This window comes from Amblyomma americanum, chromosome 1, assembly GCF_052857255.1.
Source record: "Amblyomma americanum isolate KBUSLIRL-KWMA chromosome 1, ASM5285725v1, whole genome shotgun sequence".
Classification (NCBI taxonomy): domain Eukaryota; kingdom Metazoa; phylum Arthropoda; class Arachnida; order Ixodida; family Ixodidae; genus Amblyomma; species Amblyomma americanum.
Window position 1 is genome coordinate 225,826,892 of NC_135497.1, and position 72,089 is coordinate 225,898,980.

At 47.3% G+C, this 72,089-nt stretch overlaps 1 protein-coding gene and 1 long non-coding RNA gene across 2 annotated transcripts; one reads left to right on the top strand and one right to left on the bottom strand.

Annotated features, from left to right (window-relative positions):
- Positions 1-17,723: 17,723 nt before the first annotated feature.
- On the bottom strand, positions 17,724-30,477 carry LOC144095444 (uncharacterized). The gene is made up of 3 exons (XM_077629184.1): positions 30,386-30,477; positions 28,178-28,279; positions 17,724-20,240 (listed from the first exon to the last, which is right to left on the bottom strand). Exons 2-3 carry the CDS (start codon positions 28,208-28,210, stop codon positions 17,994-17,996), a joined length of 2,280 nt encoding a protein of 759 aa, XP_077485310.1. The 5' UTR covers positions 28,211-28,279; positions 30,386-30,477; the 3' UTR covers positions 17,724-17,993.
- Positions 30,478-54,826: 24,349 nt separating this feature from the next.
- On the top strand, positions 54,827-69,859 carry LOC144095454 (uncharacterized). The gene is made up of 3 exons (XR_013306732.1): positions 54,827-54,911; positions 55,813-55,892; positions 69,469-69,859. It is a non-coding gene; the product is annotated as an uncharacterized LOC144095454 (long non-coding RNA).
- The last annotated feature ends 2,230 nt before the right edge of the window (positions 69,860-72,089 follow it).

Below are 72,089 nucleotides of genomic sequence, written 5' to 3' on the forward strand. Positions count from 1 at the left end.
TCATTACGACCATGCATGGTTTAGAGTCAATGTCCTACATGCAGTTGATAAAGCTACTTAACCTGCTAGCGGCTGTAAGCGGAGGATCATAGTGAATAAAAAGTGCTTAGCTAGCAGCAGGCGTCACGGAGGTGGTGCTTCCCGGTCTGCAGAGGAGTGTAAACAAGTGGAAAAGTGCCTCAAATCGCATAACTGCGCGGCTTATCCAATAACAGCATCGTCTCATCACACCCCTTGGCCTCTCTACTTAATTTTCAACTTTGTCTGAGTGTAATTCGTACTCAACAGCCATACAGCTATGCCTTGCATGCCAAGAATACTGACCTTTTTCGGTTTAAACTGAATTAATAATAATAATAATTAGTTTTGGGGGAAAGGAAATGGCGCAGTATCTGTCTCATATATCGGCGGACACCTATATAATGAAACCGAATATCAAAAACTAAATTCGGGATACTTTTATCAGTTTTTTTTTTTTCGGTTGCTTGTTTTCTAGCGCTGGTTTTAAATAATACATAACCAACAAGCCACCCTGTAAAACCCTTCGTTACTCATCATTTGAAACTCCGTGTAACTGCCGTGTAAGTATTGGATCCGCGGAGTCTTTTTCTTTCTTAAGATCACGCTCACGCGTCACAACTCGCGTAATGGGATGCATTACAATAAGTCTCGTGCGACCTGCATTCATTGCCTATTATTGCTTGCGTGAGCGCTTTTCCTACTGGTCCGTAGGGGCCCAGCTCTCTCGCCAGTAATTAACACAGCTTACGATAGCAGAACATTAAGGTTCACTCAAGATCTGTCACCTTATTTGTCGTTTCGTTTCGTACGATATATTAAGCTAGCTCCTGAAGAGAGAATGCGCAACTCTGGTTTATAACCATCACTTGTCGTATGATAAGTCAGAAGTCACAGCGGAAAACGAACCGTATGTGGTTTGTATAAAAGATCAGTTTAAACTCATGTGAGATGCGATTAAAGAATACTGTAAAAATAAATGTGACCGGTTAAACTATGGCTTGCGCTTAATTCAGCAAGAATCTGACAGCTAGAGCTCTAAGCGAGGTATCTGCTTAGGTATCTGCTTTGACTCTATTGCGTTTTTGCCTAGGACGAGCAATGTGTATACTTATAGTAAATGCTATAGTTCTCCTTCTCTCCCTCGTCCTCCTTCACTCCATTTTTTTCCCTTCTTCTCTCGAAGTAACTAATTGCATTGTCGGTTATCCCAGGTGATGTCCCTTAAAAACCTTCTCGCTGTAAAAGTATGGTCTTGGCGCGTTTGACAATTCTTTCAATACGGGCTGAAAACTTGAGTGGCCAATGTCAGGTGAAAAGTGCCGTTAGGTTACTGACATTTTATAAACAAAACGTTAACTAGCTATATGAGTGTTCTAAAATTAAGATGTCCACACCCTTGAGACGCCTGAAACAGGCTTAGAAAATAAAAAATATAAAGAGGAGAGGAACGTTACATAGCGCGCAGATATATACATGGATGCTAGCATAAATGTTTTGAGCATAAAAAATGTGTCACTTCGTGATGGCGTTTCCAAGAGCCTTTTAAAATGTGTCAGGCCTGCTTTCAAGATACATCGTGCAAAGAGGGCTCTGTAAAGCATCACGTCTCAAAACTGAATGAAGCGTTCCTTGCGACGTGCCCCGGAACGTTTACAGTCCACGCCAGCGGAATCGCGCAGGCGGGTGTGGAAGACACCGCGCTATCGGCGTTTTAGGTTTGCGCCACTAAAGCGGTGCACTTGAAATGCACTTAACGGCTCTCTGCACAGCGCAGGCGGTGACAACAAGCGCGTTCGCAAACTTTGCAGTCATCGACATCGCGTACTCGGTCTTTAAGTGCACGTCGTGACTGTGACAAGGCGAACGGGCACCTACGGTGCTGCAGATAGCACTGACGGAAAAACGAGCTGCCTCTTTGGCGTGTGTCCTTAGGCCTTGCAAATGATCAGCATCTACTGCACCTGTAACTGTAAGTGAAACTGTACGAGGGCAAGCGAAGCACAGAGAAGTATTTCTCACACGCACGCACGCACGCACGCACGCACGCACGCACGCACGCACGCACGCACGCACACACACACACACACACACACACACACACACACACACACACACACACACACACACACACACACACACACACACACACACACACACACACACACACACACACACACACACACACACACACACACACACACACACACACACATGCCTGAGCGGTTTTCAGCCCGTGTCGTCGTTTTTTCTCTGGTAATATTCTTCTAGGGATGATCGTCCCGATCGATCCCTTTCTCTCATTTTCCCTTTTCTTCTTTTACGCCCACTCTTCATCGTCTCTCTCCGGCGGAGTGGTGTTAGCAGCGAGTACACACACACGAAAATAACTTTTATGTTCCATTTTAAGAAAAGTGAGGACGATGATACTATCTTCATTAATGGCCGGAGGGCCTAGTCGGAGCAGACTGTTCTGCGCTATACTGCCCGCATCGCCTTCTCTTTCATATAATAATCGGGGCCACCGAGAAATGGCCCCTACAGGCTCTTTTTCTTCCTCTAGGAAAACCTAGAGAACGTCGTACTGTATCCAGACGACATATGGGACATTACAAGAGTGCTTCCGATTCAGGAAGTGTACCACCTGAATGAAAGCTTCCGGGTAAGAGCCGAAAATGTCGTCATCTTCCTTTTGGTAGGCTGCCGTTTATTTTTTTTGTCACGTACCATCCCGACCAGACCGGCTTCCGTCAAACTTCAGACTTCAGCGGAGCTAAAGAGTTATTTCTGCATATTTTTTCTGCCTTACCTATTGTCCTAAAGGCATTTTCTACTGAAGTTTTTGTGCTGACGTTGAGATAAGCATGCGCAAAGCTCTATTATTATTACAGCGACCGCTGTTAACAGCACGTTTCCTATTTCTGCGGTGCTAGCGTAACACCGCGCCCAGCCATGCGTTGCTGGCGGTTCTTTAAATGTAAATGCAAAAACTGCTTTACGAGTTCTGTCGCGTCAAAGTGGCTCCATCCAGCACTCGTTGGGTGGCTGAGTGGAGATGGTACGCATGTCATGCCATCATAGCTATGTGAAAGCTGAAGGGCTGCTTCTTGTCCAAGCTGCAAACCTTTGTACAGAGACTAAAGGGTCAACTCGAAAGCAACAGCAGCAGTAAGAAAAAGCGTTAAGGGTGCACTTTTTTTTTAGTTTCATTGGTTTTTCGCTCAAATAAATTTACCGTGGAGGCTATTTAATCATCACGTCAGGTATGTTTAAAAGTATTTATTGTGCTTTGGAGTCGGTTTTTCGGCTCAGAAGCCTGTCAGCTTAAACCTCTCGGAGAACTCTCACTTCTATTGGTCGCGCAGTCACGATGCTGGCCTTCAGGTAGTCAAAGTAGCGACCGCGGGCCTGCTCTGGTAGTGAAATGCGTGGGTATAGTTGAAATATGAGTACTCCTCTAACCTGGCTTGTGAAATACGTCTGCAACGCCGGGCAAGAAAAGCAGAGGGCAAGCGTCCATTCTTACATCGTATCTGACGACGCCCTGTGTTTTTTGCGCTACCAATTCTACCCTTGAAAATGTACCAACAAGCCCAAGTTTCTACCCTTCTGTATCTCGTATACTCTCCGGTGCCAAAAAGACATCACGGGTTAAAATTCGCGCGCGGCAAAAGGGTGTCTATAAACGGGGGTGTTTCAAATTAAAACCTTAGAATTTCTATAAAATTTCTAAAAGTTGTGCGATGGAGTTGGTAGGTGGTAGTAGTGTTCCTTGAGGTTCACAAAGTGACCAACGGGTAGAAGAGGGATGCTACAGCGCAGGAGAGGGTACCGCGATTGAGCAGCGATCTGTGACACGTTTTTTTTTTGTGTGTGTGTAGTGAAGGTGTTAAACAAAACGAGATTCATCGCAGAATGATAGCACTATGATGATTCGTGTTTGTCGTTGCAGCAAGTGTACGAGTGGTGTAAATTTAAAAGCGGTGTACCTTCTGTGGAGGATGCCCGAAAAGCAGGGCAGGCTCACCGCGTAGTCAGGGACAAAACATTGCGTTCGTGGAGGAGCTTGTAAAGGAGAACAAACGCCCAAGCCTGAAGGAAATAGCCAGAGTTTTGAAGATTAGTATTGGCTCAGCACAGAATTCTAAAAAACACATGCTGAAAAAATCGCCTCCGCCCTGCAATCAGGAGCAAACGACAAGGACTTCTGACTTCTGAAGTGTCGCTACAGCATGAGAACGCCTGACCGCATACAGCCCGTAGGACAGTTGAGACTATTGAGGAGATTAAATTTCAATGTCTTGTATATCATCATTATTCACCAGACCTCGCTCCTAGTTACTTTCATCTGTTCGGGGCACAGAAAAAAGCAATGGGAAGCAGGCATTTCAGAAGCTATGAAGAGATGAAAACCGCGGTGCACGACTGGCTACGCACGCGACCTAAAGAATTCTTTCATCGCGGTATCTATGCGCTTCCGAAGCGGTGAAATACGTGCATTCAACGTCCAGGGAGACAGCGTAGAAAAGTGACATGTAGGTTTTTGGGTTATTGTTACAATGAAAAAAAAATTATACCACTTTTAAGGTTTTAATTAGCATTGAATAGCTGTAAGGATCAAATAACAGACGCGGCCAGATCCCATAAATGTTCGTCGACCGGAGTTTTTGCTTGCGCCCTTTGCACACTAAAGCATGTGCGCTCAATGGGGCGAAGACAGAAACGGCAGTTGTCGACAGACCTGCCGTTCTCATTTTCAATCCGCAAAGCACGCCCTAGACAGTCAGACTCCTTCGTGTGCGTGCATGCAAATCGATTTTTTTTTCTCGCCCTCTGACGAATCTTGGATATTCTCGAGCAGGAGCTGGTCGTTTTTCCGTGATCACTAACCCACGCTCGTTTGTGCACCAGCCGTCGATTTGTGTTACGTTTATTATCCAGCGAGATTATTAGCCACGTACTTTTTCAGGCAGAAACTGAGCTCTGCACCAATTAAGGTCAGGCAACAGACTGTTTACAAATCGTCGCTGTCAGAAGACGCGCTCGCAGTGTCGTCTGCTGCAGGACTCGTGCACTCTCGGGTAAGGTAACGCTAGCTGTTAGTGGCCCGGTGTTGTCCGCAAGCGGCTTTCGTACTACCGCTGAGTTTTCACTATGACAGGCCTTTAAAGCCACGTTACGTGTAGTATCGGCGTGGGTAGAGAGGTATTAAAGTCAGTGCTGTGATGCTTGGTCGTCAAGTTAGCCCGCAGCTGATAGAAAATTGAGCATGAAATAATATCTGCAGATCCAAACAACATTCGAAATTTTACTTTCCACGTGTCCTTAAAAACCTTCCGGCGATCGATCGTGCATCAATGTATTCAGTGACCCTGGCGCCACCTCGCAGCGTTCATCAAAGGCTGCATATGCAGCGCTCTTTATGACAGGCACACCATGGCGCTGCATTGCGATCAGTTTTGTGTATGGAGGAAAAAAAATTGGCTGCGGCTTAGCTAAGGTTAAGCCTGGATATCTCGAAGAGAAAACGTTCGGTGATGCTTATGGTTTAGCTTATGGTTATTCTTTGCTACGTCGTTTAGCGAGACGTTCTTCTCGTTGTTCGGGTGTCTCGGACGCTCGTTGAGCTTTCAGCCTTTCATTTCTTCGCTCCTTTTCAGCAAACTCCCATGGTAGCACTTCTGTATCCGTAGTATCACTCTCTTCTCCTTCCATGTTGAGTGCGCACGCCTATTCTCTGGCAAGCGGTTATATAGTCGGCCTCCGCAATGAACACGCGCTTGCGGCCAATAGCGCGCGGCAGTGGCCACCTGCGCCGCGCGTGACGTCACGCGCGGCAGCGGCGAAAGGTCAGGCGACGGAGTCGGCGGCGGCCACCTGCGCCGTGCGTGACGTCACTCGTGCTCCGACATACGCCGGCTCGCGCGAAGTGCGGTGTTGACTGGCGTAGTGAAGCTTTTCGCTTCAAAAACTTGGGAGGCAGCGCGACGCCAAGCGGCCAGCCTTCGCAAGCCAAGCGCTCGTGAAGCCTCTACCTCCCCCGTTTTTTCGCTCTCCGAGTCAGTCCTTAGTATTTTGGTGTAGGTATGTTTTAGTGCGCAAGGAGGTTGATCTACAGGTTGATCTACTGCAAGGAGGTTGATCTACAGTCTGCCGCGCTATTCCGCGCATGCGCGCGCCCAGCGGCGCTAGATATCCCCGCACGCTATCACGTGGCGTTGTCACGGGGGGACCGACTCTATTCTTTTTGATGCATTTTTACTTTTTTACGACTAGGCTTCTAGTCTCTCGCCGGTTGCTCCCTCCTCAGTTTTTTTTTTCCTCCATGGTTTTGTGCAAAGCGTAAAGTGCCGAAGAAAGCTATGGATGAACGCAATGGGCTGCAGTCAATATTAAAATACCCTTTTTGATGAGTTCCACCTCAGATCGCCGAGTTCCAAGCATGCTAAAAACGTCTGGCTCTCTTGCGAAAGGAGTACCAATTCCTCTGAGCAGTTTATAAATTCTGCACTGAAAAAAAACTGCAGAAGGTAGCGTGACGTACCAATCTTGAAACAGAGTAAAAAGAAAATAAACGAACAAGGAAAAGAAGAAGAAAAGGCCGTCGCCGCCTGGAAGACGTTGAAGTAACGAGCGTTAGCTGTTTGGTTTACTAGATGTAGAAAGTGAAGAAGAACGCGCCGCTCGTGTCGAGAAACGGAATGTAATACCCTTTGAAACGGGATGAATGGCCACCATGCTCGGCTGCGCGTGCACGCATGCCGCCTAGCGGAACGATCGCCGCCTAGCGCCATCTATCAGAGAAATTACGATGCACGTCTACCCACTGTCGAGTTGCACCCCCTCAAGATACGTCCCAGACGGAATTTGTTCGTTTGGAAGGTCAAGGTGGGCCTAGAATTCGGCTTGCGGTGCGATATGGTAACGCTTCAATTAGTAATTGCATGTATACAATGTTTATTATTTAATTATGGTGATACTTCTACACCACAACCCATAAGGTTTTATTTGCCTACCAAATTCGGTATACAACTGTCCCGGGATGGGTGCCCCTTGTTGTCGGAGTATATACATAGCTGAACGAATGCATACTTGTATCGCGGCCTCGTAACGCGATTTTTCCTGCCCGATTTAGAATATTTTTGGTGAGGGGGCGGGAAAGGGACGAGAGGGCACAACCAGTTTTAATGACCGCCATCTTGGATTCGATAAACCGAAACTATGCCGCCATTTCGTGCCCTGACGTCATACTAACATAGTTCCCCCTCTATCCTCCATATTGGACCGTGACGTCATCATTGTCAAGCGGCAGGTGGTTGTTTCTACAATGCTATTGTAGATGGCGCTACAAGTCTCAATGCGCGATTCGCTATTTTCTAATTGCAGCCACAGATGGCGCTTTGATCTCAGGGTGGTAGGAGACGTAACGAAATCTCGAAACGTGATGAGTAGTTGCTGCCACAGATGGCGCTGTGATCAAGGGTGGTAGCAGACCCCACGAAATCTCGAAGCGTGATGAGTAGGGACTAACGCTCTTAAAAGACGGCACCACATATGACCAAATCACGCGAGGGTGTATCACGCACAACATCGAGCACACAAGTAAGTGGAATAGAACCGTAAGACACAGTGACTGAGAAGGTGAAACACTAAAGGAGTAGCTTCAATGTTGGCTGGCCTGCGAAGGCTTGCCACCTGGCGCTGAAATTTTTCCTCTTTCCGTCTCTATGAAATAACTGGAATGTTTTTGAGAGGAGAGAAGGGGCTTAAAACACTCGCGCACACAAATGAAGAGAAGGATCGTTGATGAAGGCTTGAAGAAGGAAAAACGTAAGAAAAGGCACCGGGGAAAAGGCAAACGATGGCTTAAAATCCTTTCGTATTATGAAAAAGGACTTTTTAGTGCTAGACGTTGTCAGGTTACTATCGCAGAAACCTTAATAGTTAACTATTCGCACAACAGACGCATTCTGTGAAAAAACTTAAAGGGCAAATTAATTGAACACTCCTTAGAGGTAAACTCAAAAAGCCTTTACCTACAATGCCTCTCATCGCTCATCGCTATCGCAAGGCAGCCTGCGAAGCAACTAAGGATAGCAAAACACGTAAGGGATTCGCAAATTCTCACAGTTACTCCTACTATAATAGACGTTGACATTGGTTTCTGACCAATAAATGTTCTCGAATCTTTTTGTTGTTGATGTTCAGAAAATTTAACAAACACTTCCTACCATCAAAACTCACGCATTGAATAGAGAACAGAGAGGGAAAATGAATTTAGCCGAGCACTGCTGATAATATAGGCTCTTGTATCGACAAGTTTGACATGCCTTGCGGTAGGGACGTTCGTCGCGCATTATGAAACAAAAGTAGCCGGCTTCATTGCATTTCTGAAAGGAAATGCATCGCGTCCGCTTAGCTGCCTCCCAAAGCGTTCTCTCCTGGATCTCCTGCAATGGTATAGGGCACCCAGTCAAACAAACAAAAAAACAATTGATTCCAGTTGGGAAGTTTACAATTGGTACCAAATGTAATTTCCAATCGTAAATTAGAAACAGACGGGCTTGACGTCCTGTCTGTTCTCCGCCAGGTAGTTACGAACAGTGACCGAACGCTACACGTGTGCTACCTTGGACGATTAACACCTGGACGCCCCACTGCAGCTCTAGTGAACATAGTGTTGTGCGCGTGACTTTTTATTGCTTCACCATGAACTAATCATGCGCGCAACCTGTACATATTTATCATTGTGTAAACAGTCTTTGTGTATATTACCTCTCCAACTATTCTTTCTTCCTGTACCCTCACATCTTTCATTTCATTTTTTAACTCTGCCTGCTATCCTTTATTTTCGCTGCCCCAGCTTAGATTCTTAAGTATCGATGGCAGATGTCGGGACTAGCAAAATTCTTTTCCTTCCTTTTTATTGTTATTTTTATTAAGACCACTTCATCCTCGATCGTTGTAAATTAGTACATAATTGAACCAGTTGGACCAATTGGGCCAACTCCAATAATAGCCCCAGTTAGGTCCCATGCAGGCAATTATTGCATCCAGAAAAACTTTTACAAAATCTACCACCCAATTAATTAACCTGCGCAAAGTACACAATGTGAGAGATATTAAGGTACAGAAGAAAAACTGATCTAGGAGGACGGCATGCTGAGATGAGCTCTATCTCATACCACTACTTCATACAAATTTTTTAAAGGAATTTAATCTTTTTTTCGGAAATCGAACGAATCATAATTACACTCAAAAAACTGCTGATACAGTCACACACCTATCATAAGCCCAACACATAAAACGCGTACAGTACAATTTTGCTTCTGCTTATGTATACCATATGTGGGACTCTCATAATGGGACTAGTGGCGCTTACCAGTTAAGCATGGTTATTTGATTCATTTTCGACTGCAGAGATAGCATAAATGATGTATACAATTTAGCGGATTAAGCTTCAGATAGGTCTTATTATAACCTAATTAGTACCGTGTTTGTCTAATATGCAAGTGTTGACATGGATATATTGGGTGCAGTTAATTAGACCAATTGGATGCAGTTGGTATAAGACCAATGAGGCTCACCAGTTGGCAAAGACTGTTTGAACTGACCATCCAATGGGAATATGAATTACCAATCAGATTATTGCTGTGTCCAAATGGCACTCTATTTAGGCAGTCTAATTGGAGCAACAATTCCAATTGGAACCAGTTGGAAACTCAATTGGTCCAGTTGGGGGTTCATTACGACTGTACTAGTATTGCAATTACTTCACGACCTTCCCTTCTACAGCGACGAAGACGGCAGTGACGACGCAATAAATCTGGATATTATTCCTGTAATTATTCTATTAAATTCCTGTAATGAGCATATTCTTGAAAAGAAACTTAATAAGAGAAATATACGTACACATTCGAATAGTTTGTCTAGTTTCATACCGATCAAAGAGTAAGTGATGGCGTGTGGGCAACAAATGCGCTCCTTATTAGCCTGTATAGCGCGCATCACAGCACCAACAGTATAAAGGAGGCAAAGCCTTCTCTCACAACATCAGCCTTGCAGTAGGAGTAGAATGCGATCTCAGCAACGCGCTTGGAGGAAGCACGGAAGCTGTACGCCTCATTTCATATCCTGTCAGGGATGCCTAATACCTGTCTCGGGAAAACAACGTGCACTGACATCGCACAGCACACGGGCGCCTTAGCGTTTTGCCTCCATAAAAACCGACCGCGGCGGCTGCGCTTTTATGGAGGCAAAACGCTAAGGCGCCCGTGTGCTGTGCGATGTCAGTGCACGTTAAAGATCCCCAGGTGGTCGAAATTATTCCGGAGCCCTCCACTACGGCACCTCTCTCTTCCTTACTTCTTTCACTCCCTCCTTGATCCCTTCCCTTACGGTGCGGTTCAGGTGTCCGCCGATATATGAGACAGATACTCCGCCATTTCCTTTCGCCAAAAACCAATTATTATTATTATTATTAAAACAAAGTTGAGAAGGCCGCCTCGTATGCTGGAGGTGCGGGGTTCGATCCCCAGTGCCGCCGGGTACCCACCGGTGATACAATGGGTTTACAAGCTTTCCCCTGCCTGGTGCTCGGCTTCTTCAGGGTGAAAAGCTTGGGAAATGGGCCTCTTACCACACCTTGTGCAATGAAAAACGCCTTGTGCCATGGCGCTCTTTGGCCAAAGCTACCCTTGTGCCATAAAAATTCATCATCATCATCAAAGTTGAGAAGGGAGGGTGAGATGGCTAATGATGATAGTCGACAGCCTGAAGAAGATCTGGGATTCTTGTCTTTCTTCCACTCGCTGAGAATTAGTCGTCAGAATGGTTAACCTGCGTTGTCGCTTCGCTTAGACGAATTAATCATCACTCAGGATGTTCGGGTAAATGCCCACATGCAAAAGAGCGCACATGTAATGAGAGGCACTAAATACAAGATACGTTGCTCCATAATACCCTACACGCGTATCGCGACCAGAACGCGGACGTTTGCGACATCACATCGACTCCAACAGTCGCGAAAACATCAATTATCATTTGTCAAGGATCGCCGATCACGAACACTATATTACACTCGGTGGCGAGGCAACATCTTGCATGCTAATAGCCTGCCCGCTTTTAAACCTAATGGTTTCATCGAGCCAGCATCTAAGTAAGGTGGACGAAATTTTACGCTCATGATATCGCTGCAAAATTTCTAGCAGACTCGACGGAACGCAGTGCTCTTTATCTGGTCGCTTCACAAGCCCCTTAATAGAACTGTGCTGTCTGATGACTTGAAATCAGCATGGGTTTCCCCAATACATTCACAGCCACAGACCTGTTTATTTGACTACTGCAACGTGTAAAGTGATAAGCCAACAATTTATAGCTGCATCAAGATTCATTTACCGAAATATATTTCTTTATACAATCAATTAACACACCTGTTGGCGCACTTTTTTGTAATACTCGGCTGCAGAAGTTTATTACTTATCCTTACAATCCAGCATTAACAGACACCCATTCGTTGATTGTGTTGTCTTAGGTTTTCGCGAAGCATTTACGTTGTCAAGAATGGGCTCTTCGTATGCAAATTGAAAACATAAATTTGATGATTAATTAATACAAACTGATTGTCGAATATTTGTCCTTATGGGAACATAATTGGGTTGCGAATGGATATACTCTTAATAGTATGCGCCAATCACCTCCAAACTTTACCAGTGTTCAATTTTTGGACCACTTTAGGATTTTTTTACATATTATTGACCATTCAGTCTGTACACAATGTCCATTCAAATGTTTTCTGGCGGCTGTAAATTTGTAAATACCGTGTTTAGTTCACAAAAGCTCGCTTGAACATTTTAGCAGACTGGTGCGTTCATTTGAACAAAAAAAAAACAGCTCGAGGCACATTTACTAGAAAACATTCTTAGCACTTGTCTAGGCATAGACAGATAATTTAAATAGGCGTCTTCTTTACACATGGCATAAGCCCGTTAATTACACTGTGAATAAGGCCGCACAAGTGTTGCGGTTATCACGCTAGAACTTCGGTAATTTAACACGGGATCTGCGATACAGCTGCATTTTAGTCACAGGCATACTTTAATACCGATATGTTTTACAAGACCCGAACACAAATGCACTCAGTAATCGTTTGGATCAATCACCGGCACTTATAAATTACAAAATAAACTCAAAACAGGCTGTTCAATTCGTAGCAGAAAACGTGATGATTATGATTATGGATTTTTATGGCGTAAGGGCATCTACGGCCAAAGAGCGCCATGGCACAAGGTATTTTCCATTTCCCAAGCATTTCAGTAGAAAACAATAACCTTAAGCACGGCCGGTTCTGATGCGCGCTTTCGCTCTCTCCTAACGGCCTGAGCAGGCGCCAAGGGGACAATGCATTTTTTTCTGCGCTGCTCCACTGCTCATCTCCGCGAGAGGGCGCAGCGAGCCAACCCTTGTTAGGGTGCGTCGATGCCCGCGCCTCCGCTCAGGGTGAGGACAGCTGCGTCCTCTGCTACGGCGGCCGCCATTCTTGCGTCCGCGGCATGCAGGTTTCGTTCTCGTGAGGGGAAGGCTGCTCGCTTCTCGCTTGCCGCGGGCGCTTAAAATAAGAAAAATAAGGAGTCTTGCGGTGCGCTCTTGTTTTACATGAGAATAGAACACTAAATTTTGTTGGAGAGCCTTCTGCTTTTAAAAACGGGACAAGCAGCCAACGTCAAGGTCTGGACGGTGACAAGGAAAGCGGGTATGCAAGATATGCGCCAATTATGTCAGTGAAGATTCTATACAATCTATCGCTATAGTTCAAAACCTATCTCTTATGCACTGAACCCGTTACAGCGTTGAAACAGCACTCCACCCCAACATAAATTTGCGTCGTCAGCTAGCTTGTACCCCTGTCACACCGGCATTTCGAAGGCCCTCGAACCGATAGTCTATCGACTCAAAGGCGATTGAACGCTGCTACACGGGCAGTTTCAATGACCATCGAGTCAATAGTCCATCGAGTCAACGGAGCAGCGCGGAACTCCATCGAGATTTCGAGGGCCTTCGAGCGCTGCCCATATTGCTAGCATTGCTTCGAGCGGCGCCAAGCGCACTTTCGTACACGATACATTCAAGGTACAAAAGCATGAACAAACATTATTTGCCTAAACTTTAATGCAAGCGGTCTGTACAATAATTTTAAAATTGTATCAGACTGGTTTTAAGCGCATTAATTTTGCGTTGAGGTCTTTACGTTGCTTGCGTACTTAGCATTCATTACAGATGGTTGCATGTAGGTGCAGATTTGTTTGTCATAACGAGTACTAGTAGTTGGTACGAACCACTTCATTTTGTAGCTTAACAAGAACCAATAATTAACATTAGCTACATAATGCAAGACTATTTTCTGAAAGCCTGGCCACGTTGGCAGCTTTTCGATGGAGGTGTAAAGCAAGACACTCGTGTACTGTGCAATTTCAGTGCATGTCAATGAACCCCAGGTGGCCGAAAATTCTGCAGCCCTCCACTACGGCATCACTCATAGCCCAAGTAGCTTTGAAATGTGAAACCCACTAAACCAAACCAAACCTATTTTGTGAAGCACATGTATATTACGAAAATTACACTAGTTGTAACCCTCATAACCATTACCCCAGTAGGGAGTATGCTTCATGTGCATGCAATAGTAGCCATTTAAGGTGAGCCGAACCCAAAGTCTGCTCCTTCAATAATGTGTGTGTAGCTCTGCTCAGGGCTGGTCCCTCTTGGCAGAGGTGTCCTACTTAGCTGCTCTCGAGTTTCCCACGGACTGAGTTCTAGCTCAAGGCTAGGTGCTTGGCCAGGGCGTTCCCGATGGCCACAGCTGACATCTCTTCCCAGTTGCTTGTGCACACCGGCTGAGGCCGCCTTTCATCAGCGCGCTGCACCACACCAAACCAGCTTGACTCACAGTGGTCACTGAGCTGCTCACAAATGTTGTACAGCACACAAGCAGCATGGATCACGTAATTGACATCGTGGATGTCACACTCAAGGCCCTTCAGCACCATTCTAAAGCGTGCCTTGACACGCCCAAAAGCATTTTCGACAACACGTCTGGCACTCGGCAGCCGGTAGTTAAAGGTCTGTGAGGGGGACCCAGAGGCACCTGGAAGGGGAACAGCTTCATCAGGTGCGTCTGCAAGGGGAAAGCTTGATCACCAAGAATTGTGCCAATTTCCACACCTTCAATGACTTGTTTCTTGTCTGAACCGCTCACTAGCCAGAGTAGATGGCAGTCGAGACTTCTGAAACAGTGCCGCATCATTGTTCCTACCAGGGCTCCCAACCTTCGTGCATAGGAACCTGTATGTGTGGTCGACGAGAGCAAGTAGGATGACACTGTACCACCCCTTATAATTGTATTAGTCGGCAGCTTCTTACTTTGGGGGGCACACCTCGATACGACAGCCATCCACTGCACAGACACCTTGAGAGAAACCACAGGCTGCTGCAAATTCACACGTGTGCTCGTAAACCTCAGCTGGTGTTGGGAAATGCACAAATCATGCTTCCAACTACTACACTACCACGCCGCAAAATTCGTGAAATATTAAATTAACTCCCGCAGGGACTGCTGTTAATTTACACATGTGCTCGTGAAGCTTAGCTGGTGTTGGGAAATGCACAAATCGTGCTCCCAACTGCTCCACAACCACGCTGCAAAATTCGTGCAATATTAAAGTAACTGACGCAGTGCTCACGCCAAACAAATTGGCAACAGTCAGCTCTTCTGTTGATATTGCGAGGCGCTACAAGCCGATCGCCACGCGTTTCTCCAGCGGAATCGCTTTCCGCATGTTGGTATCTTGCCGGCTCATGCTTCCACAAGGGCCCACCATGTACCGGAATGTGCCGCGGTTGATCCGAAAGTTTTCTCGGAGTCCGGTGTCCGGAAGGTGAGGAAGCGTGGTCACGTACCACGAGTCTGGGCGCGGGTACGCCGACAGATTTCGCTCACGGACGGACAGGTGCGCCGCCGCCAACGAAAAGCGCTTCGGCAGCCCCCGGGGTCGCTTCCTCCTCTCTTCAAGCGTGACAATTTCAGCGCTCAGCGCCAGCATCTGCACGCGCAGCTGCCTGATGCGCCATGAACGCAGCCCAAAATTGAGCGTCGCCCTCGTTCGCGACTGGCCTGCTAAGGTCCAACATAGGCTTGACACTCCAGACGTCCGAAGGATCTTAACTACACAAACAAATGAATAGTGCACAGCACTCACTGCGAAAGAAAAGTCACGGAAATTAACAACGATAGCAGTGATACAGTAACAGTGACGCGTCGCAGTGAGCAGCCGCGGGAGAAAAAAAAAGAGGCTAAATTGGCCAAAATAGAACGCGCAGTTGCCTACGAAGTCGACTGGGATCATTGTTTTAAAATTCTTTTTATATTTCGGCTAACGTCAACCTCAAGCATGAAAGAAAAAGTTTTTAAGCAGGCCTTAGCACAAGAAAGAACACTTTCCTCTTATGTATTCTTTTTAACGTAGCCCTGTTTAGTAATACGCCTCAGTAGGTGACGTTTTAACTTCACTGAGGTGAGTATCACATGATCTGTTTCGTCGCGCTAACCGAGATGGCTAAACTGTGTGTAAGCGCGGCGAACTGCAGCTAACTCTAGGCGTGGTTAAAAACCTTAACAGCAGTTAAGCTTAACCGTGGTTAAGGCTGTCCGTGTAAAGGAGTCTCTGTTCGGAAGGCATTGTTCGGAAAATTGCGCTTTATGTGCGGAGGTTACGACGCGCTGGATGCAAGAGCCGTTACAGCAGCCCTGGATCACATTGTAAAGAAAAAAAACACTGCCATCTAAAGAAGCCACTAATCAAGGTGAAGACGCCGAAGAAGCGCGGCCGCCTCTGTTCCCCAAGATGTAGTTGAAGAACTGAAAGCTCTGCGAGCACATCCTCCAGCTCCGCTTTCGTCTGTTGCTTATTCAGGCTTGTGTGTACGGTGTACGTAGGCGGCTATATATCCAAACTTATCAGCGATCTTTGGTGTGACGCTTGCGTTATGCTTGTAGCGACGAATAAGACTAGCAGCCCCCTTTACAAACCTCTGCGTGCCCCGGAGAATTGTGAACTTCACTATCCAAAGCCATGATTTCCAGCTCTCTTGGAAATTATTTCGACGCTTTTTGAGAAGGCGTTCAAGGATCTTCCACGATCAAATATTCTTGAAACCTTGCAACTAATCGTTGAGCTACATTTGAAGATTCTCCCCTCCTATGCTGCCCGGAAGGTGTTGACAGGAGCCACGCCAAACGCTTAGCACATCTGATCTCTGTAAAGTCTCTCCGAATTCTTCTCCCCAATTACACAAAGAAATTGACAGACCAAAATGACAAGCGGTCTGGGCTTATCCACAAACCAACGCGAGAGCATTTCAGACTATAAACGACATCACTCAAAACTGTCAGTCGCACGACAATGTTGTATAGTTCATTACAAGCAGTTCTTGTTATTGCTGTATGTGAAACGTTGTCAGAGTTTTAAAGAGAAAATAACTTGTCTGGTCTATTGTGTTTCGTGCAGTGCGGAGAGATTTAACAGATGTGTTTGAACGCATTGGAGCAGCAAATGCTATTATGGTCAGAATACATTTTGAAGTACCGACAGAGACTGTGTGCAACGCTAGAGAGGGTTGGCTCGCAGCGCCCCCGAAGAGATGCGGCGGTAGGTCGCAAATGCCACTCTTGCACAGTCTGTCACAGAGCGCGCGCTCCCCTCGAGACCGGCCGTGCCTTAAGCACCACAGAAGAATCATTACATTAAAATAAGTTTTCTCCATACATCTTCAACCACTTAAAGGTCTATGTGGTGTCGCTGTTTCTGCTGAGTGTCTCATTTCTTCCTGTCCCGAGCTGCACCTGCGGACTCTGAAGATGCATCTTCACAAGTTAAATACTCTTTGGTCGTCTCCTTCCCTCTTCTCTGATGTGCATCTCTAAGGCCTTTATTCCGGCATATCTGTTTTTTTTTCGCTCATAATGAGATAGGAACCGTAATCAGCTTCACTTGTTGCGCCACACCACTTGTGCACGAAATTTCAAACTTCTGCCGGCCACCACCGCCTTGTGTGTGCGATGTTTGGGGGCGAATATCTGAACGCGCACGTGCTTGAAGGATTCTACCAAATAAAATGGCCTATGAATGCGACCGCCTCTAAGTCATGCATGCACGAGAGCTCCAAAAACTGAAAAATTGATTTTAGCTAATTGTGCGATTGACGATCACAGTTATCTACTCTGTGTCCGTCTGGCCGCACAGTCGACGCGCGAAAACTGCTTTCGGGCACCACTAATCACGAGTTGTTGAAACGTACAGAAAATTCATTTGAGCCCCCGATACGAAGACGCATAGTTCCGCCAGACCAGACGCGTCATGCAGAAGGAAACCAGTGGTCACTGCATAGGGTATTTCCGAGGAAGCTTAAAGGTGCACTAATTGACTCCGCTTACCTACAGCGTTGAGTACAAAAAAAAGGCGGGAGCCGGGACGTTTAATCCAATTTAATTAGGGCAATCGGCAGCACAGGATAATAATTCGCAGTTTTTAATAATGCCTGCAACGTGTAGATCGAGTTCCCGCGGTAAAAAGACGAGTTCAGATCCCTCTTTAGTACACCTTTAAGAAGAAACGCACACCACAAAACGAAGTGTTGGAAAGTGTATCCTTTATTAACCAATGAGAGGGCTGAGTCATGCCACAAGCAGTAAAGTCGATAAAACATGTAGTCATGTGAGGCTTACACAAAAATGTTGAAAGTCGCATGACAATGCCATTTTTTCGGCTCAATTTTTGAGTTGTCATTACAAGAAAGGAAAAAAAAAACTCATGCACGGGAAAACTGACAGAAGCACATGAGTCAAGAAGTTCTGGAGAGCTTTAAAAAAATGCGACCGATGCTGCACTGTCATGCCACGTGCAGGTACAGCCATTCGGTCATCTTCACTTGGGCTTCTTGGTTTTCGGACCGGCCGCCTTTCGCCGGCGCCCCTTGCCTTTGGCGGTCTGTTTAGCCTCCGCAGCGGAGCTGGCGCCGCGCGATGTGCTAGGCGCTGGTTCGGCACTCGCTGTAGTCGTGTTCGGAGTAATGTTCGAGTCGACTCGCTCCAGCTGCGCGTTGATGGTTTCTAAGGCCTCAATAGTCTTCTTCTGGACCGTTTCTTCGTTCATCCCCATTGCATCGCGCAGTAAGGCCCGGCATCTGGTGCAGTCATTCATGCGAGACAGCGTGGATAGTGTCGCCCCTGTAATTTTATTCCCAAGGATAGCTTCTGCTGCCCACTTGCAGACGACCCTGTTCCTTTGCAACGTCTGCATCACTTCAAAGTCGCGCGACTCCGTCCGGTTGCGTCCGTGCAGGAGCCTTAACTTCACAATGACATCGTTGCCGGTCACGCCGCGTTGGAGGTAACTCTTGAGCTCCTCGTAGCCCAATGCGGTTTCTTGAAAGACTGTCAGCTCCCTGATGCTGCGGTTATCTCGCACGACCTCTTCGAATGCCTCCGCAGCGACACCGTAGAGCTCCCATCCGCCACCGACGGTGACAATGTTGACGATCTCGGAAGCAGCCAAGCCGCTCATCATCAACGCCACCTGATCAGCGGTGGCCGGAAACAGCAGCATAACATCCCTGATGACTTTGCTTTCCGCGAACAGCTTGGCCAGGCAATAGGCGCCCTCGTCAGTCATGGGCACACCTTCAACACGCAGTGTAGTGAGACTTTCGCGCAAGAGGGACAGACACGCCAGCATGGCATCCCTGTCGTCGACTTGTGCACATGCCAGCCTCAGGCCCCGTATGCTCAAGGCCTCATTGGGTGTGCAGACCTTCTCCAGCACCTTACCGTGCCGCAACGTGTAGACGCAATCGACACGCTCGCCCAAGCGCAGATCGATAACCTGCTGCAAGATTTGCTCGCTCGTTCGATCGTCTGCTCCCAAGTCACCAAGCTTCAACTCTTGCAGCGTCTTGTTCTGCACAAGCCCGCCGAGAAGATACAAGAGGCTTGCACAGTTCAGCCGGCAACCCTGAACGGAAAGCTCTTGCAGGGTCTTGTTCAAGCCAATCGCGTCCCCGAGTGCAGACATACACGCGCTCTCCCTGACACCGAACCTCGATGTGGCGAAGCTCAGATACTTGAGACTTTGGTTGCACGCGATCGACCGAGTTAGTCGCTGCCAGCCGCCTAAGAAGTCCATGTTCGCTTCGGGAACGAAAATCCGCAGTGTCAGACGACTCAAAGTCGTGTTAGTCATCAACGATGTGGCCAGATCGTGCAGCGACAAATGCAGGCGAGGGGTGGTATCGACGACCTCCAACTCGGTGAGACTGGTGTTGCACCCAAGGCGATCGAACAGGCATGACAGCCTGCATGGAAGATTCAGGATGAGCTTTTGCAGCTTTGTGTCTAGAAGACCCGACACTACGTCTTCGAATCCTCGATGTCGAGACGCCTTGTCCCGCAGCACAAGCACCTTTGGCTGCTCGTGTTCCAGAATAGCATGACTTATCCGCCCTACTCCCAACGGGTCAATGCCTAGATCTTGAAGAACGAGCCTTGTCAGTCCTGCGTTTAGAGAGATCAGATCGCAGAGCTTCACCACTTCTTCCCGATTCAAGTGCAAAGAAACCAGAGTTAGTGCCGTGAGGCGATTGGCGTTCTTGAAAAGCGGGTAGATCTTGAAGCCGACGGGAACGTTAGGCAAGCCTCTTAGTTCAACCACGTCTAGATGTGCTTTGTTTAACGAGAGGAGCTTCCAGAACAGTTCGGAGTGGTAGCCGGCGACAACCGCAACATCCACCACTACTTTCGATATGCAACGGTGCTCCTTCAGCAGCCATAGGCAGATGCACATTGAAAGCACGTCCCCCGTTCCCATGAGAATGTCGGTCGCCTTTTCGATGGTCTGAAAGGCATAAGAACCCTCGTGTGCTAGCAGCATTTCCATACCACGTGGGTTCAGGACTGCGTTGAATCGCTCGTGGAAGGCTAACGCCCAGCAGTCGGTCTCTAGCAGACCATGGGTGCATGGGCTAAAGAAGGAACGAACCCGTCCAACGCTGCCACGAAAGCGGTGATCAGCGAGATCCAGAAATCGCCTAACCCTATAGACATTTTGAAATGCATCTGGTCCTTCGCTGTACAGGTAGTTGGCAAAATCCTCCATTCGCTGGGCAGCTGACAGTCCCTAAAAAAAATGAACGGAGGGGAATGCGCGTTACATATTTTCATGTACACTGCATTCTACCAGCATCACAGTGTCAAAGTCATGTCACGTGTTGGAAAAATATAACTCGGTTATGGTCACTGCACACTGTTTGGAATGAAAGTTTGAAGAAAAAAACTAAGAAAGAAGGATATTGTAGGAAACATCAGCAGTTGCTTTTACTGACACGGTTTAAAAGATATTAGATGAGGCGTTTCCCGTTCTTAATTTACTGCACGATTCGCACGAAACCAGCTCGCACTTGAACAAACCAGCACTGAAAGTGCGGTTCAATTTTCTGTCACCCATTCGACCACAAAGTTAGCAGCGCCTCTTGTAAGAATGACAGAAATAAAGCAATGTTTCACGTCCTGCGGCTTTGAGTAACAAAATGCCGTAATCATAAACTTCGCCTAATCCTAGTCCGTCCCGTAATCACGTAAAGTATCAAGCAAAGAGCAAGGAAGGTGTCGAAATGAACACAAACTGAACCCATATTTTCCAGGTAAACCGAGACAGAGCCCAACTGCTGTTATATACATCATGCAAAAGCTGAATCTGAGCCGCAACTTATGGCACGAAACGTTCCTGAACGGTTCAGAAAACTTCAGACCAGCTTTTTCATTAAAATAAGTACTACGTTCCGCAGAAATTGAATAGCGGATAGATACACCAGTGAACGTCAGCTGCTATTATCTGACAAATTATTCCGTTAACCTGGCTTGTTTTACAAACGCCTTCTCCCTCAGTGAGGACTCCATTCCATTTGACGGGGACGAATGCTTCTTAGCGTGTCGGTCAGAAAAACGTGTCGCATGGAATGCCTATCTCTACTTGTGTGTACCTATATGAACGACACTTACAAAAGCACAGCAGTGAAATGCTCACATGTGTTGCAACCTGTCGTTTACACGCATCCTTGTGGATCACTCAACACTTATGCACTGCACTGGGCAGCCATTGCAAAATTTTCTTGTCATAAATTCACTCGGACTGTTTTAACTATAGTAAAAATATTCTTAGGGAACTCAACTTATTTCCATTAGATATCTCAAATGTAAGGTTTCTTAGGGAACTCAACTTATTTCCATTAGATATCTCAAATGTAAGGTTTCCTCTATGTACCAAATGTTTTCACAACAAAACAATCCTTTAGCTCTAAAAGACGCCGGCAGCTTGCGTAATAGGTCTTGATTGTAACGGCGTGAGGGCACATTCCTCTATGTTTGAGACGAGGCATAACTTCGTTACTGATCGTTTCCGTTGCCTCGAAGAACCTTTTAAGGATGTGGAATTAAGAAGTCTCACAGAAGAAAATATTGAGAACACAACGTAAAGTCCCGTGATCTGTCGTGTGTGACACTTCAGAAAAAGCACGCTCATAAAGAAAGATCGTCTTTGCAATTTGTCATCTGAACATTTTGGATTTCTTGATTCTACTCACTAGCGCGCCAAAAATCTAGATTACCGAATAGGCTCCTTTGCCATTCCTATGATCGCCTCCGACAAATCCGCGTCCGCAAGAAGCTTCCAACATGGCTTAGGTCAAGAGAACAGTCATCATCGAGATAACTGCGGTTCAGTGAAAACAATGCCGCACTTTTTGTTAGAGTGCTCAGCATATGCAGAGGAGCGACCATACTACGAGCAAAAAATGGAGACCTTCACACAGGTGAGGGTCTCTCAGCCTGCCATTTGCAAGCAGCGCTGTGCACTGAACATTTAATTCACCTATCAGAAGGACACTGGACTCCTTCACCAACTCGAAAACCTTATTGCATTTTCCCCTTCACCGTGTATTCATCTCATTTCAACGGAAGCTTTTTCTTTTCTAAAATATTTTATTTAACCTTTTCCTTCATTCTTCCCTTACCGCCGTTCTCTCCCTAAACATCTCTCCACACAGAGCAGCTTTTTGATGGAATGAACGAATTAGTCGAGACAAAACGGGGTACACAGGACAAGCGCGCTGTAGCATGTCAGCGCTTATCAAACGCGGGCTAAAATCACTGTTTCGCAATAAAAAGCCCCCCCCCCCCTCTCTCTCTCCCCCCTCTTTCTCTCTCTCGTGTTCCCATTAAGAAATTTCCTGCTTGAACCAAACCATAGTATGTGCAGTCTGTTGCAAAAGATTGGAGGGGACATTTAAACTCCGCCTTAAGGGTATGACGTGATAGTGTAATGGGTTAATTCCCATATAGTATGCAGAAGTGGCCATTCTCTACATTCATAGATCCCAGGGAGTCCTCGTACCCCTCCTGGCGCAGTTGGTGCAGCATTTAAGCGATGCACCACTGCCCCGCGATGGCAGGTGGTGCCACTGGTGTGCCTTCTGCGACCCAAGTTGCTCTTCCAAAGCGACCAACCATTAATTTAACTGCCACCTGCCACGGTGGGAAGGTTGTGATGACGCCGAAACGTCACGCGACCTAGGTGGCTCACCTGCCTCCTAGATTGGTTCTCTGGGTATTTTTTGCGGATTTTTTGATGATTTTTCGCTCGCAGTCAACGACGCCGGATTTTCGGCGACACGAGCTCCTTAACGCCATCGCGTAAAGTGTTTACTCTCCAACGCGCCGCTGAAGCGCGGTGGTCTACACTTTTGCCACACACGGTGCGCCAATAAAAAAAAAATAACGGCGATCAAATGAACTGTTGCGGAGGAAATGCGGCATAATTTTTCTTTCGCTTGCCAATCTATTCCAATCCTGACTTTATTCATATTCTATTATTCGATTTCTGTTGGTGACCGCTCCATTTATTCAATAATGCTGAGCCATTCTTAGCGGCGTCTGTCCCCTCTCCCCACAAGTGGTGAGGGCAGAGGAACGCGGTTGGCAGGCGTAGGCTTCACACAGACGCCGGACAGTTTTCGCCTTCGTGGCACTCCCAATGCTATCGGTGGGGAAAAAAATTGTTGCCCCCAAAAATATATATATATTTCAAGTTTTTTTCAACGGACAATTCCATAATGTGGGCGCTTTTATTTAAAAATGACTCGGCTCAAAAGCCACGTGAAATCTTCACCCTTCGCATGCCAAGAGCAAGAGGTCTCGTCAAGCTGGCTGGGGTGCACTGGGGATGGTGTAGAAGGTTGTCAGGTCCCGCAGGTACAGAACGAGACGCACAAAGCAGTGTGTATACAGTCGCACGGAATTGCACGAGTGGCATGGAGCAAGATAATAATCTTCTCATGTGGTAATTTGCAATGCGTGCTGTAATATTACAGAGGAGCGAAGCATAACTGTCGCAACTTTTACTTTTACATCTGCCCCGGGTGGTTCGATTTTAAAGAATGCGCCTTGATTTCCGCTCTACACGTGCGTACTCCGCTTCGCGCCCTGTGCGAACGGTGGTCTTTCATAGCCGGAGCCTACTTGTGCATGAAAGAGGCATGGAAGTGGGTTTACGCCGGTCTTGTATGAAATAAAACTGAGACGCTGAGACGTCGCAACACTATCGACGCCGCATTCCAGGAGCAGGGAATTTCCTTCAGAAATGAGACATTGCTCTTGCTTCAAGAGGTGAGCGGAGCGTCATTTTTAAGCCCTTCTTGGTGCTGTGCGATGTCAGTTAAAGTTACTGTACCCCAAGAGGCCGAAATTAATCAGCAGCCCTTCACTACGGCGTCCCACATAAACCAGGTGCAGCACCGGGCCATTGAATCCCATACCTTTTTCTTCGCAACGGAAAAGAATCCAGACTATAGCTTTCTGAATAGCTAGATGGCTAGTGTGTGCATACATTAGCATCTGTCGAGACAGTCTTTCCAGAATTGGGCCATGAATACGTTCACTATGATATCTTGACTGAGATAAATAATCGCGGAAGCGGGACACTTCCTAGTACGTTGGTGTATACATCACGTCTTCCTACGCATATTCTCACCAAGAAAGGTGCACGCCCCTCCAATCTGCCGCAGCGTGGTAGCGTGCGTTTAAAAGGCTGTTTCAACTGAAGGTGAGCATGATTAAAAATTTAACATAACCCGCAACACAACTGCAAGTTGGTGGCAACTGCGTATCTTCCCCGTCCTTATTCCTTGCACACTGCATGGCTCAGTAAGGAATTAAATATTTCGAGCCACCTTTCTCATTATTCGTCCAATGGTTGAGTCCGGGAAGTGTACAAAACGTCAAGAAACCCCGAACTGAAGCGTTACTGCGAAGCTGTATCTTGCGCAATGTTTCCCCTTTTCTCTTAGCGATAAGTAAGACGGTAAAATCGAGAAGAAAAAAAAAACCGAACCCGAAGAAAAAGAACGCGAACGGTTACGCACGAGGTGCGCTAGGATAATATATTCCGTTTGTCCTCCCGCCGAAATCGCCGCGGTCCCAACTGCACACCTTAAGAACGTATTTAGTCCCTCGCTTATGTGCACTTGTTTTGTCCCCCTTCCAGTGTCCTTCGTCCCTCCGCGCTGAATTTACCGCCAAAATGAGCTTATGCGCACTACTGGTTCCAATAAACATGCCATTGCTCGGTCGCTCATCTATAGCAACGTATTTGCAAAAGCGCGGGAGCCGCCGCGGTGGCTGAGTGGTTATGGCGCTCGGCTGCCGGCCCGAAAGACGCGGGCTCGATCCCGGCAGCGGCGGTCGAATTTCGATGGAGGCGAAATTCTAGAGGCCCGTGTGCAGTGCGATGTCAGTGCACGTAAAATAAGCCCAGGTGGTCGAAATTTCCGGAGCCCTTCACTACGGCGTCCCTCATAGCCTGAGTCGCTTTGGGAATATTAAACCACCATAAACCAAACCAAACCAGAAGCGCCCAGGGCAAGTAAATTAGCCCTCGTAGTGGTTCCTCTATACTTTAAGTGCCAGTCACATTGTTTCGTGATGGCACCGCTCTGGACCCTACTCTACTTTAGCCGCAGTGATATGAAGCCACTTGTGGGAATTACATCAAAGTACGAGTCGCAGGCACGGCTGGGTAATAACGCGATTGCGTTAAGGAACCCGTGTCGCGTACGAGTCAGCGTCGTTGGCCATGACCGAAAAATCCCCATATAATCATCCTAGGTAGAACGAAGGCCACGTAGCACGTATGTCACAAGACCTTGTAGCATCATCACAACCTGTCCACCGGATTATGAGCAAACTGTCCACCCTGGCACGTGACAAGTTAAATTTAAGGGGTACACACAAAATTTCGAACGCAAACAAAGATATGACTTGTTTCATGGCGTAAGATGCCTTCTAGCAAGTTCCAGTTGAAGGCGTTTAGAGGAACATAATTTAATATGATTTTGAATGCTGTCCAAGGAGCCGCTAGGAATTTCCACCAACATTGAGGGATGCCAAGGCGCACTTGCCCAAATAATTGTAACGTCACCTAGCCCAGTGGTTGTTCTCAAGAATAACCAGCGCTTGCCGGCGACGCCGACATCAATATTATGGTAGTTGAGGTTGATTTGATTTTATGATTTTATAGGGGTTTAACATCCCAAAGCGACTCACGCTATTGGGACGCCGTAGTGGAGGGCTTCGGATAATTTCGACCAGCTGGGGTCCTTTAACGTGCACTGACATCGCACACTACACGGGCCTCTAGCCTCCATCGAAATTCGACCGCCTTGGGCGGGATCGAATCCGCGTCTTTCGGGTGAGCAGCCGAGCCCCATAACCACTGAGATTAGGTTGGCTGGTCGACCGTGACGGCAAGGTCCACTTCAGCGCTGCCGCCGATCGAGACCGCAACTGCCGGTACAAAATCGTTTGTAATTACTAACGCTGCGCATTAGTGCTTTCAGCTCATTTTCATGATTACTAGGGCCATACGCATCTTTCGGGGCTAAAAAGCGGACGCCCAAACCCTTTGTGTCTTTACCCCCTTAATGATTGGTCGCGAGAGGTTGCTCGGGGAGAGCAACCTGGGTCGCATAAGCCCCACCGGTGGCAGCATCTGCCATCGCAGGGGAGTGGCGCATTGCTTAACCGCTGCATCATTGTACCAGGAGTGGTATGAGGACCCCTAGGGATATGTAAAGAATGACCACTTACGCATATATGGGCATTAACCTATTAACGCTATGGCGTCATACCCTTAAGGCGGAGCTTAAGTATCCCATCCAGTTTTTTTTTCTTCGCGTAAAGAGCCTCCTCCCGAAAAAAAATGGAGTTGACCCTTAAGCTCCGCCCAGAGGATATGATGCGATATAGCACTGATGAGTTAATGCCCCCATATGTGTAAGTCATCATTCTCAACTATACATCCATATGTCCCAGGGAGTCCTCATACCACTCCTTGGGCAATGGTGCAGCGGTTATGGGATGCGCCACTGCCCTGCGATGGCAGGTGCTGCCACGGGTGGGTTTGTGCGACCCAGGTTGCTGATCCCGAGCAACCTCTCGCGATCGAACATTAATTTAACTGGCACCTGCCAGGGTGGTTAGTTTGCTCACAATCCGGTGGGTAGGCTGTAATGACCCCACAAGGTCACGTGACCTTTGTTGCCCACCTAGACTGCTTCTCCGGGAGTGGCTGCCTGGGCCACCCTACCTGTCGCTCACAACGCCGACGCCGGATTTTCTGCGTAACGGGGTCTTTAACACTATCGCGTTGAAAATTTGTTCGCCCATTGCCCGTGGTGAGCAGTTTGTTAAGGCGTAATCTGTCCCAGTGTGCGTGCGGAGTAGGCATGAAGCAGTGGTAGAAATGGGAGAAAGTTGAAAGCGAAGGGCTGCTTTTAACGCGACAGCGCTAAGGCTCCCGTTCTGTAGAGAATCCAGCGTCGGCGTTGTGAGCGAAAAAGCAAGTTACCCACCTGCCACTTAGTCGTGACGTCATCACAACTGCCCACTGTGGTAGGTACCAGTTAAATGAATGGTCGCAAGAGGTGGGTCTCACAAGCCGCACCGATGGCTCTGTTTGAAGCAGCCACCAGCCGGGGAAGTGGTGCAGCGGTTAAATGATGCGCCCCTGCGCCAGGAGCGGTATCAGTACTCCGCCGTGATCTATGGATGTGACGTCAAGGCTGACCGTGTCTGCGAAGCGGTACGGACAGAGTACCCCAGGCAGCTGCAGGGACCCATTAACGATACCGCGTCATACCCTTGGGGCGCAGCCTAAGCGTCCCCTCAAGTTTTATGTCTGAAACCGCCTCATCTGACTGGCAGTGAAAGAGACGATGAGCTGGCTCTGCGAACATTACTGCAAAGCACAAGTTCTCCTCGTAACTACGTCGTATGGGACAAAACGGATATCCAAGGCTTAGTCCGCCCAATCGTAGAAAGTAGATACGGACTGCCGCTCAGATGTATCGGATGGAGCTCCAATGCGCTCTTGGCGTACCGCCGGCTGGCGCTTAAAGGCGAAGTGTGGTGTCTGGACACCGCCTGGTTATTTAATTCGGGCCAATCTCGTTGAGGTTAATTAACACTTTTCAGATATTCAATTTCTGGCGAGACTTCCAGCTTTATACTTTTAGACCGTTCTAAACACCGTACCACCATGCCATTTCCAGCTTCCTATCGATTATTTTTATTGCGTATTCGATAACAATTCGAAACTGCTTAATTAGACCCGATGATTCTATGATTCAGTTTTCTGGGACACTCTCAAGCTTCATTAGTTTTTCTTTTTTTTTGTCTTACACTTAAAGATTAAGAAGTTGCGTAATTAGGTATTTATCAAGACTATCCAAGAAATAACAAGAACTCCGACACAGAGTGGTCAACGGCATGCTCTTACTTCCCCCCGTTCGCGCGCCAATGCATTGTATTTCTAGAACTAGGTGAGAACGGACAGTCCGTATATCCGAATCAGCCAGCATACCAAGCACGCTACGACGCACATTAGTTCACTCGAAGCAGTAGGAAAAATCAGCAAAGCCCCGTCAGCACCGCAGTAAGCCTGAAATTAAGCATGTAAACAAGGCTGCGGCTCTTGGAACAATGTGTAAGCTCCTTAATACATACTCTGCCGAATGAAGAAGCACTGCTTTTAGCCATGGTGTCCTGAAATCCCCGCTGCGGTGGCTTTCCTTCAAGCGACGCTTAGTAACGGACCGTCCGAGAACACTGCAAGTGGGAGCAAGGAATAGTTTTCAGTGCGAGAGCAGTACCTCACGGGGTCAAGCCCATCCTAGAATATTGTGGCTTACATCATTTTCAGGGTGTAGAAATAAAATAAATATTGCCGCGACTGGGGTTTCGAACCCGCAGCGGCTCGAAGAAATTAGCTTCGCTGAACACTGCACTATCGAGAGCAGTATGCTGTCAGCGCAGCCGATCACGCCTTGTGTTAAACTGCAGCACAGTCTCGCGCTGTGCATTGCACGTCGTGATCTTCGTCAACTTCCACCTGAGAGATTAGATCAGCTTAACCTCGATCGGCGCTTGACGTGAGGATAATATTGTCGCCAGACATGCCACCGTCCCAGCAAAGCAAAACCATGAGCCAACCAGGCCAAACACATGCTCCGCACGTCTACTTGGTTTTACTATGCTAAAACCCTATCACTTTTTTTTTTTTTTTTCAAATGAAGGTTCACCTCGCACGTGCCTTGCGCGGGGCGCACTTGTTCAATTCTGGTCGGACGCTCGTTCAGCAACCAATACATTTTTGTTTCTGCTTTGTCTCAATGAGAGGGATGCAGGCGCACAAAGCACTTCGCGCATTTTTTTTTCCATTCATTGCGACGATATTTCAAACACGACCGATTTGAACGCTCAAAAAGCCACCTACAAACGAAACAGCGCGAAATTCTGTACACTGCTGGCGCATTGGGGCCCCGGTTAGTTTCGTGGTGGCAAGACCCGCCGCGGTGGCTCATTGTTTTGGCGTTCGGCTGCAGACTTCAAGATAAAGGGTTCGATCCCGGCGGCGGCGGCTGTATTTTGATGGAGGCGAAATACAAACAAGCCGTGTGCTGCGCGATGTCAGCGCACGTTATGAAACCCAGGTGGTTTAGCAGTGCTCGGCTACAGCGTCCCTCTTAGCCCGAGAGTCACTTTAACCGTCGGTAATGTTAAGGGGCGATAAAAAATAAACAAGAATAAATGTAGACTTCCGTTCAGTGCTTGCTGCACTATCGCACTACCCTGACCAACATAACGTTGAACACGTTAGAACACTTGCTTTCCGTGCTCGGATTTCAGTTCAGCATCAAAACATTCCCCTGGGGAACTTCTGCGCAATCGCACTACATGCAGGCCAAGATCAGAGTCATCGTGCACAGCAGGGCGCTCGTGGCGGTGGCGCCGCTAATTCACGAACGAGGCTGTTGCTGGCCTTAAACTAGTATAGCACGATCGGTGAAGCGATGCAGGTGATTTATGTCCGGAGTTTACGAACGCCCCAAGTCATTTTCCCATCATAAGCCACCACTGCTTGAGAATTTCACTTGCATACATTACATAGTGGGACAAGCTTTGTCTTTGTTTAGTTTGTTTACGTCGTAAGGGGCGGCCATTTTACACAATATTGAGCTCGTTAACTATGCGCCCTCGGAGGCTTTTTTTTCTTCCTAAATCTTGGTAAATGGGGGAGGGGGGAGACCAAAATTTGCACAGTAAACAAATTTATTCTCTGTTTTTCAGCGCTACTAGAGTTAGCGTGTCATATCCACGTCATGTGACAGAGGGCAAAGCGCTGTTATGCGTTGTGTTGAAAATACACCCATCTATGAGACTAAGCAGCACGTGGAAATTTTTGATGCAAATAATAGGGCGAAAATTAGTTTCTCTGTGCGTGAAAGTTTTGGCCTTGCAATCTTATACTTGTTTTTGGCGTCTGCTCTCCTACTACTCTTCCCACATATTCGCCACCTGTACTACTTGTGCGGTATTATCGCGTTAAAAAATTAAATTGAAAGCTGCCACAGCCAAATCCCTACAGAAAAGCAATATGCGCTGCCAGTTCGACTCGCCAAAAAATTTATAACGCGTGTTGCAACATGGTTTAAAATAATTTACCTATCGCTGAATCGCCTTCATTTGCAGTCCCTAGCGCTCGGTGTTTAATACTGTGGGCACCTAAGGACATTCTCAACATAGGTCTGCGCGCTGTTGCGCAGCGTTTGGTATGAGTGCAGCCTGAGGTCTTGTGCCGGGGCAGAATCTCATGCTGGATCGGATCGGCACTGACCATGCACTCAACCCCGAAGCTTTCGTTCTCGCACTCACCTTCGCACCCGTGGCGTGAAGGGCTCTGTGATGAACTTCTTGGTTCGGGAGGCCTGGGCCTGTCGGTTAAGCGCACAACGCACGGCACAGGGCAGCCGCTGGAACCAGGAGGAGGCAAAGTCAAGGTAAGCACACATTTCCATGACATATCGGCACATCTCCGCAAGTGCGCTGCGTAGTCCTCAACTGGAAATCCGGGAGGAACACGACACAAGAAAGAAGACACACTAGCGCCTGGCGTTGCACAGGCGAAAGCCGTGCATAATGCGCGTTGAAACATTGTTCAGCTCGGAAGCTCTGGCGGAGCCCAGCCGTGCTGCTCGACGCGCGCGTTTTATTCTTTATGCATGTTCACTCCAGTGTAGTTCGGAAATCGCTCGCAGTGCTGTTGGAAAGTAGAGCGCGGTGCGTTATCACACTTGGCCATCCCCAAGCGTTTGGTTCTCCACGCGCATCTGCCACGGCGCAGACGCAGCACGTCGAGTTGTGATAAAGCAATGAGATGTCGCGGCTTTGTGAAGTCATTATTGAGCTTGCGCCTCTTCCCGATCACAGCGATTCACAAAACTGGCCCGACTCGTGCTTGTATCTGTTCGTTTTTTTTTTTTCGAGAAAGTACACCATGGAACATAACATCCCGCCTTTTAAGCAAAGTGAACAGCCCCGGGGAATACTCGCTCAAGTATTTCGTCTATACATCTATGCGGTGTTGTGACTAGGGCCCGTGTGCTAGGCATGGTTCCCCGGTTACTTCTGCGCGTAGACGCTTGTACTCTGTCTCAGCCACGACTGGTGCCGGCGAATCAGATGATGAATCGTTAACATATAAAAACAGCCTCGTCACAATCTCATGGCTATGACCATGGAAATCGTGACAGTCCGGCATCTGACAGCAACAAAGCCGGCCAATAACACCCCGTTATTCCGTGCGAGCTGCTTTGAAAATTCGGTACATGATTTGCACGCGCTGTAGCAACTTGCAGCGGCCAGGCAGTTCTTGCACTGTGAGCCTGAGAATTGATGCCCTCAGTAGCTCTTGGGTGGCGAAAAACGCGGGACTACATTCTCAACGATTAAAGGCACGCGTTTGGCTGGTAAAGTTTCTTGCTGCAACACATTAAACACGAATGGCACGGGATGGGAGGTTTATCGGTGTTCGTCCGCTTTGAAACTACGCATCGCCACATGCGAACACCGGTGACACGGAGCACATGATATCATAGACACCAAAGTAACAGCAGCTAGAACTGACGGCGTGCTAACGAGGTCCGCAATCGTTCATCAGCCGTCTCTAACGGGGGGTTATTGGGCATTCCGAACCTTCCGAACGGTGTAGGAAAAAAAAAAAACACCGCACGGCAACTGAGACGGAGGGAGGTTGAATTGCTGCTGCTGTTCAAAAAAACGCGCCAGTGGACCTGTGTACTATCTATTTAGCTTAGTTCCGGAACGAAGCAGCAAGTTTTGGTTTCGGTCGAGATGCAATCGACCGCAGGCGACGCAAAGGATCAGAAGACGGTGAGAGAATCGTGAGTGCGGGCGCTGCGACTGTGAGCAAGACCTCCTGAACTAGACTAGACTTTCACACTTGGCACTACTTCAGCGCGCATGTTCTAGTTCATGCCTTTTGCCGCTAGGGAATGGCAGCTACGGGCGGCTTGGCGCTACCATTAATCTGTTAAGCAAGTTGGCGTTCGTTATTTTATTTCAAGGATGTAACAGTTTTGTCACTTGTCCACGTTTTGAGTATTCATTATTCATCCATTGCCTAGCAAAGTGCCAGATAGTCTCACGCCTGCATGCGCGCATACAAAATATTCACTGCTAAGATTTGAAGAAATGTCGTATTTGCATCGTTCATTACTAGGTTTCAAAATAATAATAAGACAGGACAAATGCACAGGGAGGCAGTGAGAGGAGAGAAATCATTTGTCGAAAGCAAACGATGATGATCATCATGACAGACCACTGATCTCCACTAGGCGGCTGGATGCCGCATTCCCGCTTTCCGACGTGGCGCAAGTGAAGCCACCTGAAGTTGAATGGTAGGTCCCGGTGTCTGCTGTGTATTTCAATTCAAAAAGTCGCGTCTTTCGTCCTTCCGTCCTCAATTACTCGCGTTGTTTTCGTGTAACATATACTTTAATATCAAAGGAATAAGCAAGCTCAACGCGTGATATGTGAGCATTGTTTGGGGAACACTGTAATTTCACAGAAACCGAAGGAAACAGGCATGCAGGTCTCACCCTGCCGCGGCAAAAGGGTACGTGCATTAAACACTTATGTTCTTATCTGGTTCTTGTCTTCCGAGCGTAATTAGGGGAAGTTGTGGAATGTCAATGAAGCTCCGTCATCTTGAAACTGAATTTTCATGTAGCAAAGAAAAGGCAAACGATGGCGCGGAAATCCTGAGCTACCGCAGTTTCAGTTTCGAGTTGGTGGCGGACGATGTCTTTCTCATCGATGGCAGCTGATGTATGTCGCTTTACGGTGTCATTTACCTGCCAGATGTGCTTTTAACCAAACTCCATAGCACAACCACGTTTCAGCTGCACAGCGCGAGAAAAACGACTGACGAGACAGACGAATTCTGCAGCGCGCGGGACAAGCGCTGTTTGAAGTCAACTGCTTTAAGTATCACGAATAAAAGCACATCCGGGCATAATTTGATACAATACGAAACAGTACATGATACACTACGCAGAAAAAAGCAGTACCATACCTTTTAGAGACGCTATTGTGAACCAGCAGAACACCGTCGGCACCTCACCAGATAGTAGCCTCGCCCTCGCTCCGTTTAGGTCTAAATATAATTCAGTAGAATGGCTCACTGCAACGTCGGCTGCCTGGTGAAGGTCTCTACCTATTCTTTCTTATATTCATCGCCCATTTATAGTATAACTTGGGCTTAGAGCGCGACAACGTGCATCATAACAAAGAGTAGAATTGGCGAATCTAGCGCAACGGGACGACACAGAACTGAGCAGACGAGGTACGAGCGACGTCCTCTCGTCTGCTAGTGTCGTCCCATTGAGATGCATCGGACCCTAATTTTTGAAACGTCTTTGCCGAACACTTTGTTGGTCTCCTTATGCAGTTGACGGCGCAACAGTTAGGCGTTCTTGTGGAAAAAGACGAAATGACAAGTGTAAAACGAAAACTGAAACTGAAAAACCGTGCTGAGGTGCGATTTCGTGCACTGCCAAAGGCTGACTTCCGGGACAAGAACGCTTACTTTCGGTGGCTTCAGTTTTGGGCGCCCGGTGCGCCATCCAATCCCCTAGTGGAGATCAGTTTGACAGACGAACAGTTCAACCGAGCGCCCTCAACGGGCAAAAGTTAACGAAAGTTGGCGCACGCAGTCCCATAGGACCCCGCCAAGTGTGCAGGTCTCTAGTTCAGTAGGTCTGGATTGTGAGCGGTGTAGAGCGCTAGCGGGGCCGTCTCGGATTGCGTCGCAGAACTGACCATGGCGGGTTGTCTGGAGCTGCTCTTGGAACATATATTGTGAGCGGCGACTTCGCGTTTGCCTCTGCTGCTTTTCGATGTGCGACGGCGAAAGGAAAGACGGATGCTTAACCGAGTTCTCTGAAGTGGATATCGTGAACGACGGCTGAGCTTGCCCCTCGCTCTGGTTTGCGAATGGCGGTATGGCGCCGTTGTGAGCGAATCCAAACAAGCGCTGGCTTTGCGGCGCCCTTGGCCAGCGGGAGAGAAGTTTCTACCTCGACACTGCTGCCCGGAAGGATATTCTTGAATCCCTGCCGTCTCACATCCGTCTCGCCATCATGGTAAGTGATTTTGCGTCTTAAATATCGTTGTACGATAAAGGCGTGAGCAGGCTTGTGTGGAGCGCTGAAGCACTGTGCTGCGGAATGGACCAAAATATTAGCGCAGTTTTATTAACGACGCGTTGCTAGTGTATAGGTTTTATAATGCGACTATGCGCCAGCGCTTGATCCCCTTAAGTCTGCTTACGTCTACACTGAAGTATGTACACCTTGCAAGCGGATGTAGGTTTTCGGCATTTTTATTTTAGCGCTCTCCGTAGAATTTCTCATTTTAGTTTTGATATATGAGACAGATACTGCGCCATTTCCTTTCCCCAAAAAAAACAATTATTATTATTATTAGTTTTGATATGCGCAGCTTTTTTGCCCACTGTTATTTTCATTTATGTTCGCAGAATGAGGTATGCGGCATCGCTGTTAACATAAAAAAAATAAGGTTGCTTTTTCTAAAATGCCACTGTTCCCCACAACAATTTTGCTTATCGTGCGCGTCGCAGCAAATGAATGTGCCCAAAGCTTCTGAAGTGCATACTTGTATTCTGCCGTCATAGATTCGGCCGCCACATTTAGAATTCCAATCTGATTACTTGTTGCTTTTAGCACAATGGTGCAATCACTTTGTCACTGGAGAGCCGCCGCTGTGGCTGAGTGGGTATGGCGCTCGGTTGCTGGCCCGAAAGACGCGGGTTCGACCCCGGCCGCAGCGGTCGAATTTCGATGGAGGCTAAATTCTAGAGGCCCGTGTGCTGTGCGATGTCAGTGCACGTTAAAGAACCCAAGGTGGTCGAAACTTCCGGAGCCCTTCACTACGGCGTCTCTCATAGCCTGATTCGCTTTGGGACGTTAAACCCCCATAAGCCATAAACCAAACTTTATCACTGGAACACGAGTGAAAGCGAAAAAGAGACGGCTGTCAGTTCTTGCCTTATGTTCTGCGGTTCGTTGCGGCATAACTTCGACGGCAGCAGTATAAACGTGCTGTCACTATTTGTGAAAATATACTAGCTGCTTTAATTTTAAAGCATCACATACTTCATTTCCTTGTTCACTATCAGTATACGAGTCAGTAATTCGAGCAACATACATTTTATTCATAATGATTTGTTTGGTATCAAACCTGACTGGACATTGTTCTATCCAGGTTCTAATCTATGAAGAACTCCAAGGTTGCATCAGTTTTAACTACAAGCAGTACCAAACAGTTCAGAGTTAAGTTACAAAGAAAGGTGCCCCCTGCAACACTTGGTGTTTTTGTGCAAATGGTTGGAGGGCATAGTCAGGAACTGAAATAATTGTACGAAAATAGCAGCTCAGTATTTATCTGAGCATCTGATGACTACCTTTTAGGCACAGAATTTATTCAAATTTAAGCATTGATGTCACGAGCTTTAGCAAAGTTTGTGTTTTATGATTATTTAAGAATGGGGCTGGCACAAAGCCGTAGTGTTTCGTTATCTTGCAAAGAGGCGGAATGCAAACAGTGACAGTAAGGAGCTGCTGACCCCCAAGGGATTTTCTTTAAAATTCAGGCGTAGTTACTTGTGCAATTAAACAAAAGACAATCGTAGGAATAAGGAGCCAGTGTAACTGCTGCAACTATGCACAGTACTGAAAATAATGTACTTTTATGACTAAGCCCGATAAAGCGTACTGACACGCTGCTATTTTGGGATTTTGCATTGCTGCTGTCTCATTTTCACGCGTGTTCACTACCACTCTTTTCAAAGAAAGGACGGCGTCTTCCGGGGCGAACGGAAAATTCCGTGTTCCCGGCCACTTAAGTTCATCTTTTTTGCAATGAACGTACTACTACCGCTCCGGACCCGGTGTTCTGTTTGAGACCCAGGCAGGCAAGTTTTCCTGAATTTTTGACCAATTTCGTTTGGCCACGCCAGCATCTGCGGCAGATAAGCCTAACAGCTGCCGGGCGTCCTCGGCGCGTTCGCACGCAGCTGCAGCGGCGACGCCGCATCCCGCTGAGCCCAACTACGCCTCGACTATGCCGTACACTGTGGAAGGCACCAACATTACCGCCACGGAGTTATTCGACGGCGTTTGAGATGCAATGCCGGTACCGAAGACCATATCCGATTCACCAACAACCCGCTGGAGCCGACTCCAGCCTCGACATCTGCTATCCCGAAACCGCGGCCTTGCGGCCGCCCTCCACCGCCGATGAAGAAGCGTCCGCTTCACGGCCTGCCCTCGGAAGACCCCAAGATAGTCCTCCGCCCGCAGGGCCAATCAACCTCCGCACCGTTGGCCCCGCACGACTGGCTGTTGCCATCTATGAAGCCGCCAGAGTCAACAAACGCTTGGCAGTCACTGCCGACCAGGTCCGAATTCACCCCACTAGCAACACAGTCACAGTCAGCACGCCTGACCATGCTCGTGCAATGTCTTACGCCAAGGTCCAAACCATCAAGGTCGACACCAACAGATGTACCTGTCGCCGCCTATGCCACAGCCCCGGACAATTCCGTGCTGGGGATTCTGTAACAGGCCTACAGCTATGAAAGCGGAGCTGAAATCCTCACCGAGCTTCGGGCTCGAAACTCCGACCTCCCCATCGTTGCTGCACCGTATGGGCCAGACACAACACTTTGTCGTCACTTTCGCTAACACCAAGCTTCCCCGATACATGCGGTACTTCGGCTTTACCTTCGAGGTGTTCCCTTACAAGGGGCGCCCGGAGCCGTGTTTGAACTGTTGCAAGCTGGGCCACATAGCGGACGTGTGCCCTCAACCACGCCAACCCACTTGCCGGTGCTGCGGCGTGGTCCATGAGCCCCAAGCAGCCGGCCAACCACCCACCTGTCAAACCACGTGCGTCGTGTGCAAAGACCCACATCCCACCGGCAGCACGAGCTGCAAATACCGTTTCGTGGCCACCAGCCGGCCCAATCATCCCAGTCATCCACGGATACTGACACTGACTCCGGAACCTTGTCACATGGCTGCCAGTCCCGTTCCCGAGGCCGCAGCAACCAACAACGACCCCCAAGAGATGACTATTTCCCGCCACTGCGAAGCAGCAGCTCCAGCCACAACAGCCATAGCCGCTCCTCATCGCGCTCTCGGGATTCCCGGGCTAACTTTCAGACCAGGCCAGAGAGCAAGCCCGCCAAGCAAGTCGGTGGAAGACGACTCCACCAGCTACTAGCCAAGTCGCCAATCCGCAGGTAAGGGAACTGGCAGACATGGTCAAACAAACTACAGCTCCAGTTGGCACAGGCCAATGCTAAAATTCACAGCCTGGAGTCCGCACAGGCGCACCAAAAACCGCAGCCGCAGCAGATGGCTCGTGTTCCCAACCCCAATCATGCCAATGGCTCCAACATGGACACCGACCAGCTCAAATGCACTAATTGCAAGGCTCCCCCACCTTCCAACTCCGACAGTGATGCCAAATTCGATGCCTTTGACGCTTGTATCTAAAATGGAGGACTCCCTCCGATGGCTGACCCCCACTATTGACCGTCTCATTGATGGCTGTTCCGCCATGGCAGCCAATATCCACACCCTCACTATCTGTCTCGACAACCTTACGGACCCCCCTGCAAATGGCCGACCTGAGCATCCCCCCCCCCCCGCGCACTCAGCCGCGTTGTCCGACTCCCGCGCCCGAGAGTGCAACCGCATGCGCGTGTGCTGGCGGTGTTCTCAAAACCGCCATAGCGCTTCGGCAGCTCCCCGAACCCTACACGAGACGCGGTGGCTAGCGCGCCCGTCACGGTATGGCAGTGGAACTGCAGGGGCTTCAAGGCAAAGCGGAGAGCCTTGGAGCATACCCTGCAGGCCCAGCCATACACACCCCACATTGTCGCGCTCCAAGAAACGTACACTGACACCAAACTCACCAGCTATGACGCCTACAACCAACCGGTGGCGCCGGATCTCCGCTCGAGTACCGCCATCCTCATGCACCGCAACCTCACAGCCAGTTAGCTCGATCTCGACTACGCCGAAGTCTCGCACACTTTCGTGCAGGTCCTTCCCAACAGCCGAGCCCAACCCCCCTGAACATATTAACGTGTACAGCCCCCCCCCCCAAGTGACAAGAGAACTAAGATAGCCACTCTTCTCTGCAAGGCCTGTGCAGCCGCGCGGAACGAGATGCTACTTATAGTGGGCAACTTTAACGCACCGCACGCCGATTGGGGCTACCCCCGCAAAGCCTGTGGTCGCAAAGGAGCCAAGGTTTGGGAGACAGCCCAGACACTGGATCTCACGCTACTCCTCGACCTCGAACGTCCCACCCGTTTCGGCAACAGCGTCACGCAAGACAGCTGTCCGGACATCACTTTCGCCTGCAATATCCCAGACGCGCGCTGGGAAAATCTCGGTATGAACATAGGTAGCTATCACTATGTTCTCAGCACTACCTTTACTGCCACACACAGCAAGGCCCCCGTCACACTGTCGCACACGCCAACTGGGACGCTTTCCGATACATGCGAGCTCAGCGTCCGCAGAGCTCCATAACCGACCTCGACACATGGAAAGAGACACTGCTCCGTGACGCCGCCGCCACCTCCATGGCCCCCCAGGAGGAGGAGGGCCCCACCCCCGACGCCAAACTCATGTACATGTGGGAGGCCCAGCGCAGCCTCCACGCTCGCTGGCTCAGGTGCAAACACAACTGTCCTCTCAAGCTTCGCCTCGCTTGCCTCGAACGAGAGATCGAAGCCTACTCTTCCAAACTCAGTCAGGAGCAATGGCACCAGACTTGCGACCGCCTCAACGGGCAGTTGGGATGCAAGAACACTTGGTTTCTGCTCAAACACTTGCTTGATCCAACTTACACCAAGTCTGCATCCCACAAGAATCTCAACCGTGTCATGCATGCGTTTCAAGGCTCCAACGAGGAACTCTTTGTTACCTTGAAAGACAAATACATCAACACCTCCACAGACATACCCACCCCTCGGAATACACGGGATCTAAGAACCCAAACATGGACAGAGACATTATGGCGTCGGAAGTCTGCGCAGCCCTGAACCACATCAAGACTACCGCGGCCGCCGGCGACGACCGCATCACCAACAAGAAGCTAAGCAACCTCGACGACCGTTCAGTCGAAGCACTTGCGGACCTTTTCAACCACCACTGGCATGAAGGTCGCCTCCCAGACTCCTGGAAGCATGCCAAGGTAATCTTCATACCCAAACCAGGCAAACGACTCAAGCTAGGCAACCTCCGGCCCATCTCCCTCATGTCTCGCCTGTGGAAGGTTATGGAGCACGTAATTCTGCACAGACTTCACACCCACAGAGACAAGGAGGACCTCCTCCCTCCCACCATAATTGGTTTCCGGGCTGGACTGTCCACCCAGGACATCATGTGGCAGATACAACACAACATACTTGACCCGGGTACCATCCGGGCCACGCGCACCATTCTCGGCCTCGACGTCAGTAAGATGTTTGACGTGTCGCACGTACCTATACTGACCAACCTCTCCCGGATGAATGTAGGCACCCGCACCTACAACTATATTGCCAACTTTCTCCACAACCGCGCTGCAGAACTCCACATTGGAGATCTCTGCAGCGACAAAATCACCAGGGGGACACCACAGGGAGCAGTCTTGTCTCGTTCCTCTTTAACATCACTATGCGAGGCCTCCCCTTACTTCTGGACACCATACCTCATATCAAACACACTATACGCCGACGATATCACCCTTTAGACCAACTCCGGCTCGGACGGGGAGATACAAGACTCACTCCAACAGGAAATCGACACCGTCCACGCGTTCGTGCAGGCGAACGGTCTCATTTGCTCTCCCACCAAATCCGAGCGGTTAGTCATCCGGGATAGGCGGATTCGCCGACCCACCCCCGCATTCAAGAGCCGATCACACTCCACATCGACACCCACCTCATACCTCCCATGCAGACCATCCGCATGTTAGGTGTGCTGGTGCAGAACAACACGCAGAACTCTGAAGCCATCGAACGCCTCCGAGCCACCGCCCACCAGATCAACAGCCTTATCCACCGCATCGCCACTCTCCGCAGAGGCATGCGGGAGACCGACCTCTGCCGCCTCACGCAAGCCTTCCTTCTTAGTAAGATTGTCTACTCTTTCCCCTATTACCACCTGCGCCGCAAAGATGAAGAGGCCATAAACAGCGTCATCCGCTCGACGTACAAGGCGGCAATGGGACTGCCCCAGTTCGCCAGCACGCTGCGTCTGCTCCAGCTCGGGGTATACAACACCCTCACAGAGCTTATAGAAGCACACAACACTGCCCAGATACATCGCCTTTCTCGCACCAAACACGGTCGTTACATTCTCGACCGTCTTAACATCAACTCTATAGGTTGATGTTAAGACGGTAACCTCACTTCTCCTCTCCCAACTGGAGTCTATAGTCAGCTGATGGTCAAACCCATGGCCAAGAACATGTTGCTCGGCCGCCACGATACGCGCCGGCAACTCAAGGCCCTGGCTCTGGACGACACGTACTCCACCGACCAACACGCCATGTACGTGGACGCGTCGAAATGTGACTCCAACACAAACGTGGCCTGCATGCCACACCAACCACCACCCTCTCATCAACGCTGCCACAGTGCGCACACACTCCCCCACCACTGCCGAAAAGTTTGCGATCGCGCTGGCCATCGCAAATCCTCGCACACGCACGATTCTCAGTGACCTAAACGAGTAATTCAAAATTTCTCGACGAACTCAATTTGTCTACCTGCCGCATACATCCTCCGCGGCTGCACTCTCGACCGCACTGTAAACTTAGTGTGGGTACCTGCACACGCGGGGAACACTGGGAACGAGGGGGTTGACTGTTTAGCCCAAGGCCTAACCAACATGGATGCTCTCGCCAAGGCTCCCTTATCCTATGCGGAAATCACCAACTTATACAAGGAGACAAGACGCGTGTACCCGCCTCCCCACCCCGACCTCGACAGAGTGCAAGCCACCATGCTTCGCAGACTGTAGACCAATTCGATTCTCAGTCATTCTCGACTATATCTCATCACTGATGGGGAATACGACCCCATCTGACCTAATTGCGACCACGGAGTGTTTGCCACTCAGGCACACATCCTCTGGGGATGCGAGGGTAACCCGCCCCCAGTAACTTTACTGCCAGTTCCGTCCTTGGAGGGTCGGACCCAACTTCTTGCAAGACAAGAAGACAACTTGTACTCGTCTCGTGGGCTCAAGACGTCGCCCCAATCTGGGGGCCACACTCAGCCCACCTGCCCTAACTCCCAACCCTCAAGTGGCAAATAAAGCTGTTCTTTCTTTCTCTTTTCAAATAACCAATATTCCAATGTTGAGACGGATGTCATTCCTTTAGACTTGCACTGAACTATGGAGGGGCGATCACCATGATTTGCTTTTGCGACTTTGGTTTTGTCATTTTATTGACAAATGGTAGTCGGGTCTGGATACTGTGCACCTATTTTTTATTTTCAGTAGGAAAGGAGTGCATTGTGTTGTAGTCTTCAATGGCATCAAATCATTGTTGAGTGCTACTTCACAAGCTGTGTATAATAGCGATGCACACTTTGAACAACACCATACCAGTTTTGTATTTTTAGGTCTTCATCGTACACATGCAAATATGATTCATGGTCAGTACTTATTGTTGCTTCCCCGGCTGTTATAGGTGCTCTAAATGGTATTCCCTAGAGAACATTTGCTTGTTTGATGCTCAGCGAAAATTCCTGTAGTTGCCATATGTATCAAATGTCACGGAAAAAGCTAGAGTGGTAACTGTTTCGTGTGCAGCTGTACCTTTCAAATAGGCTCCCTTATGGGCAGTGGCTCACCATTGTTTCTTTAGCCTGTAGTCCGATTACAGTGAGGCTGTCGCTCCACTGGTTGCAATTAAATGAGATTGAGCAGCTCAGCTGTCTTACAGCTAGAATATGGTTTTCAAATCTTTGGTAGGGAGGCCATTGCAGCATTTTGTGGATAGTTGTGGTGGCCCACTAAATGTAATCATGGCTCTGATGGATAAATCATATGTACAGTCGCGCCTCTGTAATATGGACACTTTGGTTTCCGAGCAAAATTGTCGCAAAGTGATTAATCCATAATTACGAATCATGAATGAAAAAATTTTGATACAAATCCTGTCGCCAAGGTCTCCTGCACATAGTGGTGGGCAATTAAGTGAGAGCTAGACGGTGTTGCTAGCTCCGAGAACATTAGCCTGGTTACCATTTTCTTCAAAAATCGGTCATTGACATGTTTGAACCTTGCATTTCTTTGACTTTATTCATGAAAAAAATCGGGTTGAGCATGGTTTTTCTATGTAAAATTTCCCGCTTTAGGGAAGGAAGACGACCCCCTCATGAATTCATCCCGAGGATAGTGTCATAATGTGCATGGTACTGAAATGCGACGGTATTTCATTGCACTTCTACAAGTGTCAGTAATGTCAGTGATATTTTGTTTTTAATTTTGCAGGGCCAAGTACTTACAGCATACCTCCTCACCTATCAAGGCACAGTTTTCCTGTTCATTGGTCATCACCCTGTAGTGAAAACCTCATCACTTCTGTGGGGTTTCTGCTGTTTGCAGCCTTCTAGGTTTTCCATTTGGAAAATCTAAAGAAGGCACTCTGTCTTCTTAAGAGTGCTTTTGGAGGTTTGGCTTAAAATAAACCACGCTTCGATGGTATTGAGCTCATCAGTTTTTAAAAACCACTTCATCTTTCCTTCTCAGCTGCCTCTTCTATCCGCCTGTACATGTTATACAGGTCTAGTTTTGTAGTATTGTAGCACTGGTAAAGGAACACAAACTGTGCTGCTATATCTTATCAATGTTAACATGATACAGTTGTCCAGGGTGAAGAAAAAGGAAAGCAATATCAGCATGAATCTGTGAGAAAAGTGATGTATAGCCTTTGTCAAAAAGTAAAGAGCCAAAGGGTTTGGTTTCTAGGCCATGTAATAAGGCCTCTGAGCATCAATGGACGTCCTAGCCGCCGCGTTGGCTGAGTGGTTATGGCACTCGGCTGCTGGCCCGAAAGACGCGGGTTCGATCCCGGCCGCGGCGGTCGAATTTCGATGGATGCGAAATTCTAAAGGCCCGTGTACTGTGCGATGTCAGTGCACGTTAAAGAACCCCAGGTGGTTGAAATTCCCGGAGCTCTTCACTACAGCGTCTCTCATAGCCCGAGTCGCTTTGGGACGTAAACCCCCATAAACCAACCGTCAATGGACGTCCAACATTCATGGTGGTCAGGGCAAGATTTTCTGTACCTTCAAGAGATCTGGAATGCTAGCGATGCACAACAAGGCTCAGAAGCGAATTCCTTGGCTTTAAACTTTTACAAATGCTGTACTTGCATTATGTGGCAGCATGGAAAGACATGACAAACAGGAACAGCAACATTTCGTTGAATCATCACCCCACTGATTTCTTGTCCCTGCATGGGCTAATCATGGTTTTTATCTTTTTGCATTTAGCTTGGACAGCTTCCTGGGAGCACTGTCAGCATTTTGTAATTTTTTTTGTTTTGTAATAGTTTTTCCATTCTGCCACAATTATTTATTTAGAAATACTGTCAACCCTTAGTTGAGGGTCATTAGAGGGAGGGATGTTACACATAACGTTCATACAAGAATAAAGAATGACAAGCATAGAAAATGACGCAGTTGCTAGAATTTATACATATCCTGCAATTAGAAAAAAAAATGTAAAAGTGGATTTGGCGAACGATTCAGTTTTCAAGCAAAAATGCGCTTAGACACAGGTCTTCAGATATTCAGTGTTTTATTTAATTACAAATTTACTAGTCTTTAGTCTGATCAGTTGCCATGGGAACTTTTCTGGAATTTTACGTCGCTTCGTCGTAAAGTGAAGGTGATGAATGCCTTTCTCCCGATCAAACAGAATGCCTGTGCCCTTATCGCTTTGACTTTTGTCCATGTGCTTTTTCTTTGCTTGTGCCCACAGTCAAGGTAATACCAGGTTGACTAATTCCTTGTTACTAATTTCTTGTTAGCTAGATTGAAATGCATGTGTACATGTGTTTCTGTATTCTAATTTTTTCCATATAAGTTATGAGTGCTGCACTTTATTTTAGCGACAGGTTCCTTGTAATGGGTGGCTATCATATTTTTCGGGGCACATAAACTTTCTCTAGAGCATAGGCCTCCATATATTGATTAAAGTTTTGTTTTATGATGTTTTCATGCGATTGTGTGTTAAATTGAATGTATTTTATATATTTTCTAAATTTATGTTTGTCCTATGTGTTTCTCAAGAACAAACACAAAAGTTACAGGTTGGATACATGTGATAATTTACTGTAGTTTAGTGGGCTGCTTTACGATGTCTGTTTAATATTTCTTTTACTGTAGTTTGTAGATCTGCATCTTCAAGTTAGCCACTTATAATTAGCCACTGGGAATTGTCTGGTGCCTAACATTTTTTTATTTAATCGTATCGGAGTGCACCAGTTAGCGTGAAGTGTAGAGAAGTTCTGAAGTCATCTGTGTATGATTTTTCAAGATTTTCTATTATGGTGTTTTGATTAATATTAGGTGCTTATTTTAACTTTTTCCCTCTCTAATACCTGTCCAAGAATTGTGGTTGCAAATGTTGTTTATTGTCCTCCATTTAAAAAAAATGAAATTGTAATCTACAGGTCTTCGTGACCTTTTGTTTACGCAGGCTCAATTTCTTTTCAATTGTATAAGCTTGACATGCCATAGTTAAGCAGCCTTTTAATGCTGCTGGTGTTAATATATCACGTATGTGTGTAGGTTAATAACTGACATTTGTGATAATCCAGTGCTAATTGTAACAGTAGTCTGTGTAATTGAAAACATCCAATGGAATGAATGTGTGTCGCATGCACAAGTGAAATTGCAAACAGTGTTTTGAGGACGTGCTAGTAGCAGTGCTTTGTAAAGTGCTTAAAACTGCAGTCTCGAGGAAAAAATGTCCAACAAACTTACACAGCTACCTTGCACTATGAAGGTAAAATCCAAAAGTATATTTTTGTTCGAAAATAAAACCACACAGCACAAGCCATATGCCATGTTTTTGTGTGATCCTTACTGTGAATCATTCTTTTATATTGCGACTTTGAAGACTCATAGACTGGATGAAAATAGTACTCAAAAAATATTTTCAATGCACGAGTGGAGCACGGCATTAAAAATTTTCTTTAAAAAGGTCCATTAAGGACTGCAAAAATAAGTGACAGTAATGAATGGATTTTAAGCACGCAATATATAAAAGTATTCTTTTTAAAAACTTCTAAGGGCAGAGAGATAGCAAACATCATTTTTCCAATGTAGAGCTGCCCGCAAGTGGCTTCCTTGTACACTGTTCAGGATCTTTAACGTATTGGATTCGGTTTTTGGACCGCAGTGAAGAGACGGTAGACTTTTACGAGAAGAAAAAAACGTGTTTCAGGAATTTGGTGTGCAGATACGTTACGACGCTCTTGTTTTCAGTTTCATTGCCTCCCGTCTCCCCAACTCTGCTTTTCTTGCCCATTGCGGACCATACCATCGAGATTCTTTCGGCGAGCGCCGGAGCCATGGGTTGTGTATTTTTTACAGAAGTGCCGTGTACACAGCGGAGACAGTTTAAAGACGTTTCCTTGCCGCCGCCGCTGGTCTCGTTTTGTTTCCACAATGTACGGCAATACGCTGCGATGTGACCGACGTGTGTATGCATGGCTCCACGATCGTGCAACGCATGCATCCAAGAGAAGGAGGTGAAGACAGCGGTCCGATGCACTTTCTATCCAGCGTTTTTTTTCCTGTTCCTTACAGTAATACTACGTAACGGCATGGACGGAACGGGCCTAGTTGGTATATCACTATTTAGGTTCGATTGGGCTTTGTTCTTGATTACAAAGCGCATTCGAACCTGATTAGTGTGATTGACGAACTTTCCGCCTATATCGTTAGCAGTTCTAGTAGCGCTGTACGAAAACAAAAATGCAATATAGAAAAATGGACCGCTGTCATCCCCTCCTCCTGGATGCCGGCGTTGCGAAATCTTGGCGCCCCCATACACGCGACGCCGCAGCCACCGCTCAGCGTATCGCCGCGGTTGAAACCTCGCACTGCTAACTGCAAGTGCTTCGTATTTTTTGGTGTAAAAATCTACACCAAATCTGCTCCCTCCGCCAACCGCAAGTGCTCCATATTTTTGGGAGGTGGAAATCTACACCAAATCTGCTGTCTTCGCCAACCGCAAGTGCGTATTTTTTTGGGTGGAAATATACACAAAATCTAACGGTGTATTTCGAACCTCGATTAGGGAGGGCGCTGGAGGACAAGCCAGAAACACCCATGAATTGTGTTTAGTGTGTAGGTGCTTTCGACGTAGCTGGGTTAACGCACGCAACGTGTGGCTTCGACAGGCCGCGTAAAGTCATGCCAATATGCTAAGACGGGTCTGACTCAAAAATGCTTCCCTCTAGCTCGATAGGCTCTGTGCTACGGCACTGTGACCGACACAGCACACTTGATCGCAGGTTGCCTGTCTTCCCATTCAGAAACGTAAACGTTTGGCCGTGATGATCAGAAATGCGCTTTAACTGGTGCAGCGGAAGTTGACAGAGAAATGAAGACCACGCATGTCTTCATCACCTTGTCGTTTTCCGCATCGTCAGTTGTCGAAGCATTTTCCATTGAGTGCGAGCAAATTATGAGAATTAGCTGAGGCTACCCAACGTGGAGATCTCACAAACTCCATATCGTAGAACGAGCTGGTTCAAGGCTGCAGCGCTCACCAACGCAACGTTAGCGAATTGCTCCTGAACGACCGTGAGAGTCCCCTTCTGGATTAAACTGGATGGACGATCCGCAATGGTTTCCTGCGGCCAGGCCACCCTTCAACTCGACGGCAACAGGCGCCACAGTTGCGCGCAGTAACGCGCTGACCGTTGAGCGAATGCGTGGAATAGGGTGATTGGCGGCCCCCTGCAGAGGCGAGCGGGAGAACTGAAGGGGGATATTGCGCTCCGCCCCAGAGCGTGGACTTAGAGGCTGGATGTAATTGGCAAGCACCGTTTTGAAAGCGTTATTAATAGAGTGGATGGAGAGTGAAGGGGGCTCATGCATTAAATAAAGTCAGCTCCCGAGGTCCCAGCTTTCCTCCAAAGTGGCAGCAGGCACGTCTCAAAATACCGCCGGTTCCTCGCACGGCGGGTGGGGCCAAAGACCACCCCCGAAGTCCAACGGTGCAACAGACCGTCGGCCCTCTGAAATGAACACGGCGGCTGAGAGCCAGGCAGCGACTTTGGTCTAACTGGCGCAGTCGTACAGGGTCTGCTGTGACTGAGCTGGAGGCTGCTGGACAGCTGGTCAGTTGTCAGTGATACTATCTGCGATTTAGGCACCACACGCTTCCAGAATTCGTCCAGCATCCGCAGCTTTCATGAATCACTCTCCTTTTACCCCCAGTCGACACTTGTCAAGTTCGAAGGTTCATTTTAAGTGCAGAAAGAAGGTACCTGCACTAGTGCTTGTCTTGCTTCTCTGCTCAGCGATATCTTGATGGCGCATTATGACTGGCAGTTGCAAGATGCCTGCATTGACCTTGACGTCATAGTAGTTTCTGCAATGTGGACGATTACTTCATAGATTTTAGGAATGACCCAAGCGACTCGCGCCCTCGAGTGGATGAGCTGTTCGCAATCTTTGAAACCAATATTTCCGTTTCGGCTGACAAAGAAATTTCCAAATAAATTGGAGATGCGTTTTCTGGGTATGGCTTTTCTCGTTCGCAGCTATCATCTATGCTGGCGCTACGACCCCTGAGCACGTACAAGCTTTCCTCCCTTCACGTCTGCACACTTTTCAGTTTTCAATCTTTGAAGCCTGTGCTGCATGTCCCGCAACGGGTTGGCGTATCTTAATTCCTGAACTATGAGCCCTGGCACCTTTGCATTAGGGACGTTTTCCTTTTTTCTGCTTCTGCGCAAGCCTTCTTCACATGTGTTTATGCGCTCGCGCAATAAATACATCCAGTTGCTAGTCAGCGCTCGTGTGTCAGTTCTCTCCCATTATTTTGCGCTATGCTCCTTCATAATATTAAAGTTAACAGTAGCACTCGGTGAAGAAATGGTCGCTGAGGTGGCCTGCAGGACATCAATGGCGGCTGGGTCTACGCCATTCGTGCCGGTTGAGCTAACGACAAAAAAAAAACGCTGTATGCGCTGATTGACAGCTGGCATTGCGAAGAGCTGCGTGAAGATATAAGGCGCGAGTATCGACGCATGATTCTGGAGCAGATGAAGAGCGCGCAGAAAAGCAGCAGGCGCCGAAAGGCAGCGTGTCGAGGAGGCACCGGCATTGCGAGGTCGAAGCCCCGCTCTTGGAAAATAATCCCATAGCAAACTGTCCATCGTGAAAGTACGTCCGCTAGGTGCGGGTAGCAGAGCTAGCTGACGAATCGCTCGGGGTTGCTTGGACGCAGGCGCGAGCACGGAGCGCGATTGGCCAGTGCAGCTCAGTGACAGGACTGAGACTAAATCATGACAAACAGCCACTAAATTGGTGCAGTAATTGAGCCAGAACAAAGAAGAGATGTTTGGAGCTAGGGCAGGTTTTCCTAGTAGTAGTAGTAGTAGTAATAAACAATGTTGATCTTTTGGTGTTACTACGGCTGCTTTCCCAAGTCCGGGATCCCGTTCATGAAGGCCGCTTGCCAGGCGCTGTGACGGCCTGCTGGCGCTATAACGGCAGCTCTGAGCGAGCCAATTCGTCTTCCACTGCTCGTAACAAATTTCTGTGTTGTCACAGAGCTCGAGTTGCGCTGGACAGTTCCATACAATTTGGAGCACGGTAGGTGTCTCTCCACAGGCCTGGCACTATTCTGTAGGATAATTCTCGGGACAAGTTTTTGTGTATCGCGCGACGTTGGAAAACAACCGCGCCTGCAAATTTCTCCAAATTGTGGCCTCTGTTCTTTTGAGGGCATTGCGCGGAGGGGCAAATTTCTGGCGACTTGCATTCTCCGTACTTTTTTTTTTGGGGGGGGGGGGGGGTATGTGGATGGAGGGAGGGGTTATAGTTACTCGTGATGCCCTCGTGTGCCGCCGGGATCCGCAGGATGCTGTGGCGGGAGTACGTACTAGGGAGAGGCCTGTGTAGGACATGATTTGAGCTTCGGTCCTGCAAAGGCTCCCGTCAAGGTGGGCTTTGCAGGACCGACGCTTAGATCATGTCCAACACAGTCCTCCTAGCTAGTACGTAGGCTTTGCAGGTGTGTTTGGAATCGCCCATGATCGTAGCGAGATCTCCAGTGTGGTGGGCACATTTAATTGTTAGGGCTATCGCGACTTCCTCGGCGTCGGCAGCCCTGGTGTGGTATATAACTATCTCTGGCTCCAACGCTGTGTCTGAGGCGCATGTGCACGGAAACAGTGTCGGTGCAGCTAACGAACGCGGAAGGCGCTAGAGAAGCAGGGCGACTATCAGTCTGGATGAATCCAGAGGCGCTAAAGTGCGCGTGTGATGGCACAGTCAAAGTTAGAATGACGTCTAGAAGAAATCATTGCCTCCAAGCGTATTCCAAACGCAAGAAAGCAGTTCTCACAGACGACGCCAGCGGGTGTCTCAGGCTATAGCAACACGAAGGAAGGGTGAAGTGAAAGTGGGTCTTGAAGGCGGAAGAGGCAGCGGCGTGCGAGATGTGTCGGAGTTCGCTGGTTTGTGAAAACAGCGCTAGGCGCTAAAAGAAAGGAGCGAGCGAAATGGCGAAATGAAGTTTTGGGAAGGGGCTTGAGCGCCGTCCCAAACGCACTGGGAAGTCGGAGGCGCATCGGGCAGGTCATATTGCCGATGGCAGCCATTGAGGTAAAAACTTGACAGGCAGCGCCCTTTTTGCTATGGACTGTGTTTGTGCGACCAATCCACCCAGCTATCCCTGCGCTACCGGGCTTTTTAAGCTTGTTACCACAATGCGGAGGTGCTTGCGAAGGGGGGGGGGGGGGGGGTACCTTTTGTCCTGACCGACCGGCGGTAAAAGTAGACTGCGTCGCCTAGCATAGAAAACACAGTATAGCTTAGAAGCAGTAGATATGTTTTATGATGGTGTTGATAAGAATGGGAAATTGGTTCCTTAATGATTTTAGAGAAGGATAAATTTACACAAAATAGAAGAATAGACGATGATTCCACTTAGCTGCCGCCCTGTCCCCGCAAAAGGAGAAGAAAGTAGACAAATACCTTCAAAAGTAAAGCAATAGTGGCCGTAGTTCTATTGGTAGAGCACTGGATGCGACATGCGGAGGCCGTAGGTTTAGATCCCACCAGTTGTGTTTACTATAAAATCATCTTTCGTCTAAAATGATTAAGGAACCAATTGCCCGTTGTTATTACCACCACCATAAAAAAATAACATTCCCATATTCTCTCATTGGTTTCAGTGACTACTGTCTAATTTCTTACGTACAGCCTTAACGAGCTTCTCCTATCTCAATCCTTGCCTGCTCATTACCGTAGCAAATGCTCATTTCCGCTCCTGGTGCCAATCGGCATATGCTAGGCAGCTCCGTAGGACTCGCTCCGGGATGTCCCTTCCGCTTAGGGCACGCATTCGTATAGAAACGAGTGGTCCCTTTTGCCTCGCGCCATTACGCCTGCCTTTTCTCACTTACACGATCACCACACACATTGTCAGGGTTCGGCAGCTGCTGTTACAGTATATCCATTGCGCGCAGTGCCTAAAGAGCAAAATTACTGCTGTTCGCATGCATGTATCAAGTTCTGTATGTTTAGCAAAAAAACGCCAGAACTGTCAAAATGGCGAAAACCTGGCGAGAAGGTCGACTTAGCTTCCAAAGTCTTTGCTGCCCTGCTCGCGACCTTCTTTATGTTGCACGAAGTTTCTGCGCGCGAGGCATGATCTCATTCTTTCTTTTTTCAGATGCCTTCAATGAAAAGCGTTGGTGCCCTTCGGCGCTACCGCACCAACACCAACTGATACACTGCCTTTATTGAAACACCACGCACTGGTATCGTACACGTCTGTTCCGCACTGAGCGGTAGAAGGATGTAAAGGTCTCCATTAATTTGATTCATAGTATTTCACGCGCAAACACTGCTAATTGCGTGTTCAAATTTCGCGTTTTTCCAGCATCTGTACTTGTGTTGCCACGCAGTGGTTTTGACGAGAAACGCTCTTTTGTGAGGCGCGCTCTCTCACATAGAGGCCGCAGCAGCGCAGCAGAATCGTGCATCTTACGCATCGCGCTCGACACACTCCTGAGCTGAGTGGCTTGGCGTTCAGCTGGAGAGCATGAGGTCACATAATCGAATCTCGGCTAAGGCTACCAAATTTCGATGGCGACAGAATGCAAAAATCCCACATGAAGGTTACATACAGCTCTAACGCGAGATTCAACGAGAGCTGTTGAGGAGTTTTCATTTCCTGATATATGGAAGTAAAGAATTTGAGTGACATACATATGTGTGTAGTTACAGAGCATTTTTTTTTTCAACTTTCCACCCATCATCGCTCTTCGACTATCACTTCCCTCTTGTCCGCCGCGCGGCGTCACCGTGGCAGAGCCTCTTCTCAGGCGGCGAGTTTCGCAGCAGCAGCCAGAAGGAGCGTGCCACATTCCTCCGCTCTCGCTATGCTCTCCCTGCTCTTCGACAGTAGCCACCCTTCGGGTTCGCCCCGACGTAGCCCATCTCCGGTTGCCCATTGCGCTCTAGCTGCACCTTCCTCTTCCCACAGTTTCCCTCCCCGGGGCAACCACCCTCCGGTTAAGCCGACTACTGCCACCGCTACTACTACTACTACTACTACTACTACTACTATTACCGTGACCACTGGTACTACTACTACCACTAGCTACTACTAATACTACAACTACTACCACGACGACGAAGCGAAACCTAGGGAACGAGCATTTAACAGCTGTCACACCAAAGCGCCCGTGCGCTGTGCGATATATAAGGGCACTTTGAATAGCTTCGGGTTGTCGAAAGCAATCCGGAAGCCGCCACAGTGGCGTTGCTTATAGCCCCCATGTGCAACTTTGGGACGTTAAACCTCACACCATCGGATTTGAAATGGTAAGAGCACCCACTAAAGAAGCTACATGCCTCGTGGCATAAGTAATATACTGGGTGTTTCACCTAAAACTTTACAAAATTTTTAAAAATAACCTTTTTTATTTAGTTAGAAGAGCGCTTTTTTCAACATTGCATTCTCAGGGGTGTAGTACATCAGAATACATCTAAGACGTCTCAACTAGCAGGCTGGTTGACTGATATTGAATAGTTAACTTTTTAACGATTACTGTTAAGCTCCTTAACTACTGAGAGGCGGGTAGCCCATTGTAAGCAATATCCAGATCAACAATAATAATTTGTTTTTCGGGGAAAAGAAATGGCGCAGTATCTGTCTCATATATCGTTGGACTCCTGAACCGCGCCGTAAGGGAAGGGATAAAGGAGGGAGTGAAAGAAGAAAGGAAGAAAGAGGTACCGTAGTTAGTGGAGGGCTCCGGAATAATTTCGACCACCTGGGGATCTTTAACGTGCACTGACATCGCACAGCACACTGGCGCCTTAGCGTTTTTCCTCCATAAAAACGTAGCAGCCGCGGTCGGGTTCGAACCCGGGAACTCCGGATATCCATATCAGTTTTACAATTTCGAAAACGCGGTTACTCTCGGCGCTGTGTCCAAACAAATTTTGGCTACATCGCGCCAATATACATGGGCTTTCGAGAAGCTTGCAGGCAAATCAACCCCTCTAGTGCACGTAACTTGCCGAAATAGCCAAGATTTGTTGGGCAACAGCGCCGAGGGTAACCGCATTTTTGAAATTCTAAAAACTGATATCGATATTACTTATGGTGGGCTACACGCCTCTCAATAATTAAGAAGCCCAAAAGTAATAGTTAGAAAATTACAATTCAGTATTTGTTAACCATCCAGCTAGATAGCACGTCTTATTTTGTTTCTGGTGTACTACACTGCTGATAATGCTATGCCGAAAAAAGCGCTCTTCTAACTCAAAAAGCCTATTTAAAAAAATATGGAAATCTTAGGTGAAACACCCTGTAGTACTTTAGCCCACTTGGCGTAAAGAAACAACTTTGCCGCAAGTGGCCAGCCTGCTTCGCCGATGTCCGAACCTTTCCGTGCTGACAGGAGGACAAGAAACACGACCAAACTTAGCTATTTCTTGAAGAAACCACTGTGTCAACTGAAAGAAAGGCAGCCGCGGCGACCTGAAGTTAATCAGGTCCCCAGAAGAACTTGAGAAACTGTAAGTGCAAAGTGCGCAAAACAAAAATTTTATTTTGCCTCGACGTCGGTAGGAGGTGTCTTTGCAACCCATAAGAAGTAAATGCTGTGGTATGCGGCGTTTCATGTACGAAAGCTAAACCTGGACTATCGGAGACGCTGTAGTGGAAAACTCCGTACTACTTTCGGCAATCCGCGGTCCTTTAAAGTTCACTTGCATTGCACAACACACGGGCGTTTTAGGCATTTAGTGCTTTGAGCTCCCGTTCAGAGCAAACTCACGAACATCGTCTATGCACCGCAGCACACCGGGCAGAGAACATAAGCTAGACCTGCTAAAACCTGAAGCGAACATTTCCGTCCGCCCGCTGAATTCGGAACTGCGAGTGGAAGCTAGCACGCTGTGTGGGCCGCGAGGGCGCCAAGGGAAGCCGCAGGTCTACTGGACCGCAGAAACATCGCTCCAGCGTTTCGATGGTTTCGATCCGACCCTTCAGTCCGCATTGTGCCCTCTCTTCGGTACGTGTTGCTCTCAATCACCGCTGCGTTTTGTTGGTTCATTTAACTTTATGAAGAGCAATGCTGCAGGCCCAGGGGCATTATGCCTATTTAACATATAACACCGCACCCTCCAGCCCTTCTCCCGCCTCTCTGAACCACCTCACCACGAATGCCCTGCCACCGTCCCTGCGCGGGCCTTCGAAGGTTGCTCGGGTTACAAGCGCAAACGCGCAAGCCGAGCGGTCTCTCCGCTCGAAAGCCGCGGCGCCAGGACGATGCGCGTGCAGACGGGAGGCTGAGAAGGCGCGTGCGCCCCGGCTTGCGATAAACAGCAAACGGACATGACGCATCCATAAAAGAGTACTCGACACCGCCACTGAGTCTATGCCACAGATCCATGTTACGCGTGCTCGCACGAACGCTGCCGTACGACCGCACTACACCTGTCGCGTGTCAACAACACTGCCGCCGAATACGTCTAAACCCCACCCGAAGGCAACGTCCCCACTTCTTCGGGGGCATTCCGGGATATCTGTTCGGGAGGGAGCCGTCATAGACTGTGCTATGCTTTGCCTGCCATACTTTCCATGCTCCCCTCCTCTTTCGACCACAACATAGGCTACAATTTTTTTTTAACTATATTTTTCCACCATCCAAATGAACCCACCTGCTGGAGTGAAAAAAAAAAAATGGAATGGCGGCCAATTCATGGTAACTTTTCACACCGAAGAAATATAGCATGTTTAATCGCTTCTTATCTTCCATAAGTGGCAGCTGTTACATAAAAAAAAATCGCTGCGTATGCTGCTCCGATGCTGCAAATGCATTCCAGCCCCCGCACACATTGTAAGTGGAAACTGAAAGCGGAACTGAATTTCTGCCGCCAGGCGGCCACCGGTACCGTCAATCCTTTGTTGACATTTTTTTTTTTCCAGCCTGCTCGTCGTGGTGTCGTGTTGTGCGCTTATCAGCTGTTCACGAGAACGTGTTTTTGACCGCGTTTTTCGAGGTACCGTAGTGAACTGAAGTGTTTTTAGTGTGCATATATGTCTGGAAAAGTGCGTAGGTTCGCTCACTGCTGTCCGAGTACCGTATATGACGGATCAGGACAGAAGCAGCCGCTCTGCCGAATACGTTTCCTTGCTCTAGATTGGCAGAAAGGGCGGCGCTCGCTCACATTTTAAAGATTCGAAGTCAGAAAGCACGGGCTCGTGTTCATGCTCCAGGATGTATTTGCAACGTAGCAATCGTTGTCCTGAAGTCGGCGTTAGTGAAAAAGACGAGCGTTATAGAAGAGCGGTCTCAGGGCCTGCCGTTTCTAAGTACCGAAGTACCAAGATATGCAGTGCGACAGGCCGCTCTTTCCTTGTATCGTAGGAAGAGAAGCAGCGCTGAACAGAGTTCGCCGAGAATCATTGAGCACACAGCGCTTTTTGTTTTGACGAAACGATTGTTGCAGAGTACTGCCACATGTTGCTTAAGAGCTCTACTATGCGTGTTCTGTCAAATTTACAGCCGTTTACCGCTATTTCGTCAAATTCCTTGCTCTACAGTTTATTCGTGCGTGGTAATTTTTGCAGCTGTGCGTAGGGACTGTACCGTATCTCTGCGCAAAATGCATTGCGTAAGCGTGACATCCGAGATAAATTTTTAATTTTGTCTGCTGCACAGGCGCTGACTGCCGGTCGTTTTGTGCATCGGGCCGGTTTGAAATTGGTTGACGCTGCCATCTATTTTGGTTTTCAGTTGTTTTTAGAACGGCATCCAGATTAATGAATCCTATGCTGTTCAAGCTAGGTATATTTAGCTTGCTTTTTCACGTTCTTAAAAGTTCATTGTTTGGCCAGAGTGACCTAATTAATAAATTTTGGCGGTCTGTAATCATGATGGTATTAAATGGATGTCTGCAGGGGAAACATCCACAAGGGAGCCCACAGCTTTCACCTTGTTGCCACTGGGAGCAGTATTCATGAGCAGTATGGAAGCAAAGGTGAGTTTATGTTTTTCAGCAAGCTTCTTTTTATGTTGTATGTTAGGTTCTCTTTTGGGCCACTTTCTTTTCTTCATCAAGCGGCGTCATGAAACAGGGTACATAGCCTAACCATGCCCTCATTTATTTCTAAATCCTAGCTAGTTCGTAGTCAGCACAGGGTTATTGCAAACCAATTTGTGTGTTGTTGAACGTAGTTTTTTGAAACCCTGCATTAAACAAATAAGTGCCAAATATGTGGATGATTTTTTAAATATCTCTAATATTCAACAAAAAAATTTCCAATACCTTGTGCTTGGTGCATGATGGCATCAGTTGTGCCGTAAAACCCAACACAACAACAACAAAAGGCAAAGAAGCTGATAAAAATGTTCCAGAGATGAAACATTGGTCCACCCTCGATGGTGGACCCGACGTACGCAGACATCCTAAATCACTACAGAGGCTGCAGGTTCAAGTATCCCCCGCCCCACAAACTCCTCACACAGCAAGAAGCGGTCAGCTGGAGGAGGCTGCAGACTGGCACCTTCTTTAACTTACACGTCCTAAGCCAAATGTTCCCCACCCAGTACAGCGACAGCTGCCCCTGGTGCGGGGACGTCCCGACACTTTACCACATCACATGGGAGTGTAAACACAATTACACCTTCCACAAACAGACTAACCCGAGTGCGGAGCAATGGGAGGGCCTGCTCACCAGCAGCGAGCTCACCGCCCAAAGGGCATTGGTGCAGCACGCGTGCGAGGTGGCCAGGACCAGTGGAGCCCTGGAATGAGGGACCACCCTTGCTAAGGAGCCCCCGACGGCGGCGGCGGCTGCGGCCAGCGCTAAGACGCAGCTGCAAGGAGACTCTCCGGAACTGACCAAAAGAATTCAATAAGTTTTTCATTCATTCATTCATTCAGAGATGAAAGAAAATGTAAGCCATGTGAGCAAAAATTTCTATTTTTGAGGCATATACAGCCATCTGTTGCAAGGTGATGTGGTCCTCATTTGTTTTCTAATGGCAGTGGTATTTACCTCTAAAAGTTTAATTGGAACAATTTTTTTAAGCGAGAAAATAAATTTGCAATTTGTGTCCCTGCGTTCCCCAGCATTGCTTGCTGCACAGTGCTCCAGGAGGCGGATGCTCCTCATATTTTGGTTTTGAAAGGTCCGCTGGCATCCGCTAACTGAAAACTCTTAATAAATGGCGTTCGTGGTAAACCTCTTCAGCTATTTAAGTCATATTTGGAAAACAGATCACAATGCATTTGTATTAACAATCGAATGTCATCCCCATCACGACATTAACGACATAAGCTCTAATCTCGATTTAAACATTCCGGTGGACGCTCTCTTTTTGGATTTTTAAAAGGCATTCGACAAGGTTCCCCATCAAAGACTTCTACTTAAACTTTCAAGCTTACACATTAACCCCCTTGTATTAGATTGGATACGCAATTTTCTCACTAACCGGAAACAATTTGTGTATGCTAATAAACTTTCGTCATCTTGCTCCCCGATCCTTTCCGGTGTCCCCCAAGGCACTGTGCTTGGGCCTTTGCTTTTTCTAATCTATATTAACGACCTGCCTAATAATATCACTTCTCATATCCGCCTATTTGCAGACTGTGTAATCTACCGCCCCATCCATAACACCTCGGACTCTCGCTTACTTCAAGACGACCTTAAACGTGTTGAAGCCTGGTGCAACACTTGGTTAATGTCCTTAAACACTAACAAAACGTCATTGCTTTCTTTCCATCGGCGTCAAAACTATCAACCCTTCAAGTACGAAATTAGTGCATCTGAAATAGCATCTGTTCAATCGTATAAATATCTCGGCATCACATTTTCTAACACACTTAATTGGTCAGCGCACATAACAAACATAACAAACGAAGCCAATCGCACTCTTGGCTTCCTCCGTAGGAACTTGCGACTCGCTTCTGCTTCTATTAAAACGTTAACATACCTCACATTTGTCCGGCCGAAGTTGGAGTACGCATGCTCAGTCTGGGACCCTCATCAATCTAACCTTTCAAACACCCTCGAATCAGTTCAGAATCGCGCAGCTAGATTTATTTTTTCGGACTACTCGTATCACACCAGCGTCACTGCACTTAAATCTGAGGCTAATCTTACTAATCTCGAGTCCAGACGTTTCATCTTTCGGCTCTGCCTCTTTCATAAATTTTATCACAGCCAACTTGATGTTTCAGCTATCCTGCCAGCTCATCGCTTATCAAGCCGCACCAACCATCCCAAAACAGTCTACCCTCCCCCAGCACAGACTACAGCTCATCTTCGCTCATTCTTCGTGCAAACTGCTCGAGACTGGAACGGCCTGCCATTCGACTCCGTGCACCACTCCGATCCACTGCACTTCAAGGCTGCCATCCAATCTCCCATTAGTGACACACTCAGCCCATCCCTCATGTAATACCCCATTTCTGGGGCATTTGAGGTATTGATAATAAAAAAAATAAAAAATAAAAATATTAAATGGCATCCCGCAAGGGAGCGTGTTAGGTCCTCTTTTATTTAATCTGTTCATTAATGACATAGTTTGTGTCGAGACGACAGTTAATTTCGTTATATATGCTGATGATTGCAATATTCTCCTTTCAGGTACTGATGCAAATAATTTAGTGATCAGGTGTATTCATTTGCTTGAAAAAATTGGTCATTGGTCACAATCAAATCAGCTTAAAATCAATCATAAAAAAACCAAGGTCAAGCTTTTCTGGGCTCGAAATAAAGTATTCATTTTAGATCAACCAATTAAATTTGATGGACAGGATATTGAAGTGGTTGAGCACCACAAGATTCTTGGCGTTACATTCTCCTCATATTTAACATGGGATTTACATGTTGAGAAATTATGTAAGAAGCTTTCCTCTGCAACTGGGGCAATATCACGTACACGCGATATTCTTCTGGTAAAAATAAAACTTCAAATATATTATGCTTTGTTTGCCTCACAAATTAATTACTGCAGCTTGGTGTGGCTAACAACAACTAAACAGAACCTAAACAAAATTCTCGTGCTACAAGAAAGGGCTGTTTGTCATATATTTTGTCTAGATTATCTATCTTCCACCCTACATTTTTTCCAGAAGTACAAAATTCTTCATGTAAACTGCATGTATGAATAGACTCTTATGCTCGCATTACTTTTCACCTGTCAGCTTTCGGTATTATTAGCAATTACTGGTCCATTGCAGCATCACACTAACATCCTAAACACACGCAGTAAAGACACACGGCTCATACCCTTTTTCCGCACCAATTACAAGCTCCAGTCTTTACGCCATAATCTTCCGTCCGTATTAAACAAATATCAACGCATCAAATGTTTGACACCTGTTCAACTGGTGCAGCTTTTTTCCAATTTGTTATGCAGTTTTTTTTTTTGCTACAGTGTTCTTAGTTATTCTTTCACAGTTTCCCTCCAATTGCTCAAGAAGATGTCTTCTCATTATTCATGCGATTCGTGTCAATCTAACAAAAAATGCAGTCTTTGTGTACACATTTTCTGCCGACCTACCTTAAGTGTTTCTTATCTTTTTTGTAAAGCTGAATATTTCATGTTAACCTTTTTTTTTCATCATTATTATTGGTATTATTATTACTTAGTAGTCTCGTCTATGCTGCCTTGTAAGGGTTGCCTGGCCTCGTCAAGCTGTTTGATTACAGCTTTTAGCCCGGGTGACCCACCAGCCTTTCTGGTAAATGAAGATCAGGTTCAGTTCAGTTCATTCACTTTTTGTCACTTTCAACTCGAGCATGATGTAAGTCCAGCATGCACCATTAAGAGAGAGATAAAGGCTCGATATGCTGAAACTTGCGTATTCCTCTTAATGGTAGTGCCCTTATAAGCCACCTACTGAGTTCAGCTTCATTTTCTTCAATCATTTGTTGAAGCACCCAGAGGGCTACAACACACTTGATAGTTTTGTTCACCCATGTAAACAGCTCATAGAGCAGTATTTGATCTTTGTATGGCCTGTGAATACTTCCTGTTGCTGCCAAGGGCCTCACAGTTCCTCCAGTGCAGTAACGAGCACTCTTCGCACGTGACGTGGTGAAAAAATCCATTCCACTGAAAACCTAAAATCATTTTCATGGTAGTAGAGGTTTTTACCTCTCATTGGTCAAACCGCAAAATGTGCTTCCCGGCTCAGTACTGTTTGTGTCGAGGAGCAATGGCAGCTGCGCCATACGGCCGCTTCATTTTTACTTTTTGTAAATGTACCCTTCAGCAGGTTTCTGTATTGCCGAACCTGTCGGCATTGAAGCCCAGCACACCATTGTATTCGAGCAGTGGAGTGCTGGTTTTGTGTATATTTGCAGCCGGCTGCAAAATGTGTTTCAGTGAGGAGAAGGCACGGAGAAATGTCAGATGTTCATTGCAGGGACTCAACTTGCAAAATTGTTTTCTCACCTAAACCGAAATGCTCCGATAAGCTTCTAGAAATAAATGCCATTAAATGGCATTGTGATCAGCCGCCGCGGTGGCTGAGTGGTTACGCCGCTCGGCTGCTGGCCCGAAATACGGAGGTTCGATCCCGGCCGCGGCAGTCGAATTTCGATGGAGGCGAAATTCTAGAGGCCTGTGTACTGTGCGATGTCAGTGCACGTTAGGTGGTCGAAATTTCCGGAGCCCTTCACTATGGCGTTTCTCATAGCCTGAGTCGCTTTGGGACATTAAACCCGCCTAAAACCAAAAGCAAATGGCATTGTGCAACTTCCTATCTGTCATAATTTAATTAAGATCACCTCATGATGGAATAGACTGCTGAATGTCTCAAAAAGCAAATTTTCTCATCTTTAGAATTCTTTTGCTAACATGCCATATGCTTCTTGCTCTGTGAAACATATTTGTCGCCTTCTTTACCTTCTGGACAGCTTGGTAAAATAGTTGGAGTAACTGCGCTGTGAGAACATAAAATTTGATCAACAATTTCAAATGTTCATATTTTGTACCTTCGTCCATGTTTTGTGTAAAACAAAATAAGTTCACTTTACTGCATATGGAAGGGCAATACTTTCTATTTATATAAAAAGTTTCATAGTCGTGCGTAAGAATGTTTTTTTTTGCAAATATTTTGCAAGGCTAGGTTTGGCTACCACTTCGAAATGTGAGATGGTGGCCACGACACAAAAAAATTTATTCTGCCAAAAAGAAGCTGGCTAATGTTTGTCATAGTACTAATCCAATAAGGCATTATTTTTTTAAAGAAATCAAAGATGGTTGAGTACTAAGTCTGGATCAGTTGTCGTGGAATGACCCAATGACATTTAAATGCCAACTGTGTGCTGGTTTGAAGGAGCCTTTATGATATTTTGTAGCTCGATTAATATTGGAGTGTAGGTAGAATGCAATTTTTTCTGCTGGCAAAATTGTAATGGTTCCATATCATGCCGTTTATTTTGCCTCGTGTGTGCAAACTTGTATTGCTTTGCATCTAATTTTTGGTGCAGGCATTCGCACCATATAAATACTGCTGCTCCTTAGCAATATACTCAACTCTACCAGTGGAGTGGTATCACTGTAGGTACCTCTGTTAAATTTTCGAGAAACTTTTATTCATCTGGCTGCTTGGTATTTTCATGTTTCATATGTAACGGCAGATGAAATGCAGGTCTGTCCTAAGGATGAATGTGGCCATTTGTTAACACCATTTTACAGCAGCGATGTTTGCAAAATGATTTATCCTATTTATCTTGTTTGTACTTTTGTTCACTACATGGTGCATATATGCCTTAAACAAAGGAGCCAGAACTCGTTGAGTAAAAAATTTGCCTGACTTCTTTGTTGTGAACATTGTGATGCCACAGCTAGCATTTGTGATCTCCAAATGTACATGTTTATGTGTATGTGTGGGTGCAGAAATGAAGCATCTGCATGGAACCCGTTGTGGTCATTTTCCAGATCTAGATTTCATCTCTTAAGAATGTGTGACAGTATTTTAGTCTTCGCAAAACAGCACGCTGGGTAACTGGACACAGGCATGACACAGATACAACGTTGACTAACAGCTGAGGAATTTATTGCTTTGCACAAAATAACAGGAAGCATCATATAAAATGCAGAGGAGCAAAGTCATGGAATCGTAGTTTTGTCACATCTGTTGTGTTTATTTATCCAGATAGTCAATTTTTTTTTTCCTTAACATTGCTGACGATGGGCTTACTCAGGTTGAACAATTCTTATATATGATGTACATCTAGTATATCTCGCACATGAGCAATCAGTTGTATATCCTCAGTATTTTACATTCTTGAAATTGTGGAATGCACTCATAGTCCGTCAAGTGTCTTGCTGCCATGTCCTGCCTGTGCTGCCGTCATGTTCCATTAGATGTATGTTGACACACCGACATTTTTTCCCAATATATGGCTCTCCTTATGACAGAGGTATCTTGTACACTAAGCCACTGTTGCAGGTCGTGAATTTGTCTCTGTACTTCGTCTTACATGGGGCTGTCTTTGAAGCACCTTTGCCGGGCTGTTGCATACTAATTTCAGCTACTCTCTGCGAAAACAAATGAAGCCATTGCGAAGAAATTCTACAAGCTGCAAAAGAAGGGGCCGAATCCACGAAAGAGTTCGCTTTGGAACGCGTTCGCTTTGCCGTGACATCAATTTGGCATAGGCATCGGGGGAGAAGGGTGAGACGAACACTGCGGGAGGACAAGGGGGCAGGCAACAGCCAACCATCTATGTCGGGAAGTCCCATCTCGGTTGCTTGTATATTTAAGGGGCTATATGCTAACTTCGGGGCATTAATAACCTCTCGTGCCGACACGCACAATTGCCTGAGCGACGGCCAAAATCGTCCAGCTCACAGACTGGCGGGAGCCGTATAGTTGCCTCGCTACCGACTGTCGCCTGGAAGCCCCCGGTAGCGAAGAAAAGTAACGCGCAGAGTATTTTGCACTCTGTTGTGAGTGCACTTTATTTGGTTGGTCCAAGGTGGGGGTTTTACTCTTCGCATAGCCGGCGGACAAGTCCCTTCAACAGCCTGAAATGCTTTCGGAAGGCATCGTCACGCATGTCGAAAGGATTGTCATGCACGCTCGACCGCCAATGCCGCCGATAGCATTCACTGAGCACCGCTAACGACAGTGGGGCGACAGGAGGTACCGGCATGTTTCTTCTCGCGCCGAAGCGAACGCCACTTTCAGAGTTCCACACATAGCGACCGAACGCGTTCACTTTCACTTGATTGACATGTCTCATGACGTAAGCAAAATCCATGGTCCCACCTCCGTGAAGTGATGTCACCGCCAGCGGTGACGACACACGGCCAATGGAGCGAGGTGGCGAGAGAGAAAGCGAACATGTTCCAAAGCGAACTGTTTCGTGGATCCGGCCCAAGGTCAAGTGCTAACACTGAAGAACGAAGCCCAAAACCTTGTGTGAAACCAACAACTTGACCAAACTATGGCCTGTTGTCAAGAAGGGTGAGGGCCTATGCCTTCTTTATGGCAGAAACACACAACTGGATAACTTGTCTTTTGGTGTAGTTGTCTCTGAACAAGGATTGAAGGATTGTGGCAGCAACCCTTAGTGTGGTATATGCAAGGATTGCTCACCGTGGAAGACCTTTTCCTGGCAAAGAAGCCAGAAATGTCTACATTCCTCTCGAACAGCTGTCCAGAAGAAGTGTCTACTTCATTGTAATCAATGGCTTACATTACAGGCTGCCATATACTACCTTGTTTGAGATGGTAAGAGAAGGCATTGATTCCATGTGAGCAGTAGGATTCCAAAATCAATGCGGATGGATTCCTGGATTTGTTAACCATCTATTTGCGTTCTACCTATGTAAAGTTCAGTGATGATCTGTACATTCAGTGACAAAGAGTATGCACCAGTTCCTGCATTGCACCAATTATCTGTGACTTTCTGCTGACCTGCCTGTCAAGGTCACCAACTAATAGCAGCTTTTCGTGGCATGAATATGATAATGACCTTCCGATTTGTGTACAACTTCATAGTAATCCACAAGCTAACCAAGGGAAACACAAGGACATTGTTGACATGTTTAAGACCTCCGCAGTTCTTGCCAACTTTGAGCTGACAACAGAAATGCCAGTAGAGGTGCAGTTTGCTTCTCGATCTATGACTGTACATCGGAGAGGCCCATATGTGCTTGTGTCATCTTCCGTGCTGTGGCTACAGACGAGCTGAAAAATGCCCTAAACAGATTGTGTATTGACCGTCAGCAGGAAAGTGTCGAGGCCCAACTTGCGTGGTTACGTGAAGCTAGTTTCCCAGATGACCTCATCTGCAACCTTGGCTTCAAGGTAGTGAAATAAATTTGCCGCTCTACCCCAACGAGGCTTCAGAAAGGAGAATGGAAGTTAGCTGTCATGCCATATGTGCACGGTGTCAGCCATGCGCTAAAGAAAGTAATTGGGCCGGCTGCTCTGAACGTAGTATGCAACGCACCAGCAAAGGTGCTTCAAAGACCACCCTGTGTAAGACGAAGCAAAGAGACAAATTCACAGCATGCGACAGTGACTTGGTTTACAAAATCCCTTTGTCGTGTAGAGCATCATATGTTGGTAAAAAAGGCCGGCGTGTGAACATTCGTCTAATGAAGCATTTCGCCAACACAAGACAGGATATGGCAGCAAGCAAGCAAGACACGTGTTGTACAGTGAATGCATTCCATGCGTTTCACGTAAAATTCTGAGGAAATATAATCGATAGCTCATGCGCGAGATATATGATGTGTAGATCATATATACGAAATCCTCAACCTGCGTATAGGCACATCATCCCTAAAGTTAATGAAAAAAGAAATTGACTGGATGTATAATCCAGCCACAGATATAATCCGTGATTATATCTGGGTAAATAATCACGAAAGATGTCACAAAATTATGATCCCATGACCTTCGTTCTCGGTATTTTGAATGATGCTTCTGGTATTCATTGTGAGCAAAGCAATAAATTCCTCAGTTGTTAGTAGCGCTGTATATGTGTCATCTTGTCGGTGTCCTGTTTCCCTGCACGGTTTTGCCAAGAATCATGCACCAACTGGACCGGCGGCTTTCTACGAAGTAGTTTAGTGACCTCGTGCAAATTTTTCTTAATGGCTTTTGAGTTTAGTGGCTGCAGGCACGGAAGATATATTAACTTGGCACTGTTGCCTGCCTTTCAAGATGTCACATATTTGGTATAATAATTAATGCATGCTTTGTGTTGCATTAAAGCTGACCACTGTCATGGAAGGGGTTGCATCTCTGACTTTGACACAGGTACTATACTTTCTGTCACAGAGAATGTTACACCTAACTTGTTGTTGGTATGATTGTAAAGCATTATGAAGTGTGCTATATTTTGGTCTGTTGTTGTGGTGTTCTGGGCCTTTTATAGTCAGTTCACTCCAGCAAGGCCAGTGGTTTGCACTAGTTTGTAGCAATTCATGCGGAATTGCATCGCCTGACCACCTCGCTCCATTTCCTAACAAGTAGCTTTCTAGATCATTGTTTTTATACAATGAAAGCTCGTGAATTGGAACCTCTATAATTCGAATTTTCGGATAATTCGAATACTCTACTCGGTCCGGGCAAGCTCCATACAGATCTGTGTATAAAAAAGCCCGTTAATTCGAAAGCGAGTGGGTTCCGCTACCGACAATTGGAACTACGCGCCACCCCGTCTGGGCGGCTTGGAACACAGCGCGTGGCCAAAAAAAAAAAAGCGCCTCCGCTTACTTAGAGGCTGAGAAAGAGGAACAAAGCGACAACCCCGCAGATTACGCAGCTGAAACAAGACTTACTACGAAAGGTAAATTCGGCTAGAGATGAGTTCTACAGCTTGAATCTTGAAGAATTTATTTCTAGCGATCCTAAAAAGTTCTGGCTGCATCTAAGCCATAGAAAACAACAGATACAAAGCATTAACATCAACGGAATTGAAATAGAGGATGCGCACTGCATTGCTGAATACTTCAATGTATATTTTCAAAGTGTGCTTACAGAATGTGATCAGTGTGAACTTTCCAGTACAAGTAGCCCATCGGTAGATAATATTTTAATCAGTCGCGAAGGTTTCCTGGCATTACTTCTAAATATAAATACTAAGAAGTCAGCTGGGCCCGATAACATTCCTAATGCTTTCTTGAGGCGATATTCTGAGCAATTATCTGAATTCATTTCTAATCTTTTTCAGTTATCCTTAAAATTAGGTGCAATACCATCAGTCTGGAGTAAAGCACGTGTTGTGCCGGCACACAAGAAAGGAGACCGCCAAACTGTTTCAAATTACCGTCCTATATCTATTACTAGCTCGTGTTGTAAGCTATTGGAACATATTGTCGCTGGTTTTATACAAAAGTTTTTGAAAGATCATAGCATACTATCACCTTTTCAGCATGGTTTCAGGAAAGGACTCTCCACTGTAACTCAACTCGTAACAACCGTACATGAGCTATCCCACATACTTGATTTATCTGGACAAATAGATGTGCTCTTTCTGGACTTCAGCAAAGCTTTTCATAAAGTTCCCCATGCAAAGCTATTACATAAATTAGATAAAATTGGACTCCCATTTGGTATCATACAGTGAATATGTGCTTATCTCAAAAACAGAGAACAGTTTGTTGATATTAGGAATTGTACTTCCAGTGCTCGTCAGGTCACCTCAGGAGTCCCTCAGGGCAGTGTGCTAGGACCATTGTTATTTTTAATTATGTTAATGACTTGATTGATGTTATTCCTGTTAATGTGTCCATTCGGTTATACGCGGATGATTGTGTTATCTTCAAGGAAATTGTGTCCTATGATGATCATTATGTGTTGCAAAGATGCCTTGCTGAAATCACTGACTGGTGTTCCAATTGGGGAATGGAGCTCAATGCGGAAAAAACTGTTCTTTTACGCATAACAAGAAAAAAAATCTGCTAGCATTTTTCCGTGCCAACTTGGAAATAGAACTGTCCTCGAAGTCGACAAATACAAATACCTTGGCGTTACCCTCAACAATAAGCTTACATGGTCAACTCATATCTCGGATGCTTGCTCAGCTGCGCTAAAAAAATTGTGGTTCATAAAAAGAATGCTTAAAAACGCGCCTGTAAAGACTAAAATGTTAGCCTACAATGCAATAGTGAGATCAAAGTTAGAATATGCTTCCGAACTCTGGGACCCGCATACCATGAAAGACACAAAAGAACTTGAGCGAGTACAGAGAAAAGCAGTGAGATTTATTTATGGGAAATATGCCAGGAAGGATTCGCCGTCCTCAATAATGTTACAAAATAGAATACAGAGACTCGAAATACGCAGAAAAATTAATCGTGTTGTACTACTACATAACACTCTTTCTGGAAAAAATAATATGACGCTACCAGCTTCCGTATGTCGGCCTTCTACGAGGAGAACACGACACAGTCATGAGTATTTGCTTGCACCGATCTTCGCGAAAACAAACGCTTACAAGTACAGTTTTTTTCCCTCGAACGGTGAACGATTGGAATTCACTTCCCATTAGTGTATTTCGGTCTGACGACTTCATGGCTGCATTGCAAAATCATTTTTGTGCAAGTTAGCGATGTTGACGTTATCATCTGTGCTTCTTTTAGTGCATTATGTTCATTTCATGTTGCATTGTATACGCTTTTCTGTGTTTTCTTGTTTGTGATATGCCCCTCCTGCTTGGGCCAAAGTATTGGCCTGCAGTCTTACTAAATAAAAATAAATAAATAAACGGGGACAGAAGATGGAACCAGATAAAACCGTGGAAGATTGGGTAAAACCTAAATGGCGCCATCACCGGCGTGGCGGCCGTCGGCGTGGTAGGGTAGGGGTTGGCGAACGCGGTGGCGGCTGCCAACCCTCTTTTCGGGGCAGCCTCCGAAACCCGGAAATACCGTATTTACTCGCGTAATAACCCCCCCCCCCCCCCCCCCCACTTTTGTCGGCCAGAATTTACTTTGTTTTCCAGCCTAGCGAGCTCCTCAGTTTTCGCTGCCAAGGTCTGCGCTGCGGACCTTGGCAGCGCGCCAAGATGCTGCCCGCCACCGACATCGCCACTTGTTTATGGTTTGAGGAGAGCTCCAGCCAGAGGGGCGGGGGGAACTAAGGAAGGGGGGGGGGGGGGGGGGGGCGAGCGCGCGCGGCGCGGACCTTGGCGGCGCGCCAAGCTGCTGCCGCCGCCGATAACATCATTTTTTTTTTTCATATTTGAGTGCTCCTGCAGAGGGGAGGGGGGGGGGGGGGGGGCGCTCGGCGAACTTGGCAGAGCGCCATGACGTTGTGCACTGTTCCCATTAGACACTCGTCATAATCCTCTATTTTTAACCTCCCAGTAAGAAGCGCGCGCCTGACCTTCAGGGCCGGTGTTCAGCACATTCGCGTTGTCTCGCCGCCGGCTAGCACAAAATTGCCAGATCTTGTCAAACTGAACGATGCTGAACACTAGCGGCACGAACGCATCTGACCGCGTGCGTTTGTTGATGACGGAAGGACGGGCGGAGATATATGAAATCTCGACCCTTCCAAAAAAATTTGTTGGAAACTCTTTTTCCCGCGTAATGAACCCTCCCGCCAAACTGATGTCAACTTTTCTGGAAAAAAATAAGTGGGTCCATTACGCGAGTAAATACGGTAAATACTCGTTAATTCGAGCCCCGTTAATTCGGAAATACGGATAAGTACTGTCGGCGCCGCCCGAGCCAATGCCCATGAAAGGCTATGACTTCGGACGGGCGCTACAAATTACGTGCGCAAAACATTTTTTCCTTTGCGAGTGTCGTCCATCCTTCCACCCATCAGTCGCCAACGGAACCACGCGGTCAGCCGCGATCATGACGCTGGGTTTTAGCGTCGTTCGCTGCAAAAGGCGCTTGCTGCTATCGCGCCTTCCAATGATTGAGTGGCAGTAGACAGTGCCCGCCACAATCACCCATGGCACGATAAGGCGAACATAGTGAAAACGAGGCTTGCGCAACCGGACAAGCGCTGGCACTCTGACAAGTCCCCCCCCCCCCCCCCCCCCCCCCCCCCCTCCCCCCCCCCCCCCCCCCCCCCCCCCCCCCCCCCTTCGTGATGGAGCTAACGTCAAAAGGTCGCTACGCAGCATCTTGGCACACTGCAAAGAAATGCGTTGTTGACCGTGACGGTGCGAAACGGAGGGAAGCATTAACGAATGACGCTTTTTTTTTTTTCAAATTCTTAGGCTAAAATCGGTGGTGGGTGGGTACATTATGCGAGTTGGTTCGTTACGCGAGTAAATACGGTACATGTACCGTAATGCAAATGGTTGTTGTCAGTTTTTCGAGGCCGTTCGGTAATTAGAACATTTTTCCCGGTCCCGTGAAGTTCGAATTAACGAGCTTTTAATGTATTGCCCTTTAGAGCTATTTTCTCTGAAACCACAATCGCCTCCCTGGAATGGTTCAGGGAATAACAGCTGGCGCTTGCTCGCCATATGGGCAGATTTTATTCTCTCTGTTGCGTTAGCATGCATAATATCACACATCGTTTATGATAAGTATGTTGGCATTTTATAAGGATCATAGAGCAATTTAAACTGATATGAAATGTTGTACTGTTTTTGTGTAAAATGCAGACTCGCACCATGCATGCCGTTCTGCGAAGGAAATCCTGAGGCGGCTGAGAACCTGTTCGTCGAGGGAAGTTCACTCGACAACTGCCATACTGTCAAGATTATGGATGTTCAGCATAAGCTACCGTATGTTTGCGTACAAGCTCTTCCTGGGAGTTAGTGTCGCAGTCCAAGCCTTCCTCAAGCTGGTTTATATGATGCACAGGCATGAATTTTTGATTGTTTCCGCTGAAAAAGTTAGGAGGTAGATGTAACTGCAATTGAATCTTATTTTTGCAGCACCATAACACCAATAAAGCAGGCATGGTGCAATCCTTCCTTGGATGCCAGTAAGGAATTCATTGCCGAAGGTTCTTGTGCTTCGTTTGTGGCTGTATTTGGTCTGACAATAAAAATTTTCCACATTTCTACAGTATTGTGATTTGCGAGTCAATGTTTTCTGTTTGCGCACAGCCTGTCTACTGCTATAAAGAGCTCCAGTAATACAGGTATATTACATTATGTAGGCATTATAATGGTAAATTTAAAGAACACTTAAGGAAAGCAATAAAAGTGGGAACAAACTATGAACGCATTGCATGCATTTCTCCTGAAGGGTGTAGGTCACCTTTTCATTTTTGGGCTGGTTCCTTCGCGAAACACCCCTCGTGAAAGGTGTTTGAAAGCACCAAGACTCCTTTCTGTGCCGGGTGCGAGTGATAGACAGCTGAAAACTCCTTTAGAAGTGTTATTTTTTTACAGTGTAGATGTGGGGACGCGGCCGACGGAAAGTGCCCGGCAGCCCGTAGTCAACCCCGCTAGTGCAGTGTTGCGAGTGTAAAGTAGTGACCCTGAATGTGTGTCACCTCGTGTGGGAAAGGGAGGGGCTTAAAGGGACTATGCAATAAATTGAGATTGCGTAAAGCAGACGAGAGATTGGTATTCGGCCACTCGTCGCCCCAGTGCAAGAATTTTTGAGCTAGCATAAATAACCAAGATAGAGACGATTAAAAATTACGCTCCTCTCCCCTCTCAACTTGTACACGAGGAGCACCAGTAAAAAAAAATAAAACAGGTCTGGGACTAGGCCCCGCCCATGAATACGTCATCTGCTGACGTTTATTTTGCAACTTCCGGTTGTCGCTCCTAGCCTTCCAGCAGCAGCGTCGGCGGCGTGGCGGCATCTCTCCGGTCTCTTCGCCTTCCTGGATTGCGGCGCGCGTCGGGTTTCTTTGCTTGTCATCTGTGGTAATTAGCAGTAATAAACCCGGACCTCGAGGTGCGACTGCTCGCTCTTACGGCCGCGATGGGCATCGAGCCCTATGCGTGCGCACGAAGAGCCGTGCGAGTGGCTCCGGAACTCTCGACAGAAGGAGGCGGCAGAGGAAAATTGAAACCATATGCGCGAAGGCAATGCCCTGGCTGGCGCTTGCCCGAGAGGGTCGCGTGGCGGCACGAGCAGACGATTTTCACGGCTACCGGAAATGTGCCCGTGACGCCGTGGCTCCAGCGAATGAGAGCGTGTATTGGCCTGGCGACGTCATGGGTAGTGTGGCGTATTTCTTTCACGACTTTAGTTCCAAAATCGGTCACTACGAGCACACCAATCGGCCAGCGAATTTTAAAAAACACGGTTTTTAAAAGTTCATAATAAATTGCCGGCTCAGTTCTGAAGACTCATACTTGGTGTGAATGCTTAGCATCATTTCTAAGCATTGAAAACATTTACTAGTGACTTTTTATTCGTTGCATAGTCCCTTTAAGACAATGCGCGGAAAACTCCTCCCCGCGGCGGTGGCGTCATTCGAGGACGGCATTTGACCACGGACAGCTTTCAAACAGCCGTGCAGCTCACCATAGTGAAGCTTTGCGTGCGAGTTCATCGTGAGTCACGCTTGGCCCATCCCCACCTCCACTACAACCGCTTCGATCCTAGCCAACCTTCTCAATAAGATTCTCTCTCTCCCTCTATTCGTGACACAAGGGACGCTAGGTATCAGGTGCCTGTCAATAATCGCTGCAGACGATTCGAGCTCCCCGAGGCGAAACCTCTTTTGGGTCAACAGTGAAGCAATTCTATTGTACAGTATGGTACACTGTTAAAGGGAACATGCGGTCGCGTGAAGTTGACTTTCTGTGAGGCGCTGCGGCGGAAAGCCGGAAATAATGCCGAGCTGATTATGGTCCGGCGTTTTTTTTTCGGCATTCTGTCCCCGTGCATGGATCTCATTTTTCACACCCACAACGCATCGATTACCTCTTCTCGCTGCTGTACTGGCGTTTTCCATTCTGTGGTCGCGTTTCGTGCGAAATAAGCAACATTTTCTTTGGACTAGATTATCCGCGTGGCAGTGCCTTGGTTCATATGCCACGCAACGTGTACACAAATTAAGCAAAGAATAACTTTTAAGGTGCAGGCCACGTGTCTTTTAGTACTTTGATGTATCCTTCAAACTATGTGACATCGAAATTACTTGCGAAGTGCTCAAAACATTGAAACATAAATCAACGTCGCGGCTATTTGAACGTGAGACATTTAAACCTGCCACGAGGAATCGCGAAAGATGGGTACGGTTATCAAGACGTCGCACTGTTTCCCCACTCTCGCGCAGTTTACTTACATCGTTTGATGGCCCAGGCGATAG

Coding starts and splice junctions, on each gene's coding strand:
- LOC144095444 (XM_077629184.1), bottom strand. CDS start 28,210: ATGGCTAAAAGCAGTGCTTCTTCATTCGGCAGA. Junction 20,241..28,177: donor GTGCTTCTTCATTCGGCAGA/GTATGTATTAAG, acceptor CATTTTTTTTAG/GGACTGTCAGCTGCCCAGCG.